Genomic DNA, 72,089 nt, shown 5'->3' on the forward strand with positions numbered 1-72,089 from the left:
TTGATCATTTTATCCTGGGAGATAGACGTCCATATTCTGATAGCACCGTAGAGAGGACGAATCTGTCTTAAGGAGACAGTGTCGAACACTAGACTTGATCAGAATAATATTCAAGATACTAATCAAATAAGTTATTTATTTATTTTCTGTTTTATTATTTATTTAAATCAGATTTTCATTTTATTTTTATAACAAAATAAAATCCATTTTTATTTATTTAATTCTATTTCTAGTTTGATTTTTGTAATCAAACTTTCTCTCTCATTTCCTATTTTTCTTTTACATTCTGTTTGTCGTTTAGTACCCAAACAGAATTAATTAATTTAATTACAGTGAAGATTGTCCAACAATCTTAAGACAGATCTATTTTTGGTATCTTCATTGTATTTAATTTTCTGTGATTTCATAAAGACATATTCTGGTTGGAAAAACAAATAGTGATTTATGCTATTTGACAGAAAGTAGAAATATACTGTCTCTTTTCTTTGACAACTAGTAGTAATAAACTGGTGTCATTAACAATTACAGAATATTAATTTGTGTTACAAAAAATTATTGTGGTATTTTATTTTTCTAGTTTTAGTAACAAGGAAAATAAAATTATTTTGTGTAATAATTTATTTTCTAGTTTTAGTAACAAGGAAAATAAAATTATTTTGTGTAATAATTTATTTTCTAGTTTTAGTAACTAAAAAATTAATTTGTGTTTTAATTTTTTCTGATTTTTGTAATCAGAGATTATGGTTATTGCAACTGAAACTACAACTGAAAGTGGTACTCCGATTGTTACACCAACACCGGTCCCTATCCAGAACCATGTTCATGTACCAATAAATCATGGAGAAAAACCGAAAAAATTTAACGATACTGAGTTTAAGAGATGGCAGTAGAAGATGTTGTTCTATCTTACAACTCTAAATTTGGCCCGGTTTCTCCATGAAAAGGCTCCAGCACTTAAAGAGGGTGAAAGTGATCGGCAAGTTGTTGCCGCTGTAGATGCTTGGAAACATTTAGATTTCCTGTGCAGAAACTACATCCTCAATGGCCTTGACAACATGCTGTATAATGTTTACAGTCCCCTGAAGTCAGCAAAAGAATTATGGGATTCTTTGGAGAAGAAATACAAGACAGGGGATGCCAGCACGAAGAAATTTGTTGTCGGTAAATTTCTGGACTTCGTTATGGTAGACTCCCAAACGGTAATTTCTCAAGTTCAAAGTTTTCAATTAATTTTACATGATATTCATTCTGAGGGTATGTCTCTGAGCGAGTCTTTCCAAGTCACTGCTTTAGTGGAAAAGTTACCATTGGCTTGGAAAGATTTCAAAAATTATTTAAAACATAAACGCAAAGAGATGACCATGGATGAACTTATTGTAAGACTGAGAATTGAGGAAGATGACCGAAAGGTTGAAAAGAAGAATGGAAAAAATCCCATTGAGTCTAAGGTTAATGTGGTTGAACAAGTTCACAAACCACATAACAAAAATAGGAAGTTTACTGGAGATGGTCCTAAACAAGGCGATAGTAACAAGAAGTTTAAAGGAAAATGCTATAATTGTGGCAAAACTGGACATCGAGCTTCTGACTGCCGCCGCCCTAAGAAGGATCATGGAAGTACAAGCAAAAAGACTACCAATCAGGCCAATGTAACTGAACTATATTACATCTCTGACGGAGTGAATGGCTCAACCTCTTTGCTGTGGTGTCTGAGGCTAACTTGGTTGAAAATCCCAAAGAGTGGTGGGTTGACACAGGAGCAACTCGTCATATATGTGCAGACAAGAAGATGTTCACTACCTACAATGAGGCTGCAAATGGTGAACAACTTTTCATAGAAAATTCTTCTACTTCTACTGTGGCTGGACAACGAAAGATAATCTTGAAGATGACATCAGGGAAAAAACTGACCCTCAACAACGTACTGTATGTACCTGACATCCGGAAGAATTTAGTTTCTGGTTCTTTATTAAGTAAAAATGGTATTAGGCTTGTCTTTGAGTCTGATAAATTTGTATTAACAAAGAGTGGCATGTATGTTGGTAAGAGATATATGAGTGATGGTCTCTTCAAACTAAATGTAATGACAGTTGTACCAAAAGTTGCTAGTAATAAGAATAACACATCTATTGCTTATATTCTTGAGTCGAATTTATGGCATGGTAGATTAGGACATGTAAATACCAAAGTTTGAAATTAATCCTAATCATAAATGTGAAGTATGTGTAGAAGCAAAACTAACTAAGGCTCCATTTAAATCGGTTGAAAGGAAAACCGAACCTCTAGAATTAATTCATACTGATGTATGTGATTTAAAATTTGTTCAAACTAGAGAAGGTAAAAAGTATTTCATAACATTTATCGATGATTGCATAATATATTGTTATGTTTATTTACTTAGAAGTAAAGATGAAGCCTTATAAATGTTTAAACTCTACAAAACAGAAGTTGAAAATCAACTTGGTAAAACCATTAAAATGGTTAGAAGTGATAGGGGTGGTGAATATGATGCACTATTAAATGAATTTTGTGCACAACATGGCATTATTCATCAAACTACAGCACCTTATTCTCCACAGCAAAATGGAATTGCTGAAAGGAAGAATAGAACCCTAAAAGAGATGATGAATGCCATGTTACTAAGTTCAGGCTTACCACAGAACTTGTAGGGGGAAGCAATATTGTCTGCTAATTATTTTCTTAACAGAATACCCCACAAGAAAACCAACAGCACTCCTTATGAATTGTGAAAAGGTTGACCACCTTCCTACAAATACTTAAAAGTGTGGGGGTGTTTGGCAAAAGTTGAAGTTCTTATTCCTAAAAGACTAAGATAGGACCAAAAACAGTAGATTGTCCAACAATTTCATGACATAAATTTAAATAATTATAACCACACATATACACAAATAACAAACCAAAGCTTGATCAATTAATAAGGGCACATTCAATCAACTGAGAGCATGAGAACACTAATTGCAACAAATTTCCAGATTTGTATTACTTTGGAAACAACTAGCAAAGGGGTATTTTTAATGGTCTTGAAGACTTGACCTTTCTAGGGTTTTTATAGAATTTTATCAAATTTAAAAAATTAGGAACTTGAACTATAGATGAAAAAGAAAGTAAAAACGAACAAAGAACCAAACCCTTACTAGAGATAGAGGATAAATGTATTGTTTGTTTGGAGAGATTAAGACATGGGATAAAACTAATAGTTCATCTAGATTAATAGTTCGTTGTTTAGTTTAAAATTTTTGTACCGGACTATTAGTCTCAAATCTGTTGGACTATTTATCCCAAGAGAGGGAGGAAATACAAATCATGGGATAACTCATCACATGGGATTAGGTAATGAAATTACATTTTTGACCCTCTATTATTTAATATCTTTTTAAAAATAAAATTTACTTATTAAATTATTTATACTTAATAAATTAATTAAATTATTTATACTATTATACTTAATAAATTATTTATTACATTATTTATACTTAATAAAATTTATTTATTAAATTATTTATACTTAATCAATTTATTTATACTTAGTAAAATTTATTTATTAAATTATTTATTTTAATAATATGGTATTAATTATACTTGGTAAAGTAAAATAAAATTTAAAAATCTCAACTACAAATTAAAATAAATTTATGTAATTTTTATTAATTTTCTATTTATTTAATTTTTTAAATGTTCTAGTAAAAAAATAAAATAAAATTTATAATTCAGATTTAATATTCCTATTATTTAGTAAATAATTCAAAAAGGTAAATAGTCTTTTGAATATTTATCATTTTCCGTAATATTCCAAACATACATAGGATTCAATAGAATAGTCCAATCCAGACATCTAATCCCACGACTAAACAAACATAGGATATAAATCTAGTCCAACCAAATAGTCCAGGGACAATGTATTTCAGGACTAATAATCTAATGGATTACAATCCTCCCTTATCCAATTCGTCCAAACAAACACACTCAAAGTGTCATCTGCTACTCTAACGTTATCTTGGCCAAACAAGGAGAATAAGAATAAAAAAGACTAGAGGCACTTGTCATGTGGTCAGTGGCACCAGAATCAATAATCCAAGAAGGAGATAATGATGTAGGAATACCTATGTGGGCAAAATTGAAAGAAGTAAAAGTGGAAGGAACTGTGGTAGATGGGAATTGTAGACACCCCATTTTTGACCGACCTTGAGACTCAGACATCACCAGTTGAGCGCTCGGTGATATTGCATATTGTGCTCGTTCAGAAGTTTCAGAGTCTCGGCTGCGAGCATTGCCTCCGGACTTCCGGACTCTTTTGTGCTTTGCCTCGGTTTGCGAACCAGACTCCGTTTTCTCTGTTTTCTCTTCCCGAAGGGAGGGAGAGGTCTCGTAGATCATCTCTCAGTGGCCATAGGCTACGTTTCGTGGTCGTAGGCTGTTTTGCCCGTTTGGAGTCCGGTTTCCGATTTTTCGGAGCCGTTGGCCGTGTGCCTCGGTTCGGGACCGCTTAACCACCTCCGTTTGCTCCAGTTTTTGGCATGTATCTTATTTACTCCCTTTTGAGGGACACTGCAGTCCGAGACACCAACTTCGTGGTTGGACACCACTTCCGGTGCCTAACAGCCCACTTTCGGGGGCTCGAACTGCGTGTTTTGGCTCTCGAACCTTCATTCTGCATTTTTGGGCTCCTACCCAAACTTGAGTTAGTCATATTTTGAGGTCCTTTTCATGTTTGATTAAGGACCTTTTGCTGGTTGAGATCTCTTACTGCCACTTGCTTCTTTACCCCTCTTTTAGGCCTTTTTTTGCATGATAGTTTAGGCCTACTTGTATTTATTTTCGCGGCTTGTCATAAACTACAAAGTATCTTATTTTTAGCCCATCTTCAACTTTGTTGAAGGGCTCTCTTTGGTTTGAGATCTCCTACTATCACTTGCCCCTTTATCTCCCTTTTAGGCCAATTTTGGGGGGAAATTTGAATTTCATTTCCCCCCCATTTTTCCCCCTCTTTTCCACCCTCTTGTGTCTATATAACAGACCCTCCCAGCTGTGTTTTAGGGGTTAGAAAATTTTGGTTTGGAGCTCTCACATTACATCTCTCTCTCTCTCTACTCTAAGCCTTAAAAAACCCTTTTGATTCTTACACCATTTCCTCACCATCACCTAGCACCACATCACCACTCCATTCCAGCAGCTTGGAGGGTCTTCTCAGAGCTTAGGAAGCAGCATTTCTTGGTCCAAAACGCTGTCAAGGGTAAGTCCTCTTCTCCCTTTTTTGACCCTTTTCTTAGTTCACATCTTAGCTCTTTGTGCTTGCATGTTGGGGCTCCGACCCTAACTGAAAATATAATTTTTTTGAGCTCTATTTCATGTTTGTTTAAGGGCCTCTCACTGTTTGAGGCTCCCTTTTTGAATTTGCTTCATTACCTCCTTTGTATGCCATTTTCTTGCATATTATTTTAGGCCTATATGTAAACTGTTTTGAGCTCTAGTCCGAACTGTAAAGAAGCTTATTTTGAGCCTTTCTTCAACATTATTGAAGGGCTCATCACTATTTGTGGCTTCCTTTTTCCACTTGCCTTTATATCCCTCTTTTGGCCTCATTTTTGCATGATTTGTTAGCCCCTTGTGTTTGTGTTTTTGGACTTTGGTCCGAACTGTAAATAGCCTTATTTTGACCCCCTCTTCATGTTTCATCAAGGGTCTTTTGCTGTTTGATGTTTCCTTTTTCCTCCTTGTGTTTAGACCTCTTTTTAGGCCTTATTTTGTATAGTATTTTGAGCATGCTTGTGTACTGTTTTTGGCTCGGCCACCAACTGTAGAATACCATATTTTGGGCCCCTCTTCAACATTGTAGAAGGTCTCTTCTCTGTTTAGGGACAGCAGCTTCCACTTGCTTCATTATCTCTCTTTCGGGGCCATTTTTGCATGCTTGCTTAGCCCCATTCGTGTTCACTATTTGGCCTTGCTTAAAACTGTAAATATGCTTATTTTGGGACTTCCTTGAATCTGTCTTCATGCTTCATGATCAAATAATGCATGCTTTGTATAGCTATAGGTCATTGCGTATGCCTAATTTTGCATTTCGGGTACCATTTCATGCATCGGGTGCCATGTTTCCATGATTCGGGGCTGTTTTGCATCATATTTCGCTTCTAAAATTTGCATGTTTGCATATCATATTTCATGCCTTGCCATGTCTTGTTAGAGTGGCATTTGGTGCCTTAGGGTCGGTCCTCGGTTTGCGTGCATGCGTGCACGCATCTCGAGTTGTCTCATTTTCATCGTATGGCCTCTTATGTGAGTGTGGCTGAGGTCCACTTGTGTTAGTGTAAGTCTATTATCGCATTGTGTATGCTATTTCATTCCATAGCGTTGTGTATGCTAAGTTGTATGTTAGCGCATTGCGTATGCCATGTTATCTCGTGCATCATGTATGCCATTTCATAGCATGTTTCATGTTAGGTTGTATATTAGTTGCATTCATGCATATCATGCATATTGCATTGTGCTTGGGATAGGAGTTAGCCCGAGCACGGGAAACGAGGGACGTTTCGTACTTCGAGTGACGGAACGTGTCTCAATTCCCAGTCACCGACACTCCGGATTATCCATGATGGAGTTAGGTTTTAGTTGAGTTTTCATGTGCATCCATTCTATATTGAGTAGTGCAATTCGACTCCTCGGCCATCATGCATCGGGATGCGTAATTGGTGGCACGAGGATCGAGGCATGCATACATTTGTGAAAATACATTGCTGTGCTCCTTTCCTGCTCTCTGTTGCAGCAAATCAAGAATCAGCAGTCTTCCGGGGCTTGGCGCGCTTTCCAAGAACCATTGCAAAACAGAGGCTAATTGGGGCATCCCAGTGGATTTCCGCGCAAGACAGCCCAAACATACATCATTCATCAGAGTCGAGGCAGTCCCTGGCTTGCATGCCATGTTTATAGCTTTCTTAGATTAATTTGTAAATTAATTAGGACTTTTGTATTTATTCGGGACTGTATTATTTAATCATTCGGGACTGTATATTATTTATTCGGACCCTCTGTGCGAGGGCATAATTGTAATAAGTGTGCGTGTGTGTGATGCATGTCTTCCAACCCCACGTCTTTCTCCCTTTTATTTACCCGCTTATGATGGTTAGATTAGGGCATGTTTCAATTAGCATACAGTATGATAGCATGTTTGCATTCATTCATCTGTATTGCATGCACCGGGCTCGGCGCATCATACTAACTGCATTGTATTTTCAATTCCAAGTTGAATACATATTAGTTGTTGCATCTCATATGCCATGTTTAGAATAGCCAAGCCTGCTATAGTTGCATTTTTTCATGTGTTGCATTAGGCATTTCTGTGTAGTTAGGATCATGCATGGATTTCTAATCAGCTTCTATTTTGGCTTGGAGTACTCGGTGAGTTTTATGCTTTAGCATCCTTGCATGCGTGTGAGTGACTGCCATGAATAGCATGCTTACCATGAGGCTATATGCTTATGTGATATAACTGCTTGAATGCCTGTGGGTGAAGGTTGGGTTATTTGAATTGGAACAATTCATCAAATGTGTGTTTTAAGCCCACTAGATAGTGGCAAAATCATGTTTTTCTAAGCCCACCCGAGGGTGGCAAATCCACGTCTTAGCCTACTTGCGGGTAGCACCATCAAACCATTTTCAAACAAACAAACATGAAATGTTTTGTTCCAATTCAGACGATCCATTCTATACTTGTATGCTGTGCGCATCACATAGTAATCTAGGCTAATAACCGGAATAAGAACACATAATGTTTTCAAAATAGATATCATGGTTAGTAGAGGCCGATCTTTGATCGGGCGAGCGGAGGTGCTCACGAAGTGACCTTCCCCAATCGTACCCAAGTTCCCGAGCCGAGGCAACTTTGGTGATGACGGACACGTGGCCTTAGGCAACGAGTCAGGGTTTCCTAAATTTTCTAAAATAAAATATTTAGGTGGCGACTCTGTATCTGGCAAAGCAGTCCATGTTTGGCACTTCTTTTCTTTCAAAATTTGTTTTCTCAAAACGATTTGCCGGATTTGGACTCTTTGGTTCAGATTTAGAACCGTGACAATTTGAGAGTCCTGAACTATAGTGAACCCCAAATGAACATAACGGGGGGACTCGTTCCTCTCCCGGGGCGTTCGGGGACGTCTACAGGAATCAAGTTGAGCCATCAAACACCTGAAAGTGTGTAACTCATGATCCTAAGAAAGAATATTGCGCTTACGAGAAGTATTAATAGCAATATCAGACACATACGTTTGGAGACGAGCTATACTACCACGACCCCAAGTATAATAGCCATTCAATTTCCAACAATGCTCTCAATCATGTATGTCTTTTCCACAGTAATCACACTTCAATCGATCTCGATAAACTAGTGTACCCTACTGCTAGACTAAACTAGACTAGACCTAGGAGCTCGAATGGGAAGAGCAACAACCAAAGTAGAACGATCTTGAATAAATGAATGAACCATAGCTGTAGACACCCCATTTTTGACCGACCTTAAGATTCAGACGTCACCAGTTGAGCACTTGGTGATATTGCATAATGTGCTTGTTCAGAAGTTTCAGAGTCGCGACCGTGAGCCCTGCCTCCAGACTTCCGAACCCTTTTCTATGCCTTGTCTCGGTTTGCGAGCCAGACTCGGTTTTCTCTGTTTCTTTTCCCGAGGGAAGGGAGAGGTCCCGTAGACCGTCTCTCAAATGTCCGTAGGCTACATTTGGTGGCCGTAGGCCATTTTGCCCATTTCGGAGTCCGGTTCCCGGTTTTCGGAGCCGTCAGGCCGTGTGCCTCGGTTCGGGACCGCTTAACCATCTCCTATTGCTATGAATTTTGGCATACATCTTATTTCATCCCTTTTGAGGGACACTGGGGGCTAAGAAACCCACTTCGAGGTCGAATACCATTTTCGGTGCTTAACAGCCCATTTTCAGGACCCCGAACTGCGTGTTTTGGCCCCGGAACGTTCGTTTTGCAACGGTTTTCGTTTATTTTTGGCAGGTACCTCTGTTTTATCACAGGGAAGGTCACTGAAGGGTGGGAGGCCAGCAATTGTTGCAGCAACCAGTTATCTCTCTTCCGGAGCCTCCCGGCGCCCGTTTTTCGCACTTCCGGGCTAATGTTGAATACCTTGGAGCTAATGTTGCCAACTTTCAACAACATATCTGTGATCTACACATCTGAGAGGCCCCTAAAAGTTCATGGCCGGCCATTAAGGTCACCTGACCCTTTTGGCCCCTTTCTTCCGGGCTAATGTTGAACCCCTTGGACTTTTTTTCTTGAACTTTGAACCACATATCTGTGATCTACACATCTGAGAGGGCCCTAAAAGTTCATGGCCGGCCAGTAAGTCAACTTGACCCTTTTGACCCCCTCTTTCCGAGCCATTGTTGAACCCCTTTCAACTACATGGTTGTGTTGTACATACATAGGAGTACCTCCCCAGTAGCTGGCCGGCCAGAAAATCACATTGACCCTTTTGACCCCTAGCCGGCCGGCTAGGGGGTGTGGCCGGCCGGCCACCTCCAGCAAAAGTATGAGGCCGGCCTGCTTCCTTGCACTGTACCCTTTCCAGCTGTGGGGCAATATCCCCCAGATATTTTCTGTATCCGGGGGATATTTTGTGGGGGAGTTTTGCCCTCCTTCTCCCCCACCTTTACACCCCATTCTTGATCCTTATAACCAGCTGGTGGCCTTCTTCATAAGGGTTAGAAAAATTATCCTTCAAAGCTCCATAGCCAACTCCATCTTCTTCCCTCTCAATTCTTCAAAAAACCCTAAGTCCCTAACCTTCATTCCTTCTACACCACCAAGCTCTACCACCACCACCTCACCTCCAGCAGCAAGGAAGGTTTTTAGAAGGCAAAAGAAGCTGCAAATCCATCCAAGAAGCAACAAAAGCTTGAATCTTCAAGGGTAAGTTACACTTTTAACCTTTTGACCCTTTTTCTTGATCTATTTCTAAGCCCCACTTCTTTTTGGTTTCAAGCTCCGGCCCTAACTGAAAAGGGCCATATTTTGAGCTCATATTCACTTCTCATTAAGGGCTCAACCCTGTTTGAGCCCTCCATAATATACTTGCTTCATTGATCATCTTGTATGTCATGATTTTGCATACTATCTTTGGCCCATGAGCAATCTGTTTTTGAGCATGTCATAAACTGATATAAGGCTTATTTTGAGCCCCTCTTCAACATTGGAGAAGGGCTCAACATTGTTTGGTGTTTCCATGTGTCACTTGTAGTTATATCCCCTATTTGGCCCCATTTTTGCATAAATTAATAGCCCTTTTTGCTTCTGTTTTTGGACCTTGGTCCGAACTGAAAGTGGCCTTGTTTTGGCCTATACTTCATGTTTCATTCACACTTTTTTTCTGTTTGGTGATTATTTTATATACTTCATGTTATAGCACCTTTTGAGCCTTGTTTTGCATCACATTTTTAGCATATTTGTATACTGATTTTGAGGCTGCCATATACTGTAAATGTTCATATTTTTGGTCCATCTTCAGTGTTGTAGAAGGAAATTTTTCAGTTTGGGTTTAGCTTATACCACTTGCTTCATTACCCCTCTTTTGGCCCCTATTCTTGCATGCTATTTTTCCTTCACCTATGCTTGCTGTTTGGCCTTGTTTATAACTGTAAAAGTGTATCTTTTGGGACTGTCTAGCTTCTGTCTTTGCATTGCATGTCCATATTGTGCATGTTTGGCATGGCTATAGGCCATTTCGGATGCCTAATGTTGCATTTCGGGACGTTTCCTTGCATTTCATGTCATTTCGCTTCATTTCGGGACTGTTTTCCCCCATATTTTGTTGCTGAAATTCCATTAGCATGCTTGCATATCATTTTTGCCACATTTCATCATATTCTATCATCGCCTCGGTTTGCGTGCCCGTGTGCACGCATTTCGAGGCACCTCATTTTCATCCATCGGCATCCTATATGAGTGTGGCTGAGGCTCACTCATGTTGGTGTAAGCCCATTTGTCATTTCCATGTCATTTGCATTGCGTATGCATCGCCTCGGTTTGCGTGCCCGTGTGCACGCATTTCGAGGCACCTCATTTTCATCCATCGGCATCCTATATGAGTGTGGCTGAGGCTCACTCATGTCGGTGTAAGCCCATTTGTCATTTCCATGTCATTTGCATTGCGTATGCATCGCCTCGGTTTGCGTGCCCGTGTGCACGCATTTCGAGGCACCTCATTTTCATCCATCGGCATCTTATGTGAGTGCGGCTGAGGCTCTCTCATGTTAGTATAAGCCCATTTGTCATTTCCATGCCATTTCATTGCATTCTATCACCGCCTCGGTTTGCGTGCCCGTGTGCGCGCATTTCGAGGCACCCTGTTTTTATCCACCGGCATCCTATGTGAGTGTGGCTGAGGCTCACTCATGTTGGTATAAGCCCATATCATGTTTTCATGTCATTACATTGCATTCCGCCATCGCCTCGGTTTGCGTGCCCGTGTGCACGTACTTCAAGGCATCTCATTGTCATTCGAGACACATATCATCGCCTCGGTTTGCGTGCCCGCGTGCTCGCATTTCAAGACACATATCATCGCCTCGATTTGCGTGCCCGCGTGCACGCATTTCGAGATACATATCATCGCCTCGGTTTGCGTGCCCGCATGCACGCATTTTGAGATACATATCATCGCCTCGGTTTGCGTGCCCGCGTGCACGCATTTCGAGGCATCTCATTTTCATAGCATTCTGTGTATGATAGGATTGTATCTTAGTTGCATTTCATGCATATCATGCATATTGCATCGTGTCCGGAATAGGAGTCAGCCCGGGCACGGGAAACGAGGTACATTTCGTACTCCGAGTGACGGAATGTGTCTCAATTCCCCAGTCACCGACACTCCGGATTACCCATGATGGAGTTAGGTTTTAGCTGTAGTTTCATGTGCATCCATCCTATATCGAGTTGTGCATTTCGACTCCTCGGCCATCATGCCTCGGTATGCGTGATTGGTGGCACGAGGATCGAGACATGCATATATTTGTGCAAATACATTGCTATGCCCCTTTCCTGCTCTCTGTTGCAGCAAAACCAGGAATCAACAACTTTCCGGGACTTGGCACGCTTTTCAAGAATAACAGGTGTAAACAGAGGCTAATTGGGGCATTCCGGTGGATTTCCGCGCAAGACAGTCCGGACATGCATCATCCACCAGAAGCAAGGCAGTCCCTGGCTTGCACGCCAGTTTATTTGCTTTCTAGTTAATTCATTGATTAATTAGAATTCTGTAATATTTTGGACTGTAATATTCTTTTATTTGGGGACTGTAATATTCGGACTGTATATTTATTTGGACCCTCCGAGTGAGGACACAACTGTAATAAGTGTGGGTAAGTGTGATGTATGTCTTCCAACCCCACGTCTTTCTCCCTTTTATTTATCCGCTTATGATGGTTAGATTAGGGCATGTTTAAATTAGCATACAGTATGACAGCATGTTTGCATCATTCATCTGTATTACATGCATCGGGCTCAGCGCATCATGCTAACTGCATTGTACTTTTAATTCCAAATTGAATACATGTTAGTTGTAGCATTTCATATGCCATCTTAGAATAGCCGAGCCTACTATAGTTGCATTTTGCATGTGTTGCATTAAGCATTTTTGTATATTTAGGATCATGCATGATTTCTAATGTAGTTTCTGTTTTTGGCTTGGAGTACTCGGTAAGCTTTATGCTTTAGCATCCTCGCATGCGTGTGAATGAATGCCATGATAGCATGCTTACCATGAGGCTATGTGCTTATCTGATATATCTGCCCGAATACCTGTGGGTGAAGGTTGGGTTATCTGAATTGGAATGAATCATCAAAATGTTTCAAGCCTATCTGCGGGTAGCAAACCATTTTCATAAACAAGCATGAAATGTTTTATTCCAATTCGGGCGACCCGATCTATACTTATATGCTGTGAGCATCACATAGTAACCTAGGCTAATAACCGGAATAAGAACTCACAATGTTTTCAAAAATTGATATCATGGTTAGTAGAGGCCGGTCTATGACCGGGCGAGCGGGGGTGCTCACGAAGTGACCTTCCCCAATTGTACCCAAGTTCCCGAGCCGAGGCAACTTTGGTGATGACGGACACGTGGCCTTTTGGCACCGAGTCAGGGTTTCCTAAATTTCCCAAAATAAAATATTTAGGTGGCGACTCTGTATCTGGCAAAGCAGTCCATGTTTGGCACTTCTTTCAAAAATCAGTTTTCCTAAAACGATTTGCCGGATTTGGACTCTTTGGTTCAGATTTAGAACCATGACTACGAAAAGTCGAGTCCGAGCTGTAGCGAGGTCCCCCCGCGGGCTTGTTACAATAGCACACTCTTGTTTGACAAGAGCATAAGGCTTGCGTAGGGTGGGAAAATGTGAATGACCCAATACTTGGATGCAAATTTGACCAAGCTCCAAATTAAAGCCAACAAGAAAGTCATACACATGCTCATTTTTTACGGTTTGCTAAAACAAAGTGGCGTGTTTGGAACAAATAACCTGGAAACTCTGGTAATAATCTAGTTCCTGCCACAAATTACTCAACTAGCATAGTATACCGCGAGTGATCTACCCTTCTGATCTAAGTCCCGAAGCTTCTTCTTCAACTTATGCGCATGTGCATCATTACCCTGTTGGGAGTACACCTAGACTATAATTGCCCAAATCTTATGAGCAGTATCCAATAAGAGAAAACTCTGTCTAATGGTAGACTGCAAAGAATTGGTTAGCCAAGTCACAATTAGAGCATTTTCAAAAATCCATTGAGTACGCAAGGAGTCATCATCAACCGATTGGGGAAGAGAACCAGTAATGTAGCCAGTCAAACGCGAATAGCAATAGTGAGACTAAAAAATAAATAAATGAGAATTCAATATATTTTTTGTATTATTGTGTATTTATTGATTTTTTAAAATACTTTTTTACAAATATTTTACATTTTAGATACATCTAAATAAGGCACATCTAAGTAAGGTGCATCTAAAAATGTAAAAAAAAAAATTGCTTAAAATTTTAAAAATATTTACTAAAATAAAAAAAAAATACAAAAAATAAAAAATTCAATTTTCAAAAAATTCAATTCAAAAAATTGAAACCAAAGAGTGAATAGAATTATCTTTGGCTTCTTCTAGCAACTCACATACCCAATAGCCACCGGTTTTCCTCTTCTCTCTCTATCTCTTTCTCTTGTCTACAACATTTGGCAACTTAATATTTTAATTTAAAAGTTAAAAAATTACTAAAAAAATTAAAAAGTCAATAACTTACACTAAAAAGTTAAATATTTAATTTTCTCTCTACTTTTTACACATTTTTTCATAAAAAACTAAAAAAACATTTAAAAATATTAATTTTTTATTCATATTTTAATTAGAAAATAAAAAATTATTAAAATAACTTGATTTCCAAACGGGACAAAATCCAAACACAACATTCAATACTATACCAAAAGGCAACCCCACTTGTCAGATATGTCCTACCACAGACACATCAAAGAGGCTTGTGCTTCGACCAAATATCCCCACCACCATATCATATGTTCAAACACGAGTTTGGATCCTTTGCCGCCTTTCTCTACGGTCCCCCAAAACGACGTTGTTTTAGGGCAAAATTTTTTTTTTAAAAAAAAAAAGAGCACAAAATTAGAGAATAGAAAGAGGGGAATATGACCATCTGTGTCTACCATGACTTACCAAGAACACAAGCTTTGTCGTCGTCCAAAATGGCCATGGTCATCCAAAGAATAATTTCCCAAGAACACACAGAATAATTTGGACAATCCAAAATAGCCATGGTCATCATCTAAAATGGCTATTTTTCCCAAGAACACAAAGAATAATTTCATCATCATCAACAACAACAATAACTAAAAAAAAATAAAATTAAGACCCAAAAAAAAAAGAAAAAAAATAGAGAGAGAGATAGAGAGAAAGCTGAGTAAGATGAAGCAAAAACACAAAGAACACAAAGAATAAACCCAAGAATTGATATAAATGGGATCTATAAACCCAATCAACATAAATGAGATTCACGAAAATTAATATAAACCCAAGAACACTAATATAATTTCATCATCATCATCATCATCATCATCAACAATAACTTAAAAAAAAAAAAAAGTAGAGAAAGAGAGAGACTCGGATACTCCAACCGATTCCCCCGCCGCCACTGGAGCTCACCGTTGTTTGTCGACACGATCTCAGATCTAGAGACGTGGTGGTGAGGTCGAACCCTTCAATGATCATCGACTGGTTATAGATAGATAGATAGAGAGAGAGAGAGAGAGAGAGAGAGAGAGATTCTCAATCGGCAGCGACGGAAAGAGAAGAGTTTGACAGTCGGGGAGTTCGCCGGCGAGAGAGAAAGAACTCTTTTCCTCTGTGCTTTTTTCGTTCTTCTTCTTATTCTTCCATCTCTCTTCCTCTTCTTTCTTATTTCTCTATTTCTCTATGATTCTGTGTTTTTGTTTTTTTTTTGAAATTTTGCCCTACAACGATATCGTTTTGGAGGCGCTGCAGGAACCACCGCAGAGAAAGGCAGCAAAGGATCCAGAGTCATTCAAACACACATTCACTCCGTTTAGGATAAAGGTTGAGGTTAAAATAGTTATATTTTATCTAGTTAAGGGATGACTTGAGATATTCTAAATAAGTATATTTTTTGATTTTTATAAAAAATGTATAGAAATTAGTTAAAAAATAGAGAGGAAAATGTTGATAGATGTGATCAAAATAAGTATATATATGCTAAAAAAATATATTTTTTTTTAATTTACCCCAACCACCTACTAAATAGAATAAAATGTCACATCTAACTCATAATCATTTTATTTTTTTTCTTATAAAAATTAAAAAAATCAAAAAATATATCCCAAACAAAATATTTTGACGCCAAATTAAATTAAAATAATCAAAAATCTAAAAAAACAAAAAAACAACCCCATCCCAAACAAACCCATTTTCATCGCCATCTTTCCCATTTCCATTTCTATCTCTATTGTCTCTCCACATTTTTTCTCTCTCTCTCTCTACCCAGGACCGTCTCTCCCTCGCTTTTCTCATTCTCTACTCATGTAAACCCTACATCTCTACTCATGAATCAAATAACAAACAAATTTTTTTATCTCCTTTGTTCGATTTTTCTCTCCAGTGGTGGTGGCAGAGTTATGTTGGCAGCTGAGGCTACGTAGAACTCTCTCCTCTCTGATTGAATGTGAAACCACGAATGAGCTCGGTATGGGAATCCGATTCCTGACCCCAGAAGCTAAGCGAAGCTAACTTTTACGTAGTGTTATTGATGCATACCATGTGTTTGATGGTAGGTCTAGCATATGTGCGACGATGTTGAGGAACGCTGTTGGTCAATCCATGTTGATTGGGGCCAGGCATTACTCCAGAGTATCACCACCACCACCTGCTCGCATTGAACCAGTCCTTCGAGTATCCAACAACATAGTCCATTTGGGTCCTCCAAAGGAAGGCCCAAAGCCTCGGCAGCTCCTGTCTTTGCCGCCATTCCCGGCACACCCTTTGCCTGTAAAGGATCCATCTACTACTACTACTACTACTCGTGGGAAGCCCTCGCATATCACTGCCATTAGTTGGGTCAAGTATTACTTTGATCAAGCCCCCAGCTCTGTCATTCAATCCCATTTCAACAAGGGCCTTGTGAGTATAATTATATTAATTTGTCTTCATTTAAGTTCTCATTGCAAGAATAATTTTTTTCTTTTTCTTTCTTCTTCTTCTTCCAAAATAATTCATATCAAACAAAAGTTGGTGCAATATATTGGTGTGAATCCTATCAAGAAATGGAAAAGGCACATATTAATTTGATTTCATTATTTTTATTTCTTTTGGTATATATAAAAAAAATTACTTACTTATTCCCTAAGCTTGAGATTTTGAAAATTGTCACATTGTTCATTTGGGTGTATTTGTCCATTTCTCCAGATTTGACACCTAAGTAGTGTTGATCACATCATTAGATACTTTTCTTGTAATTGGACGGTATGAAAATTTGCAGTTTGATTTCTTCATCTTATAGGTTCAAGTGGAATGTCTTGATTCCAATGACTCATCCATCCAAAATGGACAAGCAAAACCTATGAGAAAGGTAAAGAAGCTTGCTTATTTAGCCCATCGTTGGTCATAGTTTTACTAGTGTCAGCTCCACTGCAGATTTTCGAAGGAGAATAGTTGTTGTTATTGCCATTGTTGTATGTTTGTGTCTGCCAGTGCACCTGTTCATATGGACTTTATTGTTTCTTTTTCCTTATGCACTCTATTTCTGTGGATTTAATTATTCAATAATTCTACAGCTAATTTACAGATTAAGCATAATGAGGTCATGGAGGTGGGGGCAAGAGTTTATATACCTGTATCAGTTGCAGAATCTAGAATCTCCAAGAGATTTGACACTATACCAAGTGGAACACTACATCCAAATGCCGATGAGATAGAGTACTTGCAGAGGCTTGTCAAATACAAGGCATGCCTTCAGTTTGAACTTTTGATTATCTTATTTAATGTTGCTGGGAAATGTAAATGAATTGCAGGTCTTTATCTTTTTTGCCATTGATTATCAGTATTTGAATATCAAGCAACACATTGGGAGTATAATGTGTGGAAGTGTCCTAGATGGGGGAAGGGTGCATAGGACAATTTGCAGTTTAATCTCTTTTTTTGATGAATTGTTCAAGAATTATATCATTTAATTCCCTTTTAATCGAATTTGTATTGACTTGACTGACAAGCTCAAATGAATTGTATGTATTCAGCTCATGCATTCATGTCAAGATATATTAAATTAAGTGTAAGAAATGTAAAGAGAATGAAATACGGATTTATAGTAGCTTGTTTCCTCCAAAAAGAAAATAAAAATAGTGGTTTGGAACAACCCTTGTGTCCATATCCACTCGTATTCTACCTTGCTGGTTTTAACTCCATTAAATCAAATGGGTTTCCCTAGGTTCACCCAAAACTTTTACATCTATATGTTTTTCTTAGGACAACCAAAAACCTTTACAATAACTCAAAGAAAGAAATAGTTTTCTTGGATCAACTTGATTCTCGAACCATCAACCAACAATACAATTCTAAGCATACTTGAATAGTTAAGCTAACTCATTATTTCCCATCGACCTTTGTGAAGATATGTGAAGGGTTAGTGTATATAACCAAAGAAGTATAACACTAGGCTGAAAGGGCATACCTCCAAAAAAATTCTCAAGACTTTAATAAAGCAAGCTCTCAAACACTGAAGTGCAAGGAAGGCTTCCCAAGCTCATACACACTTATAAAAGGTTGAAATTTTTATGAGATGTGATTGAGAGTGTATAAGAACTGTACAGACATCTCAAGAGATAATTTTCATCAATCTTTATCGAGCGTAGGGTCGCTTTTTTAAAGAGCTTTAAAAAATAGTTAGTCCAATAGCTAGTTTTTTTTTTTTTTTTTTTTTTTTTTTTTCGCACTCATGAGCTGACCCATGGTGTGCTGTGGTCGGCTTACAAAACATGGAGCTATAACTGAGAAATCATTTTAGGTTGGTCCATAGCCTACTGCAGAGTAATACCTCACTATAGATTTCTAAAAGCCTACCATGGTCAACCAACCTATTTGGCTGGCTGCCAATGACCTAAGACACTTGTTGGACCAGACTCTGATGCTAGTCAACAAGGATGACAAAATGGACAACTTTGTCCACTCTTCAACGTCTTCCCAGTTCCCTTGTCCAAAATGTTCTGACATTAATGAAACTCTCCTATAGCATTTTGCATGCAAATGAAGAACTCCCATAGCATCCATGCTTCCAAGGCTTCAAGGTTTATCCAATGTGCTCTCCAAAGTAGTGGTGGCTTGGACTCTATCTAAGATGAACATTATATAATCATGAATTTTTCAGTTAACTTAGATATGACAGAATAGCTAGCTACTTCTGCATGTGCACCATTTGTAGATTTGTGGAGTCAGGTGACAATTAATTTCTTTCATTAGTTATTGCTTCTTTGTTCATGGTAGTTCTTAAATTTTCAGGATTCTGCTATTCTTGTGCTAAATAAGCCACCCAAGTTGCCAGTAAAGGTTAGCATCTCTTGGCGCCTACTCTTTGCACAGTTTGCTGCTTCTATGCATATTCTTTTGCCTTTTAACTTGTGATTATTAACATAGTTATGTTGTAAGGGAAACCTCCCGGTGCATAACAGCATGGATGCCTTGGCAGCTGCAGCACTGTCTTACGAGTATGATGAGGGTCCTAAATTGGTAAGCTTCTTACTTTGGATAACTGCTGTGAAGTGGGAAGGTTAATAAATTGAAAAAACATACACCCTGTCTGGCGCAATTTTCTGTAAAGGAAGTCCTTCATCGAAAAGGACTTTAATAAAGGGACTACATAAGGACTTTGAAAAAAGGACACATGTTTGGTGAATTTTTTTGGAAGTCCTTTGAAATTAAGAAGTATGTATTGTTACATAGTCCTGGGTAGAAGTTAACCTCAAAAGCTAGCTATTGAGGTGAGAGTGCCATCACGTTTATATGCTTAATATTACTTTAGTACTCTGGCGATTTGGGACTTCGCTTCACACCTTCCCTCACGTCTATCATGCTCACTCGGCAGCGCCTGTAACGTGCAGGCCAGGGACACGCACCCTACCCACCCCTGTATTCCGGCTTCATGTGTATACCATGTAAAAAAACTTCTGATGGCAACATTTTAGAAGTACCAAATAGCTTTCCATTAGTGTTATCGTTAGCCTCCCTCATTCTATAAATTACTTGAATCCATTTATTTGTTATAAAAAAACACATTGTGGTTTGATGCTATGGGGGAGGGGACATGTGAGATTATACAATCATACATGCCTAATATAGAAGATATATGGAATATATACTAATATATGTAAGAAATCTGAATGAATAATTCTTGTATATTCAATTGTAATCTTTACAAAGCATACATCCGTTTATATAGCCCTAAAACTAAAACTAAAAAAGGAAAATCAAATATCTACGCAATCAAAGGAATATCTACACAATCAATACCAATATACAATCATACATGCCTAATATAGAAGACTAGCGAATGACCCGTGCCTAAAGGCACTCCCAACGCAAACAACGCTCGTTAGCCATAATGCACATTAAAAAATAAATAAATAAAATTTCAAAGATTAACAATTATATATTTCAATAATGCAAATTAAATAATCTAATTTAAGGACAATATTCTAATATAAAATTTAGAAGAATGCTATTCATCACTTTTTTTTTTTCACCATTTATTTCACTTCTTAAGTATATTGATGTAATCAAAGTCATGTGTATGTGTAGGATCCATATTATTTAATAAATAATGGAACTAACCAATCTAAATAGAAAATCACCTAGGAAGTGAATAGTTCGAGCATAATGTTTTAATGATATATAATAGCCCTCTAATATTTATAGCTATAAAAGTGGCAACTTATACAAACTAGCAATATTAACCATTTAACAATAATGGAATGTAAAAAATATTACTCTTTTAACCTTTTAAAAATTTGACAAATTAAAAATGGCAAAATCAGAGTGTAAAATTTAAGATACTATACAATAGTAATCAAATAGAAAATACACTCTTAAATTAAATATTGCTATGCCAACTTAATTAATGGCACACCTAAACAATGACATTTACCACATTCAAGCTCTCCAATGGAGCTATGAGAACAAAGTTGAGAACACAATAAAGCCACAAAGTGAACATTAAAGATCCAAGCTGTCAACTTATCTCATAAACCTACCACTTGTAGCACATCCAAGCCCACTGTGTTCATAAGCCCTTATATAACACAAAAACACATTGATAGGTTTACGAAGCAACAACATTCAAACTATTCTAGTCTATATAATAAAACACAATGATTTTTAAAAGTGTCTCTCTCACACACTTGGTTAGTAACTAAAGCATTGAACGAATAATTTTAACATTTGAGGATTTTAAGAACATAAACATATATCAATTTCAACAGTTCAATAATTAGTTAATCTAATAAATTAATATATTTCATCTTGTAATGAAAAACAATTAATGAATCTAATAAACACAAAATAAGAGAGGGATATTGGGGCTGATTTCAATGATCCAAAATGTTAATTTTTTGGAGTATATTGAGTAGAATATACCTGCAACTTGCAAGAAATTAAATTGATCGGATATCGGTAGCCCTTTCATCAAAGCATATTTGTATCTAAAAAAATGAATAATAAGTGTAATTTGAAATATAAAACTAAATACAAATGTATTTTGATGAAAGGGTTACCGATATCTGATCATCTAGATTTTTTGTAGGTATATTATGCTCGATATACTCTAAAAAGTGAACGGTTTGGATCATTAAAATGGGCTTCGAAATGGGTCCATTAATCTATTCTTTGAGATATGGGGCGTGAATGTTGGGAGGAAGGTGCTAGGAAGTTGCTTTGAGTGGGAAATTTATTTTGATCCAAGTAAATCCAACCGTCAATTAGATAGATGGGTTAATCTCAGTTGTTCTAACCAATTATAAGAGATAGACATTTTTAAAAACAAAGCTGCTTTATTATATAAATATATGGAATATGTACCAACGTATTCTTACAATCTTGTTCAAACTCAAGGTGTTTTAGCAAGAAACACGGAGAGTTTGTCTAATAGAAACTGAAACAGAGCAGTAGTGTGAGTTTTGGTAAATAAATCAGCAAGTTGCAGAGTGGTAGAAATGAACGGAAGCAAAATAGAGCTAAACTACAAATGTTCGCGGATGAAGTAACAATCAATTTCAATGTGTTTCGTTCACTCATGGAAAAATAGTGTTATGAGCAATCTAAGTAGCATTGTGGTTGTCACAGTAGAGAGAAGTCGGAGAGGATTAAGGAACACCCAAATCAGACAAGAGACAACGAAGCCAGACAATCTCTGCAGTGACATGAGTTGTAGTACGGTACTCAACTACTGTAGTAGAACGAGCAACAATAGTTTGTTTCTTGCTTTTCCAAGAAATCAAGGAATCATCAAGAAATATACAAAAACTAGAAGTGGACTTTCGATCATTAACATCACCAGCCCAATCAGCATTAGCAAAGACCCCTAAATCCAAAGAAGAAGTGGATGATAACAGTAAACCGTGAAATATAATATCTCTAAAATAGTGGGGAATTTGAACCAAGGCTGCCCAATGCATGGAACGAGGAGCAAAGACAAACTAGCTGACTACATGAACAACATAATCAAGATTAAGGAGAGTAACAATTAGATTGACCAAGCAACCAATAAGCTCGTGATAAGAGGTGGGATCAGCTAGTGGAACACCATCAATATGATTAAGCTTCACATTTAGCTTAATCGGGATATTAAAAATCTTAGTGTCAGTAAGACCAGCATGGTGAATAACTTCATTTTTATACTTGGCTTGAGACAGAAAATCCTTGGGAGAAGAAGAAGCTACTTGAATGTTAAGAAAATATTGCAATGGGCCTAGATTTTTCATTTTGAAGGTACGAAAGAGATGCTGCTTGATCTCAGAACTAATAGAAGAGTTAGAGTCAGTGATGATCATATCATCTACATAAAGGTATAGCGGTAAAACAAAGCAAAATCCTGGGTACAAGGATGAAACCCAGGTTGAGTAACAACCGGTTGAAAGTGATCATACTGAGCCCAAGGAGATTGCTTCAAACCAACCATAAAGAGCACGCCGTATATGACAAACCTGTCTAGAGGAACAAGGAAGGCTTGGTGGAGGACACATGGAGACCTCTTTGGTGAGCATTCTTAACATCCATCTGATAGAGAGGCCAATGACGGATAGCAGTTATAGAAATCAAGGTACGAACAATAGTCATCTTAGTGACAAGGGCAAAAGTCTTCTCATAATCAAGACCATACTTTTGTGACAAATCTTTGACAACCAGGCGAGCTTTGTAGCACTCAAGAGAACCATCAAAATGAATCTTTTACTTTATAGATCGATTTGCAACCAACCAGATTTTTGCTAGCAGGCAAATGAACCAACTCCCAAGTAGTAGTCTTTTGCAATGTAGTAACTCATCCTCCATAGTTCGAACCCAATTAGGATCCTGACAAGTTTCCTTGTAAGACTAGGGTTCTAAAAAGAAGTGAACAACAGACAAAAAAGTGCAGTGTGAAGGAGAAAAAACAGGTATTAGAAAAACCAAATTACCACAACCTTACGTTGATGAAGGGGATACTGACAAACATTAGGATCAATGTCACCAGAAGAAAGAGGATCAGCATCAGGGAAGGAGACATCCGATGGGAGAAGGCCTTGCAACGAGAATAAACTAACAATGGAGGAGCAGAAGGGGAAATAGGAGGAGAAGAGGGAACAAGCTCATTGTTAAGATTGGGATCCTACATAGGATTGTTTTGGGGGTCTTTCGGATCGTAGGAATGGATCGAGGATCGTAGGAATGGATCGAGGATCGTAAGATCTTACTAAAATGATAAAAAAAGCAATCACCATGTTTGTTTCTAATTTTTTGAAAACACTTTTCAGAAAATTCTACTTTCTTGTTTTCCGCATTTTTTTTTGTTTTTACTGAATTTTTTTAATATTTTAAGTAATTTTTTTAATTTGTAGACACACCTAACATAAATACACTTAAAAAGTATAATTTTCGTCAAAAAAATCTTTAAAAAATTCACTAAATACCAAAAATATAAAAAAATATGAAAATTCAGTATATTTTTCTTATTTTTATGTATTTATTAATTTTTAAAAATATTTTTTTCACAAATATTTTACTTTTTAGATTCATCTAAGTGACGTGCATCTAAAAAAGTAAAAAAAATGCTTAAAATTTTAAAAATATTTACTAGAAACAAAAAAATATGAAAAACAAAAAACTCAGTTTTTAAAAAACTGAATTTAGAAAACTGAAACCAAACACACTGATAGTTTTTTATATGATGAAGTAATACTATCAAAATGTATATAGAATGACCCCAAAAAACATGAGAATGTAGTTCAAAGGGTAGAGCTCTCACACTTGCTTCATAATTTGCTGAATTATAAAGTTTAGTATGAGCAGATCGATGTTTAAATCCTTGCATTCTCACTTGTAAGGAATTTAAATTATCATTCTAGATCTTTTCTTAACAAAGAAAACATAATAGAGAAGAATCGCAATTCAAGGTATCATTCAAACATTTTTTGACAAAAAAAAAAAATCAAAAGCATAATAAAAGAATATACCAACACTTGCACAACATTCTCATTGTTTCTTATGAAAAGAAGACAAACTAAACAAGGGAAGAACAAATAAAAGACTAAAAAAAGGCATCATTATCGCTGAAATTATCATCATTGCCACAATCAACATTAATGTCATCGCCACAATCGTCATCATCACCCATGGCGTCATTCAACTCAAAAATTTTTTTTTTTTTGATTAAAAGAATTGTTTTTTGTATAGAGTTGTGCTGATTTTTTTTTTTGTTAAAAGAATTATTTTTTCAGCATAAGTTTAAAAACCAGGGAAGAAACAAAAACAGTACACCGTCAATCACACGAGGGAAGTAGAAAAAATGAAGAGGAAGAAGCAAGAAAAAAATGAGGAAGAAAAAGTAGGAAAAACGAACACCAAAAAAAGAAAAAAGAAAAGGAGACATAACACAGTCGAACAAAGATAGAGGAGGAAAAAATAAGTCGAAAGAAGAAAAAATTGCAGATTTAGATTCAAATTGAATAGATAGAAGAAGAAGAAGAAGAAGAAGTAGCAACAACAGCGTAAGGAAAAACGAAGAAGACCAAAAAAAGAGGAAGAAGAAGAAGAAGAAGAAGAATAGATACAAGAGGGATCGTACGATCAGGATCGCTAGATTGTACGATCTGGATCGCAATCTTAACAACCATGGTAGAGATATACTCATCAAGAGAGATCTTAGAAGGAAATGGATCAATGTGAACCAAATTCTCTTTTGAAACAAGGACAATGATAGGAGGAAACTGAAAGTAAGATACGCGTTCGAGAAAAGGCAACATGGCAAGAGACATAAAGGCGACATGAGACAAGATCATAATAATGATAGCATTTCTAAGTAAGACTATAATCCAAAAAGGCACACAGGATAGACCGAGCACTAAGTTTGGTCCTATCTTTACGGGAAAGAAGGACAAATATGCAGACCTAAAGACGTGAAGGAGGGAGTAATTGGGAACATAGGAAAATAAAGCCTCATATACGATTGAGAAGAAAGGTAGCAATAAGAACGGCCTCACCTATAATGGGGCCGGAACAGAGGCAGAGAGAAGAAGAGACCAAGTGGTCACAAGAAGATGACAATGTTTACGCTCAGTCCTGCCATTCTGGGAGGGCGTATTAGAATAGGAAGTTTGGTGAATGGTACCCAAATTAGCTAAATACTCACAAAACTCAGTTTTAAAATATTCTCCACCCAAGTCAAACCGCAACATTTTGATAGTAGACCCAAACTGTGTAGTAATCATAGATTGAAAAGTATAGTATATTTGGTAGAAGTTGGACTTATGAGTTATAAAATAAACACAAGTGTAATTGGTGCAATCATCAACAAATGACATATAGTATGTAGAACCCCCTTTGATGAGAATAGGATAAGTACCCCAGAATAGGTAAAGGGCTCCAAATATCAATATGGACTAAAGAAAACGCGTATTGAAAATAAAAATACTCTTATTAAAAGGTAATGTTGTCATTTTGGCAAGTTTACACTCTCGATATTCAATAATTTGATTAGGAAAAACTTTACCCAACAATCTTGACTGAGTTAAAGACTGTAAACGGTCAACAGAAAAATGGCCTAATCTAGAATGCCACAAATAAAACTGACTCGACTGAGAATCTAATTGAAAGGATAAAAGAGTAGTCCGAGAGATGGATAGAGGGAAATGAAAGCTTTCTACTACATAGAGGTCTTTAATTCTACAGCCGGTCCCAATTTGCTGCTTGGACATCCGATTTTACACAACAGATTGAAGAAGAAAATATAACATCAAAACTGGAAGTATCAAGCTGACTGATAGATAGTAAATTGACAGATAACTGAGGAACATAAATGATAGATGGAATAGTGACGACAGACATGTCAGATGGTAGGACAGACCCAATAGCAGACATACCAAACCATTAGTAGTATTAACAGTAATAAGAAAGGAAGGGGGAATATAGTTTTGAAGTAAGGAGAGATGAGGTGTCATATGATGAGAGGCACTAGAGTCAAAAAGTTAGACAGAAGAAGAGATACTTGAAGAGGATCGAAGCAAACTTGAATGAAGAGAGGTTAGAGTGGAGACAGACAAGGATGGCTAGGAGATAGACATCGTATGCTGAAGTTGAGCAATCTGAGCACTTGAAGAAGTCAAGTCAGGATCAGGAGTCGGAGTAGATGCAGTATATGTGGCGGGAGGTCAAAAAGTACTTGGACGAATGCGAAACTGGGTCTGAGACTGTTGAGAAGACGGAGCAAGTGGACGTCCCTTCTTGGGATAGTTATATTTCCATCGGCATCTTTGATGGTAGAAAGTACACTCATCTAATGCCAGTGGCCCCTTCTTTGGGTTTGGCAGAGACCTGAAGCTGATGGGTAGATGGGGTTGACAATAGTGGAGGTTGAGTAGGAGCCAAGAAATAGATGGAGACAGAGTCTGATTAGTCGTCTTGAGATGGGTTTCTTCGGAGAAGAGCTCATGAACAATAGCATCCACAGAAGGGAAGGGAGAACGGTGAATGATGCCACCATGAATAGCCTCAAATTGAGGAGAAATAGCTATTAAGAATTGCACCAAATGACACTCTTCTTGGAATTGCAAATAAGCATCTAGTGCCTTGAGATTAGATGGTTCTATGAGAGCAAACTGATCCTAGAGTCCAATGTTGAAATCCTGGGTAGACCTGTCCCGCTAATGAGCACCTTAAATAGTTAATTCCAACTTATATCGTTTGGCAAAGTTAGATTGCTGATAAACTCCAAGTAATTAGTCCCACACCTCCTTGGCAGTAGCATATTTGGAAAACATCATCCCAACACGATCTTCCACAGAGTTGTGAAACTAAGTCAAAACTTGGGCATTGTCACAATCAACATGATACCTTTTTTTATATCCAACGGACGAGGAATAGAACCATAAACATATCCTTATCTTTTTTGACCTAGTGGAAATTTTTTCATAATGTTGGACCAATAAGCGTAGTTAGTACCAGTGAGTGTGCAACTAATGGTCTGAATTCTATTATCTGACATTGTAATGAACCAAAAAATAGAAAACCGATGGAACAAAGTGTAACAAACAACGAACTGATGGTCCAAACTGTAATAAACCAAAAACAGTACCAGATGGGTCATATACCAGTGGGTAAGTAGCGAAACAGAAGAGAAGACCCAAACTCAAATAAGAGATAGAGCAAACCTTGCGAGAATCAAAGAGGTAGAGAGAGAGAGAGAGAGCTCAATTGCAATTCTACCAGGGAACTAGAAAGAGAGAGATTGTGATCCAGGAGTTGATGTTGCGATTGCGGCGAAGCTTTTGGTGATCTTGAACCTTGAGAACTTCGATCGATAAACCATAGAAATCACGAACAAGGATCGGTGATGAATCGGAGAGAAACGAAGAACCAGAGATCAATGATGGCTATAAGAGGCTAGGGTTCCAAACACAGCTCTAATAGCATTTAAGAATTCTGAATGAATAATTCTTGTATATTCAATTGTAATCTTTACAAAGCATATATCTATTTATATAGCCCTAAAACTAAGACTTAAAAAGGAAAACCAAATATTTATAAAAAAAAAAAATTTGAATATCCACACAATCAATACGATATACAATCATATATGCCTAACATAGAAGATATATGGAATATATGCTAATATATTCTCACAAGGAAAACCTAAGTTGACATGGGATGTGGTAGTGAAAAAAGATACGAATTTATTGAATTTAATGGAGCATATAGCACTTAATAGTGTTGAATGGAGAAAAATGATTCATGTAGCCGACTCCACTTGATTGGGACACTAGGCTTAGTTTGATTTGATTTAGAAAAATACATGGTGGTAGTGAAGCAAGCAAATTGTCAAATGATAATTGGGTATGTCCCATTAATGTTGTTTGGTGATGTTCCAAAGTGGTGTTGGTTACAATCCATTGTGGTGACTCTGGTTGTAACCACTGGTTATGACCCAAATTGGTGTTAGTTATGACTCAATGTAACTGTGGTCAATGGATTAATTAATTTGTTTAGATCCACTAGCTGAAAGTGATGAATGCATATGGTATGCATCTTTTTAATATGAAGTGTATTGTAAAATTTTCATACTGTATAGGGCTAGTATTAGAAGTTTGTTATAATTTATGAGCGTAGTATCAGGAACAACTAAGTGTCACCTAAGATTTATTTGACTTTGCAAGAAACTAAGCAGCACGAACACTTCCAAGAAGGTGGTGTATCTATGTCATGTCTGTGTCGGACACTGATACTCATTGGACACTTCCCGACATGTTTCTGACACTCATCAAAATGTGTCCTATTTTTTAAAAAGTTCTTTAGATCTGGACACTCTTCGGACACTCGTGTCAATTACTTAAACACATGTGTCCATTGATTAGACACACATGAAACTCATTATAAGTTTGAACTAAATAACTTAGATACAATAATAAAAGAAAAAAATATATAAATTTATAAAGTAAGTGTTATATTGCATTTTTTTTTTATCATCTTTGAATGATATATTCATATATATGATATGTAATAAATATATAAAATTGTATATTTCATGCGTGTTCCCCACATGCTGTGTCTTGCATTTTTTGAAAGTTGACATGTTGCCGGCATGTCCGTGTTGTATCCGTGTCGTATCCGTGTTGTGTAGCGTATTCGTGTCTATGCTTCTTAAGCGAGAAGTTGTTTAAAACGGAATTACTGAAGCATGCTAAACTAGCTTCTCTTGAATTGACTTTCATGGCCTGTGACTTCAAGTGAAATTCCTTTTTGTTAGTTTCACCAAACAGTAACAAAAATTACAAAGGACTTTTACAACTTGAAAGGACTTTGAAAAGTGATGCCAATCACCCTCATAATATTTTTCTCTATTACTAGACAATGATGACAAACTCCAATTGTATGATGATGACAGTCTACAATTTTATGATTGGGATTCATAAATGATATAAGCCAAGTTATTTAATATTTGGGGGCCATCATTCTAGCATTCAGTAGAAAATCTGCAATGTGTAATCGTCTTTGTAATATAGTGTATGTAAATGGACTATGATAATTGATACTTCCATGTTTTTAGCTGCTTACATACGCGTGTACTTGCATCCATGTTCAAATAAGTTATATATGTTTATATTGTATGGTTTTAAAAAGCGGTATTGGGTGGCGTAATGCTTGCAGTTGTGTAATGGACATTAGGAGTATCATTTTTTTATTTATTTATCACAATTTGAATGTTTTAATCAATGTTGTCTCTTCAAAATTTGTTTCTTAAAGAAATATCGAATTTTATGTTGCCTTCTAAAGCAAAAAATGTGAAAATTTTCATAATAAGGGAATTTCACTATCTAGGAAATTTGAATTTAAATTTTTATTTTTTATTTTTGAATTGAAACATGTTATGCTATTGCTCAGATGACTATGGATGGTAACTTATTTGATCTGTTGACTTATTTTAAAGCATTTGTGTTTTCTTTTTCTCATTTGACTGTATGTTAGGTTCATCGTCTAGACAGAGAGAGCAGTGGCCTCCTTTTAATGGGGAGAACTAATGAAAGCATTTCTCATCTTCATTGGTTGTTCAGCGACATAAACAGAGCAAAATCCTCATCTAAGGTGTACTCATTCCTCAACCTGAACCATCCATATGGTGCATTAAATTTTCCCTTACAAACATCATGTAAAATCACTTGAAATTATTTATTTATTTATAATATGTATGTTGAACGGGACATTGGTTGGTGTTAACCTTTTTCTTCTAACATGTAAAATCATTGGAATTTTAGGCTTGGAATACTGCATGTGAAGCAGCATATCAGAGGTATTGGGCTTTGGTCATTGGGTCTCCCAAGGAAAAGGAAGGCATAATTTGTGCCCCTCTTTCGAAGGTTCTCTCTGTCTCTGTCTCAGTCTCAGTCTCTCTCACGCACACGCACACAAACACAAATTTAGTTGATATGAAGAGTTAACAATATGAATAGGGCTTTTTTAATTGATTGCAGGTACTTCTTAATGACGAGAAAACTGAGAGAGTTATTTTGGCTAATTGCTCAGGTTTAGAAGCTTCCCAAGAGGCTGTAACTGAATATCGGGTGCTTGGTCCGATCATAAATGGATGCTCATGGATTGAATTGTGTCCACATACAAGCCGGAAGCATCAGGTAGCTCTCTTCTCACTTCTCTCTTTACACAGGCAACCCCAGTCACTCATTATGTACTCATTTGTGTGTCGAGGATGTGATATACTCCGAAGTGAGTTTTCTGTGCTTGCGTATATTGAGTTTTCAAAGACCCTACAAAGGTTTACTGAACCAGCAACCATTCATGATGTAGCAACTTTCCATTTTGAAATTGGTTGTGGGAATTTTAACTTGACATCAATTCAATGAAATGTGTTATAAAATTTTATTCTAGGAATTTCTTATCTCAATTGTATGTGTTGGATATATATTTTTATATATGCTCCTAGCTTGAATGTACTAGTGTTAACATTCGGTAAAACAAGTGGACTGATTGATTGACTGAGATGTGATGCTCACTAGAGGAAGAGTGGTTGATTCATGCTTTTGGATGCCTTAGTGACTTTGTTGTCCGTAGTGTCATAAAAATCATTAGGAAAAGCTTCATTCTGGTCTCTGGATTTCGGGGCATATCTAATTTCAAGTTCTATTGCCCAATTTTTGCAGCTGCGTGTGCATTGTGCTGAAGCTCTTGGCACCCCAATTGTAGGTGACTACAAGTATGGCTGGTTTGTGCATCGTAGATGGAAGCAAATGCCTAGAGTTGATTTTGAGCTGACAACTGGAAAACCCTACAAGTTGCGGAGGCCAGAAGGTTTGGACGTTCAAAAGGGAAGTGTCCTGTCTAAGGTTCCCTTGCTACATCTGCATTGCAGGGAGCTTGTACTTCCCAACATTGCAAAGTTTGTGGAGCTTAATCATCATCACCTAAACCCAGAAAACCACCACCCGAACGCCATGCTTCGCTCTAAGCCAGATCTCCTTCGGTTTGTGGCATCGATGCCATCCCACATGAAAATTAGTTGGAACCTCATGTCCTCCTATTTGATATAACAGTGACTTGTTTGTTTTATTGGTTTTGCTTCCCTTACGCTGTAGAATCTATATAAGATGGTTTATGCGGTAGAAACATTTTTGAGATTTGCATCTTGAAAATGCTTTACATAAAAAATCGAGAAAATATCAAATAAGGCTTACTTTTTCAATGGAAGTTCCCATTTACATAAATTAAGTGATGTTTGATAAAATAAAAAATTAGGTATTGAAAATTGAATACTGTACTCTTTAAGTTGAAAAGATATTTGATAAAAATTTAGGTGTTGCATTAAAACAAATTATTTGATATATATATATATATATATAAGATAATATTACGATGGTGAGGTAGTGATGGCGGTGGTGGTGGTGGTGGAGGAGGAGGTGGCAGTGGTGGCTATGAGGCCAATGGCAATGGTGTTGTAAGTAGAAAGATAGTGGTTATAATAATGGTGGAAGACTAATGTAATGGAGACAAAAAGAGTGGCAACAATGGTAATTATTGTTGTGGTAGAATGATGGTGATGATTATAGCAATAGTGGCAATGGTTGCAGAGAAGAAGGATTTTCATATTATTGTAGTCGTGGTGGAAAAGTGGGGTTAGTGGTGGTGGGGATTATAGTGATGGTAGTGAAACAATGTTGATACTTATAGAATAATAACAATGATGATGGAGGTGATGGTAGTAGTAGTGGTGATGGTGGTGAAGAAGTGGTGGCAGTGGTAATAATTGTAGTGGTGGTGTGGCGGTGACGATAGTGGTTGTGATGGTAACGGTGTGATAAGATTATAACAGTGTATGTCAACACTTATCATAATCATTTATCAATTTAGTCAGTATTAAGTAAGTTTTTAGTCAATTAAAATATTCTTGACTTTTAGTTTACATTTTAACGGTCACTTAAAATTTTAAGTAATGCTAATTATGATTTTCAAACATAATTAATTAATTTTTATTTAATACATTCAATTTTAAGTGTTGAATTAAATTATCAAATATCAAACTCTCACAACATGGTGTTAATACTCAATGGGAATTACATTAGAAAAGTGAGTTTACTACCAAATCATGCCAGCAGTGAAGAGTAGGAAATTTACTATCAAATTATGCCATTTGCCCTTGCACCCGAAAAACGACGCAAATTACATTGGAAGTAAGCCTATTACATGCTTCACTCTCTCTATCACACACTCTTTCACTTTCAACATAATTAATTAATGAAATTTTTTCACAAAAGTCCCATCCTAGAAAGTATTTACAGGAAAGTCCCATAAATTTTTTTTTATAAGCTATTAAGTCCTATTGAATTTGAAAAGATATATAGTGAGGTCTTTTTACTATATTTCTTGGAAATTCTAAATATGGATATGTTTTATTTGTGCATTATTGTCTTATTAATTTTTTGTCAAAATTGTATTTTCAAAAAACTTATGAGTTGATATTTATGGGATTAGTCCAATAAATATTAGATATAGGATTTATTAAATTTTGGATATAGTCCATAAATTTTGTATATGTGATTTATTAGTACATGCCCCATTTTTAAATAACATCATTAATAACTATAAAAACTTTGAATAAAGCTTAAGACCCCCATTGGGGGTGCTGGGGGTCTGTTTTGATTGGTCAAAAATTTGTTTTTTTTTTTTTTTTTTCTTCTCCATTGGTAGCCCCCCACGTGGAGGTGGGGGTGCTGGGGGTCCTTTCGTATTGGGGTCTCCAGCATCTCTCAAAAACTTTTTTATGGCCTTCTAGACTAAACGTACAGAAAAAGTTAAGATAAAAATAAAAATAAAACTGCTTTAAAATGTCTAAAAAGTAAGCTTATAAAACATTGTCAACAAAAAATATGAATAGGCTATTTCTAATGTATATTTTGCTATAAATTTATAGCTTTTTGACTCATATTCTGTCCATTTTGTAAGACTAACAAAAAAAAAAAAAAAAAAAATGTTACCATATTTACTTGCATATGCCTCTAGAAGTAAAGGTTTAATTAGTAAAAAAATAATAATAAAAGTAGAAGTTGGATACAAGGGAGGCTCTGATGTACCTGAGAGTTTGGTTGGGCGCTCCATTTTTAAAATTTTTTCTAATACAATTTTATCCCTCAACAAAATGACAAAAACCTTACCACTTGCCATAAACACAGCTCTGGTCAATCACCCAGCTCTGGTCGCCCCTACCGCCATGCCCCATCATGCCGTTACCATTGGCAGCCCTCCCTCTGCAACTCCCCTATTCTTCTTCTTCACACCCTACCCCGTCGCTCGCCACTAGGGGTATTGATGGCATATTTAGCACCAAACCGATCCTTTCAATTTTCATGGTTAATAAACCGATACAGACCATATGCCACGGTTCGACTTTATCGATTTTGTCAGTTTGATGTAGAACATAAATTTGCATGAGGTTTTAAAAGGTTTTATCGAAGATTAAGAATTTTACATTGAAAATAAATGAATAAAATGTATGAAAGTTGCTCTGTAAATGGTTCCCTCTAGTTTTTATCACAAAGTGTATTATATTTGTTACTTATTGTTGGTGATAATTACAAATAAAACACTAGAAAATACAAATAATAAAAATTACAATAATTATTGAAAGGGCTGAGGCGTGAGAAATTCACTCTCTTTAAGGAGATTCAAGCCCTCTGCGGTTAGGCAAAGCCTTACACCGGTGCAGTAGAAAAAACCTTGACTTGTCCCCCCCATGATACAACAGCCCGACTAAGTCGTACAGTTCACCAATACTGCACAATTGGTTGAACCCAAAACTTTATCACATACACCCTTTTTTATTTGCCTGATAATCTCACACAAAACATAATAAAGCAACAAAACTTCTTCTCCTGTGTTCCAAGATAGGAGAGTAGCTCAATTTATAGAAGATGAAACTTGGTGGACAAGTTTCTTGGAGGATCCTTCTTGGAAGTTGCTTGGAGGCTCCTTGGAAGATGTTTGGAGGATAGGTATGAAGACTTGACTCTTGGAAGACTTGAAGGAGACTTGATTTGGCAAAGACTTGGAGGATAAGAACAGGAAAGGAAATTGGTAGGCAACTTCCTTGGAAGACTTGGAGGCTTGCAGAGAAAGACAATGAAAACTTGGAGGGAAAGAAAAGAAAATCAAACCTATAACACATTATAATATTAAAATATCTGCTAACATTCCCCCACCTATTTTAATACTATAGGTAACAAAAACTGAGATTATTAGGCAAATAAGGATATTACGCATCATGGTAGGTGTGCTCTGCATTGAATCTCCATTAGTGAAACAATAATATCTACTCCAGAGCCAATAGTATGCTCAGCATTGAACTATGACTGCTTAAAGGAAATAAATAATTATTGCACACACATAATATTCTAGGTGTTCACATAACCTTTAAAAACCAGCACATTACGGCCTTGTGCGATCCCATAATTCATGAGTGTGTTTGAGAATTAGCCCAAATCTCATAGGTAGCGGCCCCACTACCACACTCACATAGGTGAATTCTGTCAAGGGTGCTCCTGTAATTATGACACCCCACTCAATAAGAGCTACAGAAATTCATTAAGAGTTTTTTTAATAATTCAACCTCTACAACGTTACAGGATAAATGCACTTACATCATAGGGATGGGTAAAAAGTAATTTAGTGCATTTCTCATGGCCATCATATGATTGTTTTTCTCATTGAACCCAGTTACAGGATCTCTGGTCCCTAGGTTGAGTATCCTCATACATGGCTCCTGCTATATTCAATGAGCTTCAACCCCATCCCCCTCGATGTATTCCAAACTCTATCTCTTGCTAAGACCTTAGTTAATGGATTTGCAAGATTATCACCAGATTTAATATAATCTACATTTATGATGCCATTATTCATATAAGATCTCACAGTATTGTGTTTTCTTCTGATAGGTCTGGATTTACCGTTATAATAACGATTATTAACTCGATCAATTGCTGCGGTGCTATCACAATGAATCAATATAGGTGGAATCGGTTTTTCCCAACAAGAGATTTCATTTAACAAATCTCTTAACCAATTTGCTTCTTCACTGGCTGTAGCTAAAGCAATAAGCTCAGCCTCCATTGTTGAATTAGCAATAATGGTTTGTTTTTTTGATTTCCAACTTATAGCACCACCTCCCAATGTAAATAAGTAACCAGTGGTTGATAATGAATCACTTGACAAGGTATTCCAATCGGCATCACTGTAACCTTCAAGTACTGCAGGATACTAATTATAAAACAAGCCATATTTTATGGTACCAGATAAATATTTCATAATACGCTCAATGGCTAGCCAATGATCACTGCCAGGCTTGCTAGTAAACCTGCTAAGTACTCCAACTGCATAGGCAATGTTAGGTTTAGTACAATCAGTTGCATAACGCAAGCTACCAATCATACTAGTATATTCCTTTTGATTAATTACATCCTCATCTTTTTCAATTGGAAATAAACGCACATGAGGATCAAAAGGAATAAGAACATGCTTGTACTTATAAAAATTATATTTTTTCAAAATTTTCTCAACATAATGTAACTGATCAAGATATATACCATCACAAGTTTTGGTAATTTTCATTCCCAAAATATAATTACCTTCACCAAGATCTTTCATATCAAAATGGCTAATAAGCATATTTTTAGTTTCCACAATGATATGCAAATTAGAGCCAAATTTAAGTAAATCATCCACATAGAGGTTAATAATGATATGTGAATTTTCTTCAGATTTATAGTAGATGCATTTATCACATTCATTCGTTTTATAACCATTCTCAATCATGCAGGAATCAAATTTCTCATGCCACTGTTTGGGGACCTGTTTTAAGCCATATAGGGATTTAACTAGCTTGCACACTTTGCTTTCTTGACCGGGTTCCACAAAACCCCCAGGTTGATCCATATAGATTTCTCCACCCAGGTCTCCATTTAAAAAGGCTGTTTTAACATCCATTTGATGAATTTTTAGATCATGAATTGTAGTCACTGCAATTAATAATCTAATGGCTGTAACTCTAGTAACCGGAGAAAATATATCAAAAAAGTCAAAATCTGCTTGTTTAAAACCTTTTACAACAAGCCTTGCTTTATATTTATCAATAGTTCCATCCGGTTTAAGTTTTTTTCTCAAAACCCATTTACAACCAATAGTTTTACAACCTTGTGGTAAATCTACTAATACCCAAGTTTTATTGGATAATAATGATTCCATCTCATCATTTACAGTCTCGTTCCAAAAAACAGAGTCAGGAGATGCCAAAACTTCTTGAAAAGTTAATGGAGTTTCCTCCACATTAAAAACATGATAATCAGGGCCAAAATCTTTTTCTAATCTGGGTCTTTTACTCCTTCTAGGTTCAAAAACTACAGTATCTTGGTTTTGTAAAAGAGGAGTAGAGGAATCGGTTTCAGATAAAATATTTTCTTGATAATTTTGACCCCCACCATTTTTAGATTTAAAAGGAAATTTTTCTTTATGAAAAATTGCGTTACCTGATTCAAAAATTATTTTATTTTCAATATCAAAAAATCTATAGGCTGTACTATTTGTTGCATATCCCAGAAAAGCACAAGTGACAGCTTTCACACCTAATTTAGGTCTTTTAGGGTCCACAAGTCTAACAAAAGCTAGACAACCCCAAACCCTCAAATATCTCAAATTTGGCTTATGCCATTTTTACAACTCAAAAGGTGTAACTTTTGTTTTTTTATGTGGCACTCTATTCATAACATAACATGCAGTTAAAATTGCTTCTCCCCACAAATTTGAGGGAATACCTGCTTCAATTAGCATAACATTTGTTAAATCAGTTAAAGTTCTATTTTTCCTTTCTGCTACACCATTAGATGCAGGTGAATGTGGTGGAGTAGTTTCATGGGTTATTCCCAAAGACTGAGCAAACGAGTTGAATCCAAAAAATTCATACTTCCGGCCTCTATCACTTCGATATCTTTTAATCTTTTTACCGAATTGATTTTCAACTTCAAGAAGGAATGCTTTAAATTTTTCAAAAACATCACTTTTATTTTTCAACAAGTATACATAAGTGTATTTTGAAAAATCATCAATAAAAGTGATAAAATATATATTTCCACCACGTGTTAAAATTCCTTCAAATTCACATAAATCAGTGTGAATTAATTCTAACAATTCAGTATTTCTCACCACACTTTTATGAGGCCTTTTAGTTATTTTTGCTTGACTATAAACTTCACATTTCTCAAACTTGTTAGTTTGGGAATTAATCCTAAATTACTCATGACTCCCACATATCAGCTATTAATATGACACAGATGAGCATGCCAAAATTCATATAAGACAACATATAAACAGAAACATTTGCTTTCTTATTCTTAACATTTAATTTAAACATTCCATCACAGGCATACCCTTTCCCCACAAATATGCCTTTTTTAGTGATTACATATTGGTCAGATTCAATAGTCTGCTTGAAACCAGTTTTGTTGAGCAAATAATTTGACATCAAATTTTTCCTCATGGACGGTGTGTACAACACATCTTTTAAAACAAACACACGTCCAGAGGTAAAATTCAGCTCAACATCCCCACACCCGAGCACCTTGGTTAAACTGGAGTCACCAAGCATAACAGGCCTCTCCTCATTAAAATGAGTGAAATCTTTGAACCAATCTTTATCATAGCAGACATGCCTATTGGCACCAGAGTCTGCCCACTACTCTTCCACAGATTGAACCATAAAAATATCTGTGATCATTGCCACAAATGGTTCCTTGGTAACATTAGCTTGTGGTCGAGACTGTTGTTTCCAAAATTTGCAAGTTCGAGCAATATGCCCACTTTCGCCACACACAAAACATGTCACGTTGTCAAATCTTGTGAAGGGGGTTCTTGGTTCCATTTCCTTTGCCTCGGATAATTTTTATTTTGTGGCCTTCTAGTATTTTTCCAGATTTTCTTAACTGGCTTCAAGTGACTATTTTTATGAAATCGACCTTTAAGTAAAGTATTTCTAGAAGTTAAATTTATCTTTGTAGTGGAATGCTCTTGTGTCATAAGCGCATCTTGTCCTCGTGCTTCCTCCTCTACCCGAATCCATGTGATTAGAGTCTCCAAGGACGTCTCTTTTTGCTTGTGACGCATTGACTTCTGGAACTCCCTCCAAGATGATGGTAGTTTGTCAACAATACCTGCTACAACAAGATTGTCTCCAATTTTGATGCCTTCAGATCTAGCTTCAGCTACTAGCGTCTGAAAATCTTGAACTTGCTCCACCACTGATTTTCCACCTATCATTTAATAGCGGAAAAAACGGCTTGCAGCATATTTTTTAGCGCCTGCCACTTTAGTTTCATATTTATTCTACAAGGCTTTCCAAATTTTCTTGGCAGTAGTGCAAGTGGTATCATAATAATCATAAAATTGATCTGAAAGACAATTCAAAAGATAATATCGACATTTATACTCACCTGTGTTGTAATTCTCGATTTTTTCAAGATGAGCAGCATACTCCTCGTCGGTCATCTCTTCAGTTGGGACTTTGTTCGGATTTTTCTCAGTCAGGATATAGGCCACCTTGAGGAGACTAAGGTAGAAAAGCACCTTGCCTTTCTATCTCTTGAAATGAGCTCCTTTGAACCGGAAGGGCTTGTTGAGATCGCCGGTATTCTCGTTAGGCTTCTCTAGCACTAGCTCCATGAACTTTTGCTATTTGAATCTCCTTAAAATTGTTGGTGATAATTACAAATAAAACACTAGAAAATACAAATAATAAAAGTTACAATAATTATTGAAAGGGCTGAGGTGCGGGAAATTCAATCTCTTTAAGGAGATTCAAGCCCTCTGCGGTTAGGCAAAGCCTTACACCGGTGCAGCAAAAAAAAATTTTGACTTGTCCCCCCCTAGGATACAACAGCCCGACTAAGTCGTACAGTTCACCAATACTGCACAATTGGTTGAACCCAAAGCTTTATCATATACACCCTTTTTTATTTGCCTGATAATCTCACACAAAACATAATAAGGAAACAAAACTTCTTTCTCGTGTGTTCCAAGATAGGAGAGTAGCTCAATTTATAGAAGATGAAACTTGGTGGACAAGTTTCTTGGAGGATCCTTCTTGGAAGTTGCTTGGAGGCTCCTTGGAAGATGCTTGGAGGATAAGTATGAAGACTTGACTTTTGGAAGACTTGAAGGAGACTTGACTTGGCAAAGACTTGGAGGATAAGAATAGGAAAGGAAATTAGTAGGCAACTTCCTTGGAAGACTTGGAGACTTGTAGAGAAAGACAATGAAAACTTGGAGGGAAAGAAAAGAAAATCAAACCTATAAAACATTATAATATTAAAATATCTGCTAACACTTATCATATAATGTTCAAGAAAGTATAATATAAAAGTATTTAAATATAATATTCGGTCGGTTTGGTCTGCATTGGTATAAAAAATTTCAAAATCGAAACAGACAGTATATTAGGGAAAACATATCAAAAATTGAAATTTCGGTCGGTTTTAATCAGTTGGCTTAGTTCCATCATTTTTTCTTACATCCCTAGTTGCCGCAGTCATCGCTATTGTGCCGTCTCATTTTCTTCTCTGCAACCTCCTCGCCTCTTACCCTATTCGTCTTCTTCTTCTTCTCCTTCTTCTTCACACCCTACCCGTCGTTGTTGCCTCCATTGCTATCACCGTCACACCTCATTTTCTTCTCTGCCACCTCCTTTCTTGCTGCGACCTCTTCCCTTCGCAAATCCCTGTAGACACTCCATTATGGTTGGCTATAATACTTGGGCCCACTATGTAAATGCTACCCAATGATGAAAACAAAAAAGGTTTGGAACCCTCGATTTGTCAACTTTTATCTCGAATCAGATGTACCTGAATGGATTTTAGCCTAGACAAACATCCTAACCAACCTTTCTAGACCTATTTGAGACATATTGGATCCCTTAGGGTTCATTTCGTTCTATTCTCTTTGACCTTGCACAACTTCGGAAAAGAATACTATTTTCTGCACATTATTTTATGTAAAACAATTTGGATTTTTCAAAAATGGTTCATGATAGTCTGTAGAATTTTCAAAGAGTTTTCCAATGATATATGATTTGGTTGAATCTGATTTAAAACGAAAATTTGGCAGTCAATTTTATGATTGCTTGTTGATTTTTGACAAGTGATGGTAAAATGTTTTTTTCACAAAATCTATAGATCGGACTTGGACCAGACATTTTTTTATTTCAAAGTGGGCTGATTTAATTACAAAATAAATTTAGGGCAATTTACCCGTATGTACATTTTGAAAAGTGTTTTCTATTTAACTCCAAAATCGTTTGGGTAAATCCAAAAATCCTGTGCACTTTTTTCTTCTCCTAATTTTCTGTGCCCTGCTACTTTTCTCTCTCTCTCTCTCTCTCTTCATGATTTTCGGCGATCGGTGATAACGCCTTATTTCTTCTCTTTCTCTTTCTGATATATAGTTACTGATGACCACTATCGATTGGGGTTCATTAGCAAGCATCGAGTATTGACTCCTGACTTCGCGCTCACCATGGAGAAGGGTTTTCGACTAAGAAGATGAGAAGATCTACATCAGATTTGAGTAGATCTACGTTGGATCTGGCTAGATCTAAATAAAAAATGGTTGCTAAAGTACAATCCTCTCTCTATATCTGTCTCTCCTTCGATCTCTCAGTTTTTTTTTTTGACACACTTCTATTTTCCTGTTTTAATGGAAAAAATTTTTAAGTTCTAAATAATTTGTTTTCGAGTTTTAGTTACAAGCGATGAAAACTGTAAAATTTTACAGTTTTAATTTTTTTAATGCTGAAATGAATCATTCTTTAAAACTGTAAAATTTTTCAGTTTTATAACATACTTTAGAACTGTAAAATTTTACAGTTTCATAACATATTTTTCAGTTTGATTAATAAGGATAAATACTTAATAGAATCATACTTTCAAATTGTAACATTTTACAGTTTCAAAATTCGTTTTAAAGAATAAAAATCATTATGGTACCATCATTTTTTTGGAAAATGTAGATAATTTTCCTTTCTTATCATCATGTCGCAGTCATATTTTTATCACATGACTAGATTTTGTTAATGATTGAAACAATTGAGTAATAAAAATGGGACATTGACATTTGTATAGGGACTAAAGTGAGACTTGATCAAAGGTACAGGAGGTTGATTGTCACAATTTCATGTGCAAGGACCATAGCGGGATTTGACCAGAAGTGCAGAGAGCTGGCTGTCATGATTTCATGTGTATAGGCCAAAGTGAGATTTGGTGCAAAATGTAATTTACCTCTTTTAAAATTTGTCTTTGGCGGTGTTTTTTTTTTCTTTAAAATTATTTGTGTCCGTCTTGTGTAAACAAATCTAAAAGGTAAAAAAAATTGAAAATTTTCATAAAAAAACTAAAAAGGGCCACTATTTTTGGGATTTTTTAAATTTTTTTTTATGGAGTTTTTTAATTTTATGATTTGTCTCCTATAGTAAAATCCAGAAGTCTAAAATTGTTTAAAGAAGAAAGTCGGAAAAAAAAAAAAAAATCTCAAAAACCTATTTCCTAAACTCCAAAATTCCGAAATGCACACAAGCGAAACACAATACACACACAAAAGTAGAAGAAGAAAGAGAAGAAGTGATATCTTTATTTGCTAGGGTAGTTTGCACCTTATTTGAAGCTATATATCCATATCTAACTTGGCTTGGGCATGAAACTCTTTCACAAGTGAAAGGGGATTTTAACAAGAAAACACACAATAACAAGTGTCGATTAACTCGCATCGACCATGAGCACGACTTCCCTCTTTCTGTATGCATGCTGCATTGCACTGATCATTATTGCATTCTGCAATTGTCCAATAAAGTTTCACTTTGCATAATGCATCCACATTTTGCACTTCACTCCCTGCACTCATCAATACAAAACACTAATCAAAATGTTACGGTGTCATAAATTTTATCTCGAATTTTATTCAGAAATAATATTTATAACTTAGATTTATTTTATACTTGGACTCATTCATCAACAATTCAATTTCTATTAGATAAATATTTCACCCCAAAAAAATCTGGATAAATAAGATAAAGTCCATACCACTATGGAACATTAATAAATAGGAAAATGCTATACAAACAAAAAAAAAATTTACAAACTTTTCTTACAAACTGATATGGCATGGAATGATACAACTTTGGAATGTGAAATGAGACCCAACTTATTAATATTCTAGGTAACATATCAGTTTGTAATAAAAGTTTGTTTGTATAACACTACTCTAATAAATATAGATTTCCATATTTGATTTTATGTTCACATGATTCCAAATGGAGGCATGCCTTGAATATGAAATAAAATAATTTAGGGACCTTTTTATTGGCCCTATTTGGTAGAGTTTTTCTAAGTTAAAAAGTTGATAATCAGAAAGTAGAAGGTAAAAGTACTCCTATCCCAACTTTTAAATAATCGGTTTTTTTCAGGTTAAGCTATTTCTGCCAAATAAGATATAAGTAGAAGTTGCACCAAACAGTTTCACACAGACTTCCAAATCAAAATAAGTTATAGTCACCCAAAAAATTGTAATAAACAGTCCCATTGATGGGTTGTACTAATAATTAACAGTTAAGGGATAAGAATAGATTAATTGCTTATTCACGCATGTTTTGGAAACATATAAACTTATTTTGGCAATTTATTGTTTTAGTCAAAAAAATTATTACAAAAAAGTTAACTGTTCTTTTCATTTTTTTTTATTTGTATATCTTTTGGTAAAAAATTAAAAGTCACTAAAAAAGTCAATTTTCAAAACAACCCATAATTTTAGCCAAAAACTTATTACAAAAAAGTTATTTTTCCTTTTTATTTTTTTACATATACTTTTATAAAAAATTAAAAATTCACTAAAAAAATTCAATTCCCAAAACAACTATCAGTGGGTGTTTAAGGTTTTCTTTTTTTGTTGGCTTATTTTCGTCATTAATGATTTTTTTTTTTATTTTAGAAAAAAGATATAGAAAAGACAAAAATAAGTAGAAAATAGTAGAATTTTGTAGCTTATTTTCGCTTTGTCAATTTTGTTTTGGCTTTTTTCAAGAAAAAAAAAAAAAAAAACTTTTTAGATTCGTTTACACAAGAAATACCCAAAATATAAAAAATTCAGACATAGTTTTTTTTTTTTTTAAAAAATCTCTAAAATAAAAACTCTCAGAAAATGAAGTGACTTTTTTCTTTATTCCAAACGACCTTAGTCCAACGTCAACCGGCATTTGTAGAGATTTTTTTTTTAATATTTTTTTTGGATGGTGATTTTTAGAGATTTACTTAGGTAAAGCTTGTTAGTGTTCAGAATTGAATTTCAAATTACTAGGTTAAAATTAATATTTTGAACATCAATACCACTAAAAAAAAAAAAAAAAAAAAAAATGAACTAGGACCATTCAGCTTGTTTTATGGGATCCGCCACAGACTTTCCTTGAATGATTTAAATTGTTAATTTTGTAAGAAATAAATCATACATGTCAAAAATTAAGTTAATCAGATATCGGTATCATTAGGTCATATCTCATTCATTTAAAAACAAATAAATAAGCGAGTTATTTTTAAAATCATACCGTTTATTAATTATTTTTGAGATAAATATAATTCGATCAAGTTACTCTTGATGTATGATCAACATATTTTTTGTATGAGTAATTTTCTCAACAAATTATATAAAATAAACGATTTAAATTTTTAAAATGAGCTTGAAATAGGCTCACAATGAACCAAGCTGGACTGCTCAATTGGGTAGGATCCAATTTCTCTCATATATATAACGTGAAAAAGCTAATTAATAGAGTGAATGACAAGAGGATAACCTGTAGAAATGAAAAGAAATAAAACAACAACCGCTAACATAGAGAGATTCTTCATGTTTTTGGGTTTCTCTACAATGCCTGCAAGTAGTATGAGTGTGTACGGGAAAGATATAACCTTCTCGTATAATTCTGTTGACTAAGTCTGCGCTCCTCCGTACGACGTCGTCTTATCACCTGAAAACACAAACGTGAGCTAGCCGGCGGGTGTGTGCCGGAAACCTCTCCGATGCCTAAGTCAGTAAACTTGACAAATAGACAAAAGCTCTGTGTATTCAGAAAGCAAAGTTGTGTGTTACCTCCTCCAAGGTGATGTTTGTGAGCTTTTATAAGTTTCGTGTGGCACAATCCTAGTAGGACTTCTACTTCTCCATGCAGAGTCCTCCTAGGATTCATACTCCTGAAAGATAATGCTTATCCTTCAACACCCCCCTCACTGCTTAAACCAAGTGAGATGGTTTTATCTTGGCCGAATTACCATACGACCGGAATAACACTACCATACTATACAGGCAGGTATGGCCGATTTGACTACTAGTTCGGCTCTTCCCTTCCTTGCTCCTATCCCGGCTGCGAATGCTAAGACCGAGCTATCCATAGAAGTGTCAAGCCGAACTAACTCTAACTTCCCTGAAGAAGGTTCTCTCACTCTGGTTAGAGGAGATGACCGGGCTAATCCGTAATATGCCGCAACCGAGCTGCCCCCAAGCCTATCTGACAACCGAACTAACCGTAGTATTCCTTTTGACTGGTGTATCCACTGTCTTTCGTATTTGGACCTATATCGGCCCAACACCCAGCTCGGCCCAATTTATATACATAAATTACCCTCTCAATTGCCCCTTAATTCCATCTACATAGCATGATAGGGATTAACTGTTCATCAGCCGAGCTATAGTCTCCAAACCTTCCAGCCGAGCTTCAACCATTTAGCTTATCCTGCCGAGCTAAACTTAAACCGAGCCGCTCTCATCCGGTCACAATGTCTTTTCAATCACCAAAAACTGAATCGCTTCCTTTTCTGTATACACGTGGCACGTTCCCATTCGCGGAAGGCAGCTGTCAACGCCGTCTTCGTATTTCGCAATTTTTGAACAGTTCCCGCCCTTTCTCTCTCTTTTCCACAAAACAAACATTCTGTCTTTGAATCATTCACCTATACTATTCACCTTCTTCTCTCTCCGTGCCTCTGCTTCTCCAACCTCTGAGTTCCCTGAGTTCGTGTTCTTCGTTGGTGCTGTTGCTCCCATCACCAGCTTCATCTTCTTCTTCTGGTAAGCTTCAAAAAATCTGTTTTATTTTTCTTCTTTCTGCTTTCTATGTTTTTGCGAAACATGTTTGTACATTTTTGCTTTGCTTCTGTACTTTCATGGAAAAATCAGTAGAACCCATGAGTATATGATATATCCTATAGAAAACTCGCTTTTGATCCAGAATCATGTCCCAACCGAACTAGGAGACTGTTTGTGCTATATATGTAGATCAATTCAGACAATAACCGAACTAGATACACTTTAGCCGAGATACGCTTACCGAACGAAGTTTTGAACTCAGTAAACTAGGAACCTTGGTATTCAACCGAGCTAAGCCTTTGGGGCTAAGCCAGCTTTCTTAGTTTCTAAACCAAACTCAGAAAGCTGCCCCTAGAGGCTCAACCAAAGTAACTAGACCCATAGATCAAACCGAGATAACCAGCCTCATACCAAAACTAATCTCGCGAACCTTATGCTCAATCCGAGCTACCAAGCACTTTGCTGAACCGAGATAGAGCATCCCCATAGGCCGAAGTAGGACTTTTATTTTTTACTTTTATTTTATAGCACGGTCCAGTGATCTGTGCTTAACCCCTCTGTTTTCTACCTTGCAGACTTAGGTTGCCCAGGCACTCCTCTGCGCGCTCAACCGAGCTACTGAGCACATTCTTCCGACCGAACTAACTTATTAATAACTTATACAATAGATGGGGAAGTATAGGTACCTAGTAAATACTCCGGGCGGCCTAGCCGAATTCAGAAAAGACTACCATATACCCGATGACGTCCACCTGATTTTGGCCGAAAAAGACGTCATTCCCTGGGGTAATGAAGGCTTTGTCCCCTTCACCCTTTTATCCATAATAGAAGCCAGACTACGATTTCTAGTCCAACCTTTAATTTGTGAGTTTCTTAGGCAAACCAGATTATGCCCAACCCAACTATCCACCAATTCCTACCGCATCATAATGGGAATAGCCGAACTGAACCGCCAAGCCGGACTAAACCTTGGCCTGGCCGAAATCTTCCACCAATACTCCATTGGTTCAAAAGAAGATGGGTGGGTCTATTATTTAAGAATACGTCGTCGTCGAGAGAAGATAATAAAACATACACCGGATAAAGACTTGAACGACGACGTCTTTTTCTAGGTATCTGGGAATTTTGAGGATCATCAAGCCCAGATTCCTAGCCGACGTATAAATTGGAAAAAAGGAGAGCCCGGTAAATTTACTTCGGTTTTCTTGCTTGCTTTTTTATATTTCGGTTTTTTAATGTATCAGCCGGACTAACAGTTGTCTTCTTTCGCAGATTCTGCCCACCTTCACTCTTTATACAGCTACCCAAACCTAGCCACTTTGCGCGCTGCACTACGGTATCCAGAATGTAGTTGGGCCAAATTGCTAAAGTTCGAGCCGACCTACAGATACAGTGGTCGCCGAAAAGCCAGAGTGACTGATTTTCTTCTTGAAGACGCCCCAGAGTCGGACCCAACCTTACCACAAATCAGAGTAATTCCACTAACTGCTGAAGAGGAGATGGCCAAAAAGAACAGAGTAAGGGCCCTATTGACCGAGACCAAAAAGGCCGAAGTACCACCAGCAAGTCAAACCCAAGAAGCGGTGGTGGCGCTTCCTACGCAACAACCGTCCTCATCCCACCGAACCAAGCGCGCCCGGACTACCGAAACTGAACAACGCTTGATTGATGAAGACAAAACTGTTCTTCCACCGAGCCCGCCACCGAGCCCCCAACCGGAGCCTTCTGACCGAACTACCAGCAGCTGGGCACCAGAACTTACCTTCAACAACCGAGATATCCAAGACTCTGACTCGGTTGTTGCTGATAAGGACCACCAGTTAGCCTTCAACCTGGCCAAGAGTGTGTGCCTCCCCAAAGATATGGAGCACCACCAAAAGCAACTAAACACCGAACTGAAGGCCATCCGGTCTTCAACAAAATCGATGATCCTGGTAAGTAGCTCCGTCCGTTTTTCTGTCTAGTTTTTTCAACTTTTACTTCGGCTAAAGGTAAGTCTTTGTTTTGTCAGGCCATTCAGAAAAACAACATCACTCACAGGAAAGTGTTAGAGCTCAGGAAAACAACAAGGCAAGCCGTGGCAGAAGCCGAAGTGAAGACGGCCGAGCTAGAGGAGGCCAGGAAGCAAATGGCCGAGCTTCGAGCTGAGAACGGCCGACTGGCCAGACTGGTTAGTTCGGCCGAAGCAGAAAAGCAGAAGGCTGCCATTGTGCTAAAGGATAAGTATCTGCGCGAGCTGGTGAAGCTTGAAAAGAAGAAAGATACCGAGATAACCCAGCTGAAGGAGAGCGCAAAAGGAGCTGAAAAGCGAGGCTTCAAGAAGGCAGAGGATGCCTATACCCAGCAGTGCGAAGCCGCCAAGGAGCTCTTCTTTAAGTGTGGCTGGAGGGCAGCTGTTGAGAAGCTCGGTCATGATCCACAGACCGAGGTCTTCAACCTTCCAGCCTACTTCATACCGAACTCCCTAGTGGAGTATGCTGGTGCCATCCAGCAACAATTTCTTGAAGGCTCAGACTCTGACGAAGACTCTGCTTCTGAGGATATTCCGGTTGTCAATGTGGACCCGTCAGTTCGGCTGGAGCCCACGGTGGAAGACCTGACTATTGAACAACCAGGTGAAACCGTGGTTCCGACCGAAACCACCCTTGTGACCGAGAACGAGCTCCCGCCTGAAAACTGTCTTCATGTTGATGCCTATGCTGCATTTGATGCCGAAATTGATGATCTTTTCTCTTGATTTTCTTTTTGCTTTTCTTTTTTTGCTTTTACCTGTAACCGGGCTAGGAGCCCATTAACTGTAATCTTTCTGATGAATGAGAAATTTCTTTGAACTCTTACTTCGGTAGATCTGTATGTTTAACTCTTCCAACTTTTATCTCGGTTTTACTGCTCAAACTAACTATGCTTACCAGCCAACCACTCCTTAGCCGACATAATTACTTTGGCTGAGGAGTACTCAGAGTTGGTTTATTCCAGCTAACCACTTTTCAGCCATACCCTTACTTCGGCTGAAGAGTACAAAGAGTTGGTTTAATCCCGCCAACCATTCTTCAGCTATGCCCTTACTTCGGCTGAAGAGTATAAAGAGTTGGTTTAATCCAGCCAACCACTCTTTAGCCATACCCTTACTTTGGCTGAAGAGTACAAAGAGTTGGTTTAATCCAGCCAACCACTCTTCAGCCGTACCCTTACTTCGGCTGAAGAGTACAAAGAGTTGGTTTAATCCAGCCAACCACTCTTCAGTCATACCCATACTTCGGCTGAAGAGTACAAAGAGTGGTTTGATCCAGCCAACCTCTAAGTTGGTTTTTCCAGCCAACTTAGAAAAATGTTTGATTATTTCGACCAAACGTCCTGCAGCCTGGATTCTTATCCTGGGCTTAGGAGGGGTGTTGGTTTAATCCAGCCAACCTCTAAGTTAGTTTTTCCAGCCAACTTAGAATAATGTTTGGTTATTCCGACCAAACGTCCTGTAGCCTGGATCCTTATCCTGGGCTTAGGAGGGGTGTTGGTTTATTCCAGCCAACCTCTAAGTTAGTTTTTCCAGCTAACTTAGAATAATGTTTGGTTATTCTGACCAAACGTCCTGCAGCCTGGATCCTTATCTTGGGCTTAGGAGGGGTGTTGGTTTATTCCAGCCAACCTCTAAGTTAGTTTTTCCAGCTAACTTAGAATAAAATGTTCGCAATGTACCTAAACTTTACTAAAGCTAACTTTTACAGAGAACAACTCATGCTGAAAAGAATCGATTGTTTTATTGAAGAAAAATAAATTACACATGTTTGAAAAGAAAAAAGCTAAAAATAAAATAACTTGAGATTGGCCGTGTTCCATGGCCTAGGGATTGCTTTGCCGTCCTTGTCTTCTAAGTGGTATGCCCCTTTGCCTGCTAACCCAACCACTTTGTAAGGACCTTCCCAATTTGGCCCTAACTTGCCATCTCCTGGTATCAAGGTGTTTTCCATCACTTTGCGCAGTACCCAATCTTCGATCTTGAATTGTCTTGGATGCACCGTTTTGTTGTATTTTCTGATTAACTCTCGTTGGTATGAGGCAATGTGAACCAGTGCTCTTTCTCTTCTTTCTTCCGCAAGGTCGAGTTCCAATGCTATGGCTTCTCCATTCAAGTCTGGATCAAAATTTTCGCTTCGAATTGTGGGGAGGCCAACTTCCAGTGGGATTACTGCTTCCATTCCGTAGGCTAAGGAGAATGGTGTCTCTCCTGTTGATCGTCGCGGTGTGGTGCGGTAAGCCCATAAAACATGAGGAAGTTCGTCTGCCCACTTGCCTTTTGCCTTCTCTAACCTTTTCTTCAATCCATCCAAGACGACTTTATTTGATGCTTCTGCTTGGCCATTTGCTTGAGGATATGCCGGTGTAGAATTGTAGAACTCTATCTTGTATTCTTCACAAAAGCCTCTGAAGATTCTGCCGTCGAACTGAGTGCCATTGTCTGAGATTAGGGCTTTTGGTATGCCAAACCGAGTGATGATATTCTGCCAAACGAACTTCTTCACATCTTTTTCTTTGATTGATGCCAATGCTTCTGCTTCCACCCACTTTGTGAAGTAGTCTGTTGCTGCGAGAAAGAACTTCCTGTTGCCGGGTGCTGTTGGAAGTGGTCCTACTATGTCCAAGCCCCACATTGCGAAAGGCCATGGGCTGGTTAATGGTAGGAGTTCTCTTGCTGGTTGATGTATTTGGTGTGCGAATTTTTGGCATTTTTCACACTTCTTCACATATTTCTCTGAGTCTGCCTGCATGTATGGCCACCAGTATCCTTGTGAAATGGCCCTGTAAGCTAGCGATCTTCCTCCTTGATGGCTTCCGCACACCCCTTCGTGTATCTCGTACAAGAATGCTTCCACTTTGCTGGGGTGGACACACTTTAGATAAGGTCCTGAGAACGACTTTTTGTATAATGCCAAAGATAGGGAGAGCCAAAATCGCTGTGATTTTGCTCTAATTTTGTTGGCTTCTTTCTTTTCTTCTGGTAGGACGCCATCTTTTAAGAATAGTATGATGGGATCCATCCATGAGGGGCCTAGTTCTGCGCAGCATACTTCTTCTGCTTCTGGGTCTTCGATGCTTGGTCTTGGTAAGTAGTCGATGAGTAATGGATGAGGGATGGATGTATCTGCCATTGAGGCAAAGCCTGCTAGTTTGTCTGCTCTGCTGTTTTCCTCCCTGCCGATTTGCTCTATCCTTACTGCTTCAAACTTCTTGATCTCTGTTCTGACCAATTCTTGGTACTTGGCCATTCTATCATCATTTGCTTCATAGTCGCCAGAAATTTGGTTTACCACCAGCTGTGAGTCGCTGTAAACCATTAATTCGGTGGCCTTCATGTAGTATGTTGATTTGAGTCCTGCGAGAAGCGCTTCGTACTCCGCTTCATTGTTTGATGCTAGGAAGCCAAGGTTGATTGCTTGCTCTACAACCAGGCCGTCAGGTGAGATGAGGACTATGCTGAGTCCTGCACCATGCCGGTTGGATGCTCCATCCACAAAGAGCTTCCACATCTCACCAACGAACAATTTCCAGCAAGTGGAGGGGTCAGATGATGTCGTGGGGTCAAGAATGTTGCTGGTGCTTTCTTCAAGGTCCGTGCTAGCTGTCTGCCCCTCGCTATCTGACTGTACCAAGTCTTTTTTGTTGGAGAGCCTTGGTTTGATGTAGCTTCTGCCTTGCTGTCTTTAGTCTGGTCTGCCTTAGAGTCTGACTGAGTACCTTCTACTAGGGGTTGCGCTATTCCGGCGTCAACTTCCATCCCTAATTCGGTGGTGTCAGTTAGGTCGACTGGGCAGATATGATGACTTCTAGGAGTAAACTTTGCGACGAAGTCTGCCAAAGATTGGGCTTTTATTGCGGTCCTGGGTTGGAACTTGATGTCGAATTGTCCCAACTCTACTGCCCACTTCAAAATTTGCCCAGAAAAGTTCGCCCTCTCAAACAAAGCTTTTAGTGGGAAAGCTGTGAGGACGACTATGGTGTGGGTGTGAAAGTAGTGTGCCAATTTCCTGGAGGCCATCATCAAGGCTAATGCCAGTTTTTCCAGTGGCAAATATCTTGTTTCGGCTCCCAGCAATGTCTTGCTGACATAATAGATGGGCAAGTGTTGGATTCTTTCTGCACGAACCAACACTGCGCTAACTGCGTGCTGAGAGACTGCCAGGTACAAGAAGAGTTCTTCACCAGGTACTGGGGTAACAAGCAGTGGTGGGGAAGACATATATTCCTTCAAGCTTTCCAGAGCTTGGTCGCATTCTTCATCCCACTCAAACTTGGCCTTTAAGGCATGAAAAAATGGTCATAGTCTGTCTGACGACCGGCTGATAAATCGGTTGAGTGCAGTCGCCATGCCGGTGAGATGCTGTACTTCTTTTACTGAGTTTGGTCTCTCCAAATCCTGGATTGCTTTGATCTGAGAGGGGTCTGCTTCTATACCTCGGTTGGTCACAAGGAAGCCCAGGAATTTGCCAGATCCTACTCCGAATGCACATTTGGACGCATTGAGGCGCAATTTGTGCTTCTTCAGGATCTCAAACATCTCGCCTAGGTCCTTAAGATGGTCATTCTCATCCTTGCTCTTGACCACCATGTCGTCGATGTAAGCCTCCATTGTTCTGCCTAACAATGGTTCAAACATCTTGGTGACCATCCGTTGGAATGTTGCCCCTGCGTTCTTCAGGCCAAAGGGCATGACCTTGTAACAGTATAGTCCTCTTGGAGTTGTAAAAGATGTGACCTCCTGGTCTGGTTCATGCATGGCGATTTGGTGGTAGCCTCTGTATGCATCCAGAAAGCTAAGTCGGTTGTGCCCCGCCGTCAGGTCTACTAGTTGATCTATCTGTGGTAGAGGGAAGCTATCTTTTGGGCACGCCTTGTTGACTGTTTTGTAGTCGACGCAGACACGCCATTTGCCATTCTTCTTTGGCACTACGACTGTGTTGGAGATCCATCTTGGGTAGTGCACTTCTCTAATTGCTCCTGCCTCCAGTAGGTTACCTACTTCTTCCGCCATGATTTCGGTATGGTGAAGCGCCGATCTGCGAGTGCGCTGAGTGACTGGTCTAGCGGATGGATGGACATTGAGTTGGTGACAGATGAAGTTTGGATCAATGCCTGGCATGTCGTAGGGCGTCCAGGCGAACACTTCGATGTTAGAGGTTAAGAATTTTAAGACCTCTAATCTCTCAGTGCTAGACAACGACGAACCGAGCAAAAAGAACTTATCCGGGTTCTTTTCATCTATTCTTACCTCTACCAAGTCCTCTACTGCTTTCTGATCAGCCACTTTGCCAACATCTGCGAATAGCTCATTGCTCTCAGGTTTTTCCACCGAATGAACGTATCCTTTGGCAGCGCGGCTGCCGTTCACCGTGACGAAGCATTGCTTTGACATGATCTGATCTCCATAGACTTCTTCAATTATACCGGTGTCGTTGGGGAACCGCATTACTTGGTGGTAGGATGATGTCACCGATCGCATGGCATGCAGCCACGTTCTGCCCAAGATGATGTTGTAAGTGGAGGGGACCTTTAATACCCAGAACTCCACTCGTTTCGTCACGCTTCTTGCTCTGACTGGAAGAATTATCTTACCGACGGGCCATTTTGGCATGGAGTTGAATCCAATTAGGGAAGATACGGCAGGCGCCAAGTCTTTGTCTTGCAGCTTTAATTGTTTAAATGTTTCGTAGTACATGATTTCACATGAACTACCCTGGTCAATCAGAATCCGCTTGACGTCAAAATCCTTGACTCGGAGAGTGACGACTAGGGCATCATTGTGGGGACAGTATATTCGATCCAAGTCTTTATCCGAAAAAGACATGACGTTTGTTGCCTCTGTCTTCCCCTTCTTGATGGCAGGTTGGGCACTTAGCACCTCTCTAAAGTGTTCAGCCTTTTTGATTGATCCCCTGAGCTCGCATACACGCTCAGGTTCAAAAACTCCATGTATCACATTGATAATGCCTTGAGGCGGGGCGTCAATTGGCGTTCCATTAGGTTGGTTATTATGGTCCTGGAGGGCTGGTTGCGTCCCTCCTTCATTGTATTTATCCAAGTAACCTGCAGCCACTAACTCCTCCAGGTGCTGTCTCAATGGTGTGCAGTTCTCAGTGCGGTGCCCCTTTTCTTTGTGGAAGGTGCACCGTGATCTTTCGTCATAGTCCTTCTGAGCTTCTCCTAGCTTGGCTGGCCACTTGACGAAAGACTCATCTCTTATTTCGCTCAGAATCCGATATATCGGTTTCTTGAACACCGTGGTTATGGCGGTGCGGATTCTCAACCATCTTTTATCCAGGTCTTCTCTTTATCTCGTCTGTCACGTCCATTTCTGTTACTTCGGTCTACCGTGTTGACCTTTGCTGAGGTCTTTTTTTCTGGTATTGTGGTTGCCCCAGATTTTGCTTTGGCACGTGTGCCATCCTCTTCTACCCTGATGTGCTGATGCACTCTTTCCATCAGGGCTTCCATGGTGAGGGGTGGCGTCATGGTGATCGAGTCCCTTAGTCTGTTCCCGACTGGAAGGCCTCTTTTATATTGTGCAATGGCGAGATTGGTGGGGCAGTCCCCAATCTGATTGAATGTCTCCCAGTAGCGACTGTTGTAGGATCTTAGGGTCTCTTTATCGCCCATGTCGATGGAGAGTAACTGGTCGATCTCCACCAGGGTTTTAGTGTTTGTTGGGAACCTTGTTACGAACGCTTCTGCCAATTGTGCCCAGGAGGCTATGCTGCCTCTGGAAGTTTCTCGAACCAAGTCAAGCCTAGGTCACCAAGGCTTGACGGGAAGAGTATACACATTAAGGCCTCGTTTCGCCTGTACACAGCCATGACCTGGCGAAAGTGGCTCAAGTGTGAGTAGGGATCCGTCTTTCCTTCATATGTAGTGAATTTCGGCTGAAGGAAGCCTGATGGTAGGGGCGCGTTTTCAATCGCCGGAACAAACGGTGAAGTCTGTAGCCTTGCTAATGCTTTGTCTGTTGGTTCATAGGCAGGGCGCGGTATTGGCATTCCAACCTCGACGCTTCCATGCGTCCGAGGAGCCAACCGTTGTAAGGCAGAAACTCTGTGTGGATCCCGTGTCCTGGCATCCTCCTTGCATCGTGCTTTTTCTTCGAGCACGGTTCGTAAGTCGGATGATCTGGGTAACTCCGTCTGTCTAGATCTGGTTTGGTGCGTATGTGAGGGCCAATACGTGCTCCCTTCAGTGTATGATCTTTCAGACCTCATCCTCTCAGACCTAGAGTGACGAGTTCTGGAAGACCATGATTGAGTATCGCCTGTCCTGAGGCTTCTACTCTCTCCTTGTGAAGGTGTAGTATTCCCACTACGATTTTCTGAGTGGCGAGGGGGCGTCTTGTTTTTGCGCCCCTCTCCTGTCGCCACTTTTTTATTCTTTATCTAGCGTTTCAACGCCTCCATGTCGGCCGCCATCTTCCTTATCAATTGGTCTTGTTCCTTCACGCGGTCTTCCAGAGTTTGATCAATCCTCCGTCTTTGCCTGTCAGGACTTTGCGAGTGAGATTGACGGGGGCTGTGAGTTTGTCTTCCCCTAGTATCTCTCCTGGGGTTATGCCGTTGGGGCTCCAAATCTGCCATGGGAGGGATAGAAGGTAATCCTTTACGCCTTGCTCCCTCCTCTGGAGTTTGTCTGTCGATGGCGGAATCTGGCAAGTCTTCAATGTGCGCCATTGTTTGTAAAGAGGAGAAGCTTTTAGTCAAGAGGTTTTGTTCTGTCTGTTTTTTCCACAGACGGCGCCAATTGTACGGGAAAGAAATAAACCTTCTCGTATAATCCTGTTGACCAAGTCTGCGCTCCTCCGTACGACGTCACCTTATCACCTGAAAACACAAACGTGAGCTAGCCGGCGGGTGTGTGCCGGAAACCTTTCCGATGCCTAAGTCAGTAAACTTGACAAATAGACAAAAGCTCTGTGTATTCAGAAAGTAAAGTTGTGTGTTACCTCCTCCAAGGTGATGTTTGTGAGCTTTTATAAGTTTCGTGTGGCACAATCCTAGTAGTACTTCTACTTCTCCATGCAGAGTCCTCCTAGGATTCATACTCCTGAAAGATAATGCTTATCCTTCAACACCCCCCTCACTGCTTAAACCAAGTGAGATGGTTTTATCTTGGCCGAACTACCATACGACCGGAATAACACTACCATACTATACAGGCAGGTATGGCCGATTTGACTACTAGTTCGGCTCTTCCCTTCCTTGCTTCTATCCCGGCTGCGAATGTTAAGACCGAGCTATCCACAGAGGTGTCAAGCCGAACTAACTCTAACTTTCCTGAAGAAGGTTCTCTCACTCTGGTTAGAGGAGATGACCGAGCTAATCCGTAATATGCCGCAATCGAGCTGCCCCCAAGCCTATCTGACAACCGAACTAACCGTAGTATTCCTTTTGACTGGTGTATCCACTGTCTTTCGTATTTGGACCTATCTCGGCCCAACACCCAGCTCGGCCCAGTTTATATACATAAATTACCCTCTCAGAGTGCATCTATGAGTTGTGTTCAACATAATTTATAGGTAAAAATTGCAAGAGTACAACATTTATTGTATTTGGATTTATTTCTAAAAGAAAAATGATATATAAATTCATTTTATAGAAGTACTTTCTAAATGTAATAATATATAAATGATATGATTTTTAAATTATTAGAGAAGATATGAGAGATATTTACTTTGAATTTAAAAGTAAGTCTAATTTTTGAATTTAAATAGCACTACTCTTTATTAAATTGCAACTAATCTTCCAAAAAATTAATGTAACCAGATCAGGGCAATCCCTTGCATTATCTTCTTTGTTTTCTGTTTTTTCTTTTCTTTTGTGTGGATATTACACATTTTTATGTGTAGAATCCAAGACACTTTTCACCAACAATTTCACTATTCATCAAAATATGTTATGTGTAAATTATAATATTAAACAATGTTTAAAAGACAATTGGTAGCATCTGTCTTTTGTATTATTTTTTAAAAACTTTTTTCTCCTTTTGTTCGTTTGGTTTTTAGTTAAATGATTAAACTATCGAAATTAGCTTGGTAAAAAAAAAACAATTTCCAATGAGCTCATGTTTGAGAACTAAACATTTTAATAAAAAAGACAAAAAGTTAATATAAATTGTTAAATTATTATTATTTATTTTTTACATGCCATTTCATAAAAAATTAAAAAATCACTAAAAAGATCAATTCCCAAACGAATCCTAAGACAATGTTTTAAAACATGCTATTAGTCAAAAAGTTACAAAAATAATACAAAAAAATCAATATATTCACTCTTTTTTTTGCACGACATTTTATAAAAAAATTTAACAATTACAAAATAAATAAATCAATAAATAAAATTCACAAATGAACCCTAAATACAGTTTAGTGTTGGAGCATCTCCACCAACCTCACTGTATCCACCACTGAGGGTGGTGGCTTAGTGGTGAAGTCATTGCCTTCCCACAGCCATGAGTCAAGTTTGACTCTTGGAGGGGCGCAAAAAGTCTTGAATTTTTCAGGGGCTCTCTTCGGAGACCTCGCACTGTACTCCGTTCGAAACTTGTCCGTGGCTGGGGCGGTTGATGAGCTTCACTGGTGCCTCGGTGGTGGGTCCCTTCCTTTGGATTGGGTTAAATCAGGTTGGCAACCGGCTATCCCGGAGTCTGGATCTACGAATGTAATGATGACACCTCAGAACATCCTTTTTTTTTTGTTTAAAAAAAAAAAAAAAAAGAACCTCACTGTATCCCATTTTCAGTCAATATAGCAAGCTAAGGCTATCTTTCCCTTTTTGTTTTAGTAAAATGTTCCCACCGATTTTACTATTGAATGAGTTGAGATTTTTTTGCATATTTTATTGCTACCGCTTATGTTTTACTGCTGTAATGGGTCCTATTATACGTATTATTAAAGATACGTTATCAATAAGTTTTACTTTATCAAGGATACGTTATCAATAAATTTAATAGTTGAATTTAAATCTTATCAAGTGCTATTGAAAATAAATTTTATTAAAATTATTCTTAAAAATAATTTTTTGTGATATTTTTTACATATGTCGTTGAAAGTTGACAATTAATGACTTTTCTTTTGTCACAATTTTATAAATTGTTGATAAAACTTATAATTATTGACTTTTTCTGTGATGAATTTTTTAAATTGTTGTTGAAAGTTAAAAATTAGTGACATTTTTTTAAACTGTCGCTAAAACTTATAATTAGTGACATTTTTTGTGATAAAATTTTCAAATTATCTTTGAAAATTAATAATTAGTAACATTTTTTAATAGTGTTTGATGAAAAATATCGTTTTTAATTTTCATAAGACCTGTTAGACAATAAGCCAACTTATTAGAACCTACACATAAGTCTTCCTATTATTAATACAGTATTGATATATGAAATGGTAAATAATATAATGGCCATATTTGATTTGTTTTTCATAAATTTAAAAAAATATGATTTTTCATTGACTCATCATAGCGAAAAATTTTACGTGGTTAGAGAAATTTCAGTGATTGTTGTCTAAGAAAATTCACTGACTTTCAATGAAAATTTTCTAATCATTGACTGTGGTTATTTCACATATTTTATCTAAGAAAAGTAATAAAATAGATCTTTTGATATATTTTCTCACAAAAAATCAGTTTCAACTCACCTGAGTCGCTATTTGGTTTTGCCAAACACCTTTGGTGAAAGAGTTGACAAAGATAGAGATTAAAGAGAAGCGAACTGTGTGTTTGAGGGGAGAGAGAGATCTTTGGTAAATTTGCTCAACTCTATGGTGTTTATTTATTTGCTTTTTTTTTTTTTTTTTTTTTTTTTGATTTTGTCAAATAATATAATATATTGTCCCATCAAATAATTGAAAAGCCATTTCTCCATTTTACTGTTTATGCAATGAGACGCATGCCGGATAGAGAAAGAAATTAGAGTAATCTAACAAGCATAAAATCGTTCATTTCATAACCCAAATGCAGAAGGAACTTGAGATGATGACTTGTAGGTTGTTTCGGATCTCTAAAATAAGTCACATTTTTCTTTTAATTTTTTGTCTTTGGTGACTTTTTTTTTTTTTTTTTTATAAAAATTATGTCAATTTGTTTTTTTAAACTTTTTCTATCCGTTTTGTGTAGACAAATTCACAAAAATAGAAAAAATTAATTTTTTAAAAAAATAATTGAAAAAAATCAAAATATGCTATTTTTTCTCGACTTTTATTTTCAATTTTTAACTCTCTCTTTTCTTTTTTTTCTTTTTTTTTTCATCTAGTAAAGTAGAATATAAAAAATTATAACTTTTTGAATATTTTATTTTAAAAAATTCACTAAAAGAAAAATAATCAAATTAAAAAAAAAAAAACCTCAAACACCCACTTACTGAACTCCGACATGCCTCTTTTGGGAATGAGGCTTTTAATCTCTTTTGGGTTATATCACTTATTTACTTTTTTTTTAATATTTTTTTTAAATTTTTTTTTAAAAAGTTAAAAAATTAACTTTTAATCTGCTTTCCAAAATACATATTAAAAAAAAAAAGAAAGAGGAAAAGAGACATAACACAGAATTGTATCTTTGTTTGATATGGTAGTTTTTGTAAGATCAACTTAACAATGGCAAAAGATCGAAATGCCCATGAGGGTATTTATTACGCGAGAATATCGATTATTCGGAAGTTAGAAAATAAAAATATTCTAGTTCATACAATCCATTCCAATCCTGCTGTTAAGTGACCTTTAGGAATAGGCATACTATTTGAATTTGTTTCATGTAGCAACAGTCACCGTGGTTCACTAAAAGATGTGTCTATAGATGTTTGAATTCAAACCGTTAACTAACTAACAGATAGCTTCAATATTCTTGTGGGAAGGTTCTTTACAATTCAAGAGAGAGAAGATTAAGTGAAGTGAGTCACACCAAATTATGGTGTGGTCACTCTTTATTCCATCATCTCCCACTTGAACACACCATAATAAGATGATAAACCTGAGTTGAGCATTTTTTACCTTGGTACCAAAATTTTGCCTCATGCCAACTTTCATCTATGAAATTACCTCATAGATCGACGTCTGATCGTGACTTGGCCATACGCGCACACGTTTTTGCCACCAATCTGACCGCACCCGTACGAATGTGTTCTCCCACTGACAACACACTCCAGATGACTTCAATTCACTATATTTCAAGTGAAGGCATCAATTTTCAGTGCTGGGTTCATAGTCCATACCCAATCACCATTGACGACTTCAGCCGTATACATTTTTCATGTGTCGACCTGCACTGAAATTATTGTTAAGTACTTCCTTCAAGACCTATTCCTGAAGGTTTTCCTTAACACACCTTATCAATGACTTTTTGCTGATCAAGCAGACAATATCATCTAGTAGCACATTGCATATTATGGACTTTACATCTCATGCTAACTATGATATCCGTACCTTGTTAGTTCCCCTATTTTGTTACCTGACCAAACACATGTTTCCATGCAAGATAAAGTCGCAAAATATCGATTATTTAGGCGTCCCCAGAGTCATCCGACTATGCTCTTATATAAGTAGCTAAACCACTTAGCTAGGCATTTTTCAATCGCATATTAGCTACATGTTCTCTGAATTTTTCCAGAGATAACCCTTTGGTCATAGGGTCAGCCACCATCTCTTCTGAGGGTATATAATTGACTTTAATTTCACCTCTCTCCACTATGTCTTGAATATAGTGGTAACTTACATCAATATGTTTTCCTTTAGAGCCATTTGCTCCACTTTTTATTAATGAGATGGCGGACTGATTGTTACAAAACATATTGACTGGTCTGACAAGTATACCTAATTGTAAACTGTCAATAAATCGTTTTACCCAGACCGCATTACTAACGGCTGTGCTGCAAGCTATGTATTCAGCTTCCATAGTGTACTTTGCAACACAACACTCTGTTTTTTACTTAACCAAGAAACTGCTATTCCACCAAACAAGAACATATAACCACTAGTAGATTTTCTATCATCTACATCTCCTGCAAAATCCGCGTCAGTGTATCATTTTATGTCTAGATCCCACAAACCAAAACATAACTTCATATTTTTAGTGCCTTTTAAATATCTGAATATTCTTTTGATTGCTTGCCAATGTTCCTTACCTGGATTGGATTGAAACCGACTTACTAATCCGACTGCATGACAAATGTCAGGTCTACTAGTTGTCATAGCATACATTAGGCTGCCTACGGCTTGAGCATATGGGACATTTCTCATTTCCTCAATGTCATCATTTCCTCAACGTCAGACTTAGTTTGAGGACTCATACTTTTACTAAGACTTTGTCTCTTGCAAACAGGCGTGCTTAAAGAATTACAGTTTTCCATATTAAATCTTTTGAGCACTTTGTCTAGATATTTCTCTTGATCTAGATATAATAATTTTGAATTTCTATCTCTTGAAATTCTAATTCCTAGAACATAGGTTGCAAGACCCATGTCTTTCATTTCAAATCTAGATGCCAAGAAGTTTTGGTTTTTATAATCACATCTGAACAATTTCCTGCTAACAATATGTCATCCACGTATAAAGACACTATTGCTAACTTATCATCATTTTTCCAGATATAAACACAGTGATCTAATGGACTTATAACATAGCCTATTTCTAAAATGGCTTGGTGGAATTTCAAGTACCATTGTCTTGAAGATTGTTTAAGTCCATATAGAGATTTCTTCAACTTGTAGACTTTATCTTCATTGTCTTGGTTCTGGAAACCATGAGGTTGCATCACATAAATTTCCTTTTTTAATTCTCCATTGAGAAAAGCTGTTTTAACATCTAATTGATGCAATTCCAAATTCATTCTGGCTACTACCGCCATTAGAATCCTTATTGAGACAAATTTTGCAACAGGAGAATATGTATCTACGAAGTCTATTCCAGGTTGTTGAGTGAAACCCTTGGCTACTAACCTGGCCTTGTATTTTTCCAAACTTCCATCTACTTTGAATTTCTTTCTAAGAACCCATTTGCAACCAATGGCTTTTCTTCTATTTGGGAGATCAGTTAATTCCCAAACATCATTTTTCTTGATCGAGTCAAGTTCTTCATTCATTGCCTCAAGCCATTGTGTAGCATCATTGCTACTCATTGCTTCATTATAACTAGTAGGATCATCTACTAAGTTATTAAGTTCTTCAACTTGAAAAACATAATGATCTTTCAAAAACGTAGATGGACGTCTAGCTCTCTTACTCCCACTTATCTCATGATTCGAAGCAGGTAAAACATCGTCATGTGATTTGCGTTTCCTCCCACTTTTAGATGGTTCTGGGAGAATACATGGATCGTGTGACAAAGAAGGAATAGAAGAATCTTGAGATACTTCGGAGAGCAATTCAATTTGTTCAAGAGGAGTAACAAGATCAGTGGATTCAAGAAAAATAGCATCTCTACTTTCTATTAATCCCTGTTCTGGATGATAAAAAAGATAACTACTCCCATTTTCAACATAACCAATAAACTTGCATTCCCAGGTTTTACTTCCCAATTTATCTCTTAAAGGTTTGGGAATAAGTACATGTGCTTTACATCCCCAAACTTTGAGATTGTGAATATTAGGTTTAGTACCATGCCAGCATTCGTAAGGAGTTAGAGGTTTGGCTTTTGTTTCGACTCTATTTAATATGTACGCAGTGGTGGAAAAGGCTTCCTCCAAAAAATGAATAGGAAGATCAGCATGAGCCATCAAAGACCTTGTCATTTCCATGAGAGTACGCTTTTGTCTTTTTGCGACCCCATTTTATTGTGGTGTGTATGGCATTGTAAACAAATGTTTTATGCCATTGTCCTTGCAGAAAGATTCCACAGCTTCATATTCGCCACATCTATCATTATTCAAGTGTTTAATGGACCGACCAAGTTGCTTTTCTACCTCTAATTTATATTCCTTAAACTTGTCAATTGCTTCTGATTTGTGTTTAAGAAGGTAGATATGTCCATATCTTGAATAATCATCAGTGAAAGTAATAAAGTATTCCATGCCTCGATGAGTTTTAGTTCTTAAAGGGCCACAAATGTCCGAATGAATTATTTCGAGTAATTCCGATGATTTCCAATGTTTAAAAAATGGCTTGCTAGTCATTTTGCCTTTGATACATGGTTCACATATATCAAAATCATCGGAACATACTTTAGGCAATAAGCTACTTTTAAACATTTGAGACATTTTATTTTTATTAATGTGACCTAACCTTAAATGCCATAAATAAGAACTATTACTTGTAGAAACAGACAAATAATCAGAAATACATACTTTATTATTACAATGGGAAGAGAGTACATATCATTCACTCTTATACCTTTCACTAATACATTCTCTTTTTTAATCAATACTGTGTTAAACCTAAAATTAACCTCAAAACCTTTTTAAGTTAACACCGGAAATGAAATTAAATTTCGCCGAATGCTGGGTACATAAAGCACATCATGAAGCACAATAGAAGTTCCATTAATAGAGAATTGACAGTTGCCGATGCTTAAAACATCACTATAGGAGTTGTTGCCCATGTAGATTCTGTGTTCACCAACTTTCTTTTCAGTAAACTCCACGAACATGTCTTTATTTTGCACAATATGCCTAGTTGCAGCAGAATCAATCCACCATGAATTTGATAAAGGTTCAAGCTCCATTGCTTCAGAAATTGTCATGGCAACAGGGTTATGATCCTTTTTCTTCTTCTTTTGAGGACAATTGGCTTTGATATGACCTTTTTGACTGCACTTGTAACATGGGCCTATTTGATGCTTGTGATGTTGTTGTTTTTGCCAGTCTTGCGGTTTCTTCCATCCTTTCTGAAATCCTTTCTTCCATTTTTTCTTGAAAGAAGTCGTCTTTTTCTTGTTGAATGGTGTGTGGGTATTATTCTGTGGTTGTGGTGAAGATTGTGCCATCAACAAGTTAGAAGACAATCCTTCTTTACGCCTGCGTTTCATTCTTTCTTCTTCCAAAACTAAGAATATAGGCAATGTTACCATTGAAATCTCTCGTCCGCTATGAATTAGAGATGTGATAACATGATCCCAAGACAATGGAAGACTATTAAGTATGGTAGTTACTTGCATCTTGTTTGACAAAGAGTGACCAGCGTTGGATAATTCTTTAGCAATTAATTCCATTTGATTAACATGATCACCAACACTATCATTATCACTCATACGAGTGTTATTATATTTGTCCAAGAGCAATTGAATTTAAGTATCCGATCAAACTCCATACTTACTTTCTAGTGCTTCCATTAGTTGTCTTGCAGTTTCATGTTCTTCAAAAAGCAGAATAATGTTATCTTTCATATTATGTAACATAGTTGCCTTTGCCATTGCATCATCTTCTATCCATTTATTTTGGAACCAACTAGAATCATCATCTGGTTTAGAAGTGGATAAAGTATGCAATGTTTTTTCATGTGTAAGAAGATAAGAAATGTGGCGTTTCCATGCTCGGAAATTATTTCCATTAAGCATCTCGATTCTTGAAGAATCCATGGTATTTTTAATAGCCATATTAAAAAAAAAATGTGTTACTATGAAAATTCAAATGTGAATATTACAATACTAAAATAAAAAATAAAAAATAAAAAAAAGCAAAATTAAAGACAACAACATGTCTTAATAAGGATAAGCCTTGTAGTTGTTGAATCGGCCCCTGTGATGAAGATGATGTGAAGGAATAGAACGGTTCTGTTGCTTTGGGTAAGAAGAATGGTGAAAACCCAATGGCCTTGTAAACCCAATATTTTGCTTTGGAGTATTGTACTAGTAGTTATGAGCCCAAGGAACACAATGGTGCCTTTTACACAATGTTTCTTTGAATGTTTTCCTTGGTAATACCCTTGGATAGCCTCCTCCTCGAATTTTTTCTTTTGAAAATGTAGTACAAATATCCACAGAAAAATTCTTAGAAAAATTATGGAAATTTTGGCTTTTGAATGACTGAAAACGGCCTTGAAATGAGCGAGAAAGAGCCAAAAAACCGTTTGGACCAAGTTGCTGCCGGTCCAAGTACTGTGCTGGGCCGGTTTGGACCGGCTGAGACAGAATTTGCGTGATACGCAGGTCAGCGTGGGGGTCAAGCGGAGCAGACGGACGCGAGTCCGGGTGCAGTGCGCTGGGCGCTGGGTCGACGCGCGGATCTGGGCGCGCGTTGGGCTGCTTGATTGTGTCACTGGGCTGGGCTGGCTTTGTGGCTTTGGGCTGCTTGGCTTGTCTGTGTGCTGGGCTGGCTACGCCTGGTTTGCTTTGGGCTCAACTTGGTTTAGCCCAATAAAATTCTTTTTAATCTTTAGGCCCAAAGGAATTGATTTCCTACTAGTAAGTCTTATTCTGGGGCCCCTTTTAATTGGTTTAGTTTTTGGCCCAAATATTTGAATTTTTTGAATTGAGGCTTCAACGGTATTGTTGCATAGGTTGTCTTCTCCGGTGGTGGGCGTCGGCGACCACACACTGAAATTCGAACTTTGTGGATCAAATTTTTGCCGTTTTTCACAACGAATTTCACCGCTATGATCAAAATTCTGTGAAGAACAAGATGGTGCCAATTTAGAGACCCAATTTGAACCGAAAAATATTTTATAAAATTGTTTCCAACGGTACAATTCAACTTCACTTTCGGCAAGGTTTAGAACAATAGCACCACCAACAGTTATTTTCTTTAGATAGTTTTCTGGGAATACAACACGTTGGTGATGATTAAATAAACAAACAGAATTCACCAATGCCGAAGATTGACGGTCAATAATTTTCTGAATTTTCGGTAAAAAGAGTTTGGAAACTTTTCTTTCTTCCTGACTATATTTCGACATTTGCGATAATGTGTAAACCTGCTCTGATACCACTGTAAGATCAACTTAACAATGGCAAAAGATCAAAATGCCCCTTAGGGTGTTTATCATGCGAGAATATCGATTATCCAGAAGTTAGAAAATAGAAATATTCTGGTTCATACAATCCATTCCAATCCTGCTATTATGTATTTATACACAAATAAGTGACCTTTGGGAATAAGCATACTATTTGAATTTGTTTCATATAGCAACAGTCACCATGGTTCACTAAAAGATGTGTCTATAGATGTTTGAATTCAAACCATTAACTAACTAACAGATAGCTTCAATATTCTTGCGGGAAGGTTCTTTACAATTCAAGAGAGAGAAGATTAAGTGAAGTGAGTCACGCCAAATTATGGTGTGGTCACTCTTTATTCCATCAATTTTTCACTTTATTTAAACCTATATATAACTGTGCTTAGGCATGAGACTCTTTCACAAATGAAATGGAATTTTAACAAGGATGCTCGCAATGACAAGTGCCGCTTAACTTGCAACGACCATAAGCACGATTTCCCTTCTTCTATTTGCATGCGACGTTGCACTGTTTATTATCGCAAAATTCAATTGTCGAATGAAGCGTAATGCATTCACCTCTGCACTTCACTACCCGAATTCATCAATACAAAACACTAATCAATAATGCTACGGTGTCATAAATTTTATCTAGAAATGATATTTTATACTTGGACTCACATTACATCAATTCAATTTCTATTAGACAAAAATACTTTATGGACAGAGGGTGATGGTTGATCCTTTGCACAACAATCACTACTGTGCGCATAATAGGGCTCACTTCGGGTCTCATCTCAATAATCCGAATCGTTCACTTTTTAAGGCACGTCAATTAAAATATCTCTGTAAAATATTACATTGATCAGATATTAATAGCCCTATAATCATATCCAATTTGTATTCAAGTGCTAAGTGTACTTCTAATTATAAAACTGAATACAAATTTGATCTTTTTATAGGGTTACCGATATCTCATCAACGTAATTTTTTACGGACATATTTTACTGAACGTGTCTTAGAAAAAGTTCGAATCATCGAAATACGATTCGAAGTGGATCTCATTGTTCTCATAACAATGACTGCTGTGCAAAGGGGAAAATCAACCACACCTCATCCATACTTCACCCAAAAAATTTAGATGAATAAATCTGGGTCCATGTCATTATAGAACATTAATATTTTAATATATATATATATATATCCATATTTGGTTTATGTTCACATGATTCCAAATGGAACCATGTCTACAATAGGAAATAAAATAATTTAGGGACCTTTCTATTGCTAACTTGTAGTAACAGGTTAAGACACAAGGATAGAAGCAAAGGCGAAACTAAAAAAGGGGTCTATATTCATAATAATAATAATAAAAATACCCTATTTGGTATCACTATCGGCGATTGATACTAAAATAAATATCAAAATATATTCATTTTAGAGTACAAAAAAAAAAAAAAAAAAAAACCATTCAATCCACAAATCACAATCTAATAATTATTTCATATCTAATAGTAAAGAAAATATAAAAAATAATTTGATGAAACAAAGTAGGGCAAAAAAATTAGGGAAAAATTATTTATTCCACTAAAATCTGATAAATAAAGAAGGTAAAAAAAAATTTAAGACAAATTTATTATTCCACTAAAATCTGATAAAGAAAGAGGGATTTTTTTTTAAGGTCCCTGGTATTAAGATTTTATAGCATAAAGGACATCTAATATTTTCATAATGTCTAAGGTCCCTCACACATCAATTCAGAGAAATTTCAATCTAGAGAATTTCTCTGAACTTCCCAGAGAAATTCTCTCCAAATTTCTTTGGACTTCTTACTCTCTAGTTTGCAAATTTCTATGGTTTGCAAATTTCTCTAGTAAATGATATACTTCCACCACCATAATAATCTCAGTAGTGGTCTCCAAATTGAAATTTCTCTAGTTTGCACATATTTTTCTGGTTTGCAAATTTCTCTGGTTTGCACAAATTTTTCTAGTTTGCAAGTTTCTCTGGCAAATGATATGCTTCCACCACCATAATAATCTCAGTAGTGGTGTCTGTAATCAAAGGAACACTAATTTCATCTAGAAAATCTTCCATGTATGCCACATAATCTCTTTCTTTACCTTTCAAAATCACAATCAAATGGTTCAACACCACACCTAAAGATTGCGAGCATCGAGAACCCCTTGGATCACCCAATGCCATCAAAAAAATCCCTAACCCTACCAATGCTCAGTTTCGAAATTGTCGATTAATTATGAACTTTCCAAAGAAGAGATGAAGAATGGAGCTTATGTATATTTATATATATATTCTAGAGCATGTGTGTATTTGTAGAAGGACAAGGGACCAACAGAGGCAATGGTAACAACAGCTCCAGTGGAGCTTTTGGCGAAAGAGTTTCTGTTGGCGGAGGTGATGATCTATTAGCGATCGGTGAAATCATCCATGGATAAGGATGCTTTGAGCTTCGCTTGATGGAGGAGAGAGAGTTGGAGAATACGACGATGACGATGACGATGACGATGACGATGATGATGAACAACGATGACTATGACGATGAACTCCGGCGATGAAGGTAGAGTTCGTCAGAAAGAGAATAACAAAGAGAGAGGAAGAGAGAGAGAGACAGTTTGATTTGAGGAGATCAAATTTTTCTGTGATATATGGGTGTCAAGGGGTTAAGGGACCTTATACATCATAAAATAATACTGTGAATCTCTTCCATTATTAAAAATGGGGAGTAAATTACAAATACACCTCTTGAGGTTTGCTTAAAGTACAGATTGTCTTTTGTGGTTTGGAAAATTACAAATGCCACCTTGTTAAAATTTTTTATTTAACAGAATTAACTAAAAATGAAATTCATAATTGCTCTCCTATGCAATAATAAAATTACCTATTATTAATTGAAACATATTTCTAACATCATTAAAGATTGTTAATTGAAAAGGGACTGTTTATTATGAAATTAGAAACCTCAGAGGGTGTAATGTAATTTTTAGAAAGCAGGCGATTCGTATTTTAATCAAACCTCTGGGGGGGTGTATTTGTAATTTATCTTAAAAATGGGAGAGGAACCTTAAGCTAATTTTCCCTAAAGAAAGAAGGTAGAAAAAAATTAGGACAAATTTATTTATTCCATTAAAATCTGATAGTAAAAGGGAGAGAGAGAGAGGGGAGACCTACTGTGTGAAAGAGAGAGTGAGTAGCTGCCGTTGATAATTTTCAATCAATTTCTGCCGTTGCTCAGTGCTCTGCTTATGCTTGGTGTGCTTCATTTTCTTTGTCACTTTGTGTGAGAGAGAGAGAGATCGAAAGCTTGAATGTATTAATCTTCTCTCTAGGCCATCAACTTTTTGTAGATATTTTAATTTTAATTGGGCCAAATCACACTTATAAATAAATATGGTCAAACAGAATATTTTTGGGCCCTTTGAATTGGCTTAACAAAAATAATTTGGGCCAATTTAAATTTATAATATACTATAATACTTTATTAAATTTGGGGTCCCTATTTTGGGCCAAATTTTTGGGGCCTAAGGCACAGGCCTCAGTGGCCTTAGTCTAAGGCCGGTACTAGATAGAATTAGTGGTAAACCGTGCTATATATGGATGTGAAAAAATTAATAATATATTTTTATATAAAATAATATAAATAGTTAGATTTTTATATGTAAATTAGGAAAATAAAAAATATTGAAGCTTGCAATTTAAATGTCACAATTTATATATCAATTTTTAATTTGTCACACTTTCAATTATAATCCCCCTTTGAAACTCTTTTTCAGATGGTTCATCACATAATTTGAAAAGTTTAGCTATAGATTATTTTTGTCAGTGAATAATATCTTTTAAATTTAGTTTGCAGAACTATTTTTTATATTTATAGGCGTAATTTTCAAAATAACACATATCACATATTTGTATTTAGCAAGATTTGTGAATACTATTTTTTCTTGAATTTTAATTGGCTAAAGGTTGTTCCACAAAATTCTCTTTTAAGATTATCTATCACAAATATGATACTTTCGTCTACATTAATCATTGAGCTTTTATATTATCATTATTTGATAAAGTATCACAAAATTTTACAATTTGACCTCTTAAAATAACTTTTACTAAAATATTTAGATCTATAACTTCTTGTATACAGAATCTAGTTAAAATATATTCTATAGACTCATTTTTTTGTAGCTTTAGGAATAGTCATATTTTATATGAGTTTTTAATGGTAATTTTCTTCTTAATTTAATTATTTCTTAGAAGATTTTTCTTTTTGAACTCTAAAGATATTCATAAAATTTGAATTTTCTCAAAAATAGAAATCTCCAAATGCTTTATTTATAGTAGATATTTTTGCCTTTCTTTTTAATTGATAGAGTTGTTTTTTTTAATTTTTTTTTAACTATGTTATCAATAATCGCTTATTAATTTTTTAAATGCTTTTTCTTTTTCATGAATGTCTATATACTGATTTAAACATTTTTGGATATCATCTGAAATTAGTCATTTGAAAGGATTTTTCGGTTCAAAAGTACTAAATATTTTTCATCTATTACAATTGCTACATTTTGTTTACTCACCATAAAACAAGTTTCTAAGTTTTTATTAAAACTTTCAGAAATTCCTAAATTTTTAATAAAACTTATGTTTTTGGGTTTTTAGGAGAATTTCTTTTATTTATTTTAATTCTCCGGATATTCAGTAATCATAATATTATAATTTCTGCAAGTATTTAAAGTTTCTTTACTCACATCCATTAGAATATTTAATATTTATATGGCTTCAATTTTACTATTTTTAAGATTAAGATATATAAACTTTTTTATATCCATTATGTCATGTATTAAATGTTAAATTTTCATATTTAACATAATTACTTTGTGATTTATGAAAACATATATACCTATTCTTTTTCACATAATAATATCTACCCCACTATATTTCGTAAGACTTTCGTAAAGGATTTCCTCAAAATCTTGTCGTGAAGCCTAGTACTTTTTATTTAGAAACTTCCTCAGTCGCGGTCGCAGCCAGGGCAGTATCGTTATAGGTAAGCTTGATAGGAAACAATTATCCTCATACATGTGGATAATTATTAAAAAAAAGTGGTTATACATAATCAAATGACAAAAGAGCCCTTTACGTTGGACAATTAATTGCATATGCAATTGGGAATTAGAAATCCTATTTAAAAAAAACAATAAAATAAAAAATAATAATTTGTAAGTCGATTTGAATAGCCACTGTTACAATAGCCCTGTTTGGTAAAACTGTGGAAAAGTGTTTATAGCTTATGCCTCAACAGCTTATAGCTTATAACTTTTAGCTTAAGCTGATTTCCAGCTTATTCTTAAAGTATCTAATGCCCCACTCAAAGAATAAGTTGATTTTTGACTTCCAAAAAGCTATAAGCTATAAGCTAAACTAAACACATCAAAATAGCTTAAATTAAGCTGAAAGCTGAAATAAGCTGTAATTAAGCTCTGCCAAACAGGCACAATATATCTAAGAGCGAGAAAAAAATATTAAATCTATATTCAATATTGTATTGAATAATTATGTAACAATGTATATAAGAGAGAGAAACTTAAGTATGGTAATCTTAAATACGGTAATAAATATAATATGGTATGTATGATAGATAGAATATATAGTTACAATATTTAACATCTCCTCAAACTCAAGTAGGAATACCAATTCAAATTAAGTATGTTAATCGGTTTTAATTTAGTTTTAAATACATTACTTAATTGTTTTAAGATAATCATTTTAGTCGAATTTAATTTAAACTTTGACAAAGTTAATGGTTTTGTAATAAACATATGGTTTGAGAGAATTGTTATTTGATCAGACTACAAACATTGCAACATTGAGCAACAAAGTCAATCCATTTTATGGAAACACATCAACCAAGATTGGACCCCAAAATAAACACCACTAAAAGTGTGAGACAGATGGACAGTTATACATGCAACATAAGGAAATAAAAAATGTGTGAGATGGATGGATAGTTATACATGCATCATAAGGAAATCAAAAATGTTAGCGATTCCAAATGTTCAATTAAAATTTTTACCGATCACTTACATGAGTGTGGGTTTGATATCCGCGTGAGTGTTGTGTCAAAATTTTGGTAAAATATTTTGCATCCGTAAAATTGTTCAAAGAAAATTTATGATATGGAATACATTCACAAATGACAAATTTTTGGATTGAAAAAACTCTATTTATTAAGTGGACTTATGTATAAGTCATAATAGGTGTACTTATTGTTCAATAGGTCTTATGATAATTAATGACATTTTTCATCAAACACTATTAAAAAAATGTCACTAATTGTTAATTTTTAGCGAAAATTTAAAAATTGTCACAAAAAATGTCACTAATTATAATCGTTGCAAAAAAGTCATTAATTTTTAATTTTCAGCGACAGTTTAAAAATTTTGTCACAAGAAAACATTATTAATTGTATGTTTTAGCAACAATTTAAAAAAACTACGACAAAAAAAGTTATTAATTGTCAATTTTTAGAGACATGTAAAAAATTATTAAAAAAAATATTTTAGCGATGATTTTATTGTGACTTATTTTAAATGGAACTTGAAGGGAAATAAATCCAACTATTAAGACCTGTTGGTAATTTACCCATTTATAAATGCCTAGAAACAGAGCATGAATTCGACTGTAGTGCCAAGTTTTCTCAGGCCTGGC

The 72,089-nt window shown here is 36.7% G+C and overlaps 1 protein-coding gene across 3 annotated transcripts; it reads left to right on the plus strand.

Moving 5' to 3' along the window:
* The first annotated feature begins 15,989 nt into the window (after positions 1–15,989).
* Positions 15,990–31,515, plus strand: LOC114272285 (RNA pseudouridine synthase 3, mitochondrial). Of its 3 annotated transcripts, none has more exons than XM_028213949.2 (10): positions 15,990–16,281; positions 16,370–16,715; positions 17,095–17,163; positions 17,380–17,538; positions 19,086–19,133; positions 19,221–19,313; positions 29,790–29,906; positions 30,077–30,178; positions 30,293–30,451; positions 30,977–31,515. In XM_028213949.2, exons 2-10 carry the CDS (start codon positions 16,389–16,391, stop codon positions 31,361–31,363), a joined length of 1,461 nt encoding a protein of 486 aa, XP_028069750.2. In that variant the 5' UTR covers positions 15,990–16,281; positions 16,370–16,388; the 3' UTR covers positions 31,364–31,515. The 3 variants fall into 3 exon arrangements, with proteins under 3 accessions (XP_028069750.2, XP_082767200.1, XP_028069749.2); XM_082911074.1 differs by having other exon boundaries at positions 19,233–19,313; XM_028213948.2 differs by having other exon boundaries at positions 16,005–16,715.
* The last annotated feature ends 40,574 nt before the right edge of the window (positions 31,516–72,089 follow it).

The sequence above is a fragment of the Camellia sinensis genome, unplaced genomic scaffold, assembly GCF_055761805.1.
Source record: "Camellia sinensis isolate YWXY unplaced genomic scaffold, ASM5576180v1 Unanchor1, whole genome shotgun sequence".
NCBI classification, from domain to species: Eukaryota; Viridiplantae; Streptophyta; class Magnoliopsida; order Ericales; family Theaceae; genus Camellia; species Camellia sinensis.

Bases quoted from the DNA above. Each gene is read 5' to 3' on its own strand.
- LOC114272285 (XM_028213949.2), top strand. From the start codon at position 16,389: ATGTTGAGGAACGCTGTTGGTCAATCCATGTTGATTGGGGCCAGGCAT. The intron at 17,539-19,085 runs GCATGCCTTCAG...TTAAATTTTCAG, and splicing joins AGAGGCTTGTCAAATACAAG to GATTCTGCTATTCTTGTGCT. The intron at 19,314-29,789 runs GTAAGCTTCTTA...ACTGTATGTTAG, and splicing joins ATGATGAGGGTCCTAAATTG to GTTCATCGTCTAGACAGAGA.